We start from the raw sequence: 72,089 nt of genomic DNA on the forward strand, positions 1-72,089 counted from the left end.
TAGATGTTAAATGAATTTTTTTAACCTATCTATAATGTGTTTAATTGATCTTAAAAGTGGGTATAGCCAAATCTGGATAAACCGGGAGATGAATGGAAATGCTTTTAAGACCAAGTTTGGGTTGTATGAGTGGTTAGTCATGCCCTTTGGCTTAACCAATGCTCCAAGAACCTTCATGCGACTTATGCACCATGTTTTAAGACCTTTTATAGGTAAGTTTGTAGTAGTCTACTTTGATGACATCCTTATCTATAACTTGACCATAGAAGACCATAAAGAACATGTTAGGCAAGTTCTAGAAACCCTTAGGAAAGAGGAGTTGTATGCCAATCCAGTGTCTATGCCATAGACCATATAGACTTCCTGGGTTTGTAGTGATTTCCAAAGGGGTGCATGTTGATGAGCAAAAGGTGGCAACAATTAGAAATTGGCCTACACCCACCAATATTAGTGAGGTACGGAGCTTTCATGGATTAGCTAGTTTTTATAGAAGATTTGTGAAAGACTTTAATACCATTGCTTCACCTTTCAATGAAAGTAAAAAAAAGATGTGGTGTTCAAATGGGGCCAAGAACAAGAAAATGATTTTGAAACCTTGAAAGACAAATTGACCAAGGCACCCATTTTAATACTTCCCAACTTTGCTAAGACATTTGAGATGGAGTGTGATGCCTCTAACATAGGCATTGGGGCTATCCTCCTTCAAGAGGGTCACCCCATAACTTATTTTAGTGAGAAACTCAAGGGGAGTCATCTCAATTACTCCACTATGACAAAGAGCTTTATGCTCTTGTTAGGGTATTGCAAAATTGGCAACATTATCTTTTTCCAAAAGAGTTTGTGATACATAGTGATCATGATCAATCTCTTAAATATTTGAAAGGCCAAAGCAAGCTTAACAAGAGACATGCCAAATGGGTAGAGTTTATTGAGCAATTTCCTTATGTGATCAAACATAAGCAATGCAAGGCTAATGTGGTGGCAGATGCTCTTTCTAGAAAACACACCTTACTTAATGTTTTGGACACTAAATATTTGGGGTTTGATCACATCAAGGAAATTTACAAGGATGACCTTGAATTTTCTCTCATCTTTCAAGAATGCTTAAAGGGTGGCCACAAAGACTTTTTCATACATGATGGTTTTCTCTTTAAAGGGAAAAGACTTCGTGTACCACAAGGCTCTCTGAGACAAACTCTTGTTAGAGAGGCACATGAGGGTGGTTTAATGGGACATTTTGGGGTAACAAAAACTTTAGATACATTGCATGAGCATTTCTTTTGGCCTCACATGCGCAAATCCGTACATAGCTTTTGTGATAAGTGCATAGCATGTAGGAAGGCTAAGGCTAAGGTGCAACCCCATGGTTTATATACCCCCCTTCCCATCCCGGACATGCCTTGGGTAGACATCTCTATGGATTTCATTTTAGGTCTTCCCAAGACATCTAAGCGTATGAACTCTATCTTTGTGGTGGTGGATCGCTTTTCCAAAATGGCTCATTTTATTCCATGCCACAAAGTAGATGATGCTTGTTATATTGCAAATCTCTTCTTTATGGAAGTTTTAGATTGCATGGGCTTCCTAGAAGTATAGTATCTGACAGAGACTTTAAGTTCTTGAGTCACTTCTGGAAGACATTATGGGGAAAACTTGGCACTAAACTCTTGTTTTCTACTTGCCATCCCCAAATTGATGGTTAGACAGAAGTGGTTAATAAAACTTTGGCCCAAATGTTGAGATGCCTTATTTCTGGGAACCCGAGGGTGTGGGAAAAATTACTTCCTCATATTGAGTTTGCTTATAATCGAAAAGTTAACTCTACTACTTCTCACACCCCGTTTGAGGTTGTGTATGTGTTCAATTCCCTCACACCCCTTGACCTACTTCCTATTCCTATACTTGATGAGGTGTTGTGCAAGGATGGTTTGAAAAAACATCTTTTATTAAAAACTTGCACCACCACATCAAGCGCCAAATTGAAAGGAAGGTACACAAGTATGCACAACACGCCAATAAGGGGCGCAAGACATTGATCTTTGAACCCGGGGTCTGGGTTTGGCTTCACTCGAGCAAGAAGCGCTTCCCTACTCAAAGGAAATCCAAACTCCTACCACATGGTGATGTTCCTTTACAGATCATTAAAATGATCAATGATCATGATTATGAGTTAGATTTACCTGACACGTATTTAGGGAGTCATTCTTTTAATGTTAGTGATTTAACTCCTTTCTCTACAAGTGTTGCAAATTTGTGGACGAAATCTCTCCCACCTGGAGAGCATGATGAGGACATGAGAGATAGTGCACCCATTGAACCAGCCCAACCATCCATAAGGATGACCCGGAGCATGACACAGGATCTAGGGCTAGGTCAGGACCCACCACTAGCCAGTGCTTCAAAGCCCATTATTCCTAAGAGGATCACAAGGAGTAGAGCCCAAGCCTTGGGAGTTGAGCATCATCTAGTTTATTTTTAATTTTAGTAGAGTAAGGTCCTTTTAGCATAATAGGGGGAGTACATCTTTTTTAGCTTGTGCCTAACCCTTTAGGGAAGGAATGTAGCCCTAGCTTCTAGAAGCTAAGACCAAGGGGCGACATTGACCTAGGTCAAACCCCTAGGCCACCCCTCTCATGGTCTTTTCTACCCCTCCCCCCATTTTCCCCACCAAGGCACCCATTCCTATAAATAGGGTGTCTTGCCTAATGTAATAACATTGAATTTTGAAATAGAAAAGAAACTCTGCCAAAGTGTGAAGCGAGTCTTGAGTGCTCTCTTCCATTGGTCTTATCTTGTGAGTGTAGTGCTCTTCAAGTGACGACCTTCACCACTCATCTTGGAAGTTCCCACCCTTCCAAGTGGCATGATCCACCCTCCATAAGCATTCATATCCTTCATCTTTCAATTCTTTTTCATTTGCCAAATATCATCCTTTTGTGTTCTTATTTTGGTCTCTTTTCCATTCGGTCATCCTCTTCATTCTTGCTTCATTTTTATGTTCTTTCAATTCCTCAAACATCATCATAATCAACATATATTATGTTTTCCTTTTTGCCTTCAAGAAGTGAACCTTCACACTTAACCACTTGGTTAAGTTTGTGTCTAGTGGGGATCTTCTTTGGGTCTCACACCATGATTGCTAAAATCCAAAATCAGAAACAAAGTATCACCATAAAATGGAAAACTCTAAAATCAACTGGTTCTGATGATAATTAGAACATATTAATCGATTATCATACTTGATAACAAATTAAAACAAAAAGTCACGTGAAGTGTTTTCAATTTTTCAAGATAATAATTGAGCATTGTCTTAAAATAATCAATTAAATACGTTCTTCTAATAAATGAATATATGTTTGCAATATAATAATTGATTATGGTTTTTAGATAATCAATTAAACAAACTTTTTTAATGTAGTTTATTCTTTTTTTAAAAGTCATTGCCACAAAATTATGGCTTAAACAATCATGACTCGAAAAACGTGGTCTATAATGATTCGTAAGTCACATTTGTAAAAGTGTTGCCCTTTTCACTTTTAGGCCATATTTATATGCATGTGTTTTAGGTCACAGTTTTATTGCTTAGTCCACATATTCTAATTGAAACACTTAAAAAAATGTGGTATAAATAATTAACGAAATTATAAACGTGGTCTTTATCCTTAAATCACATTTGTAAAATCAAAGCATTTTCTATGTTTTGGAAACAGTTATATACATGTGGACTAGTTCAATGTTACCTAAAGTAAAAAATGGTGTAGTGAAATACATAAAAGCCTAAACAAATCTATGACAACATCATCTTTATTCTTCATGAATCTTCATCATCAAAACATCCTCACTTGAGTCTTAAGTGTCTTCAAGACAATTAATAGCTAAAGTTGACTGATGACTTTTTACGACAAGTGCATCGTGTTGTCATAAGTAATAATTTGTCCCTAAGGACGAATATCGAACCCACAAGGAACAATTGAATAATCAAGTAAAAAATTCATTAAATAGAAAACATAATAATAAAGTTTGTTGGAGTTTGTTAAGATTCCAATGATTTATAAGAAAATAAGTCAAGAGTTTGTTGCTTCAATTCGAAAAATAGGGATTGTGGTTCACCTTTCTCACTCTTTTGTAGTTTGATTAGCATGACAATATTGTGTCTTTTTAGTGATATTGATGTTTGTTTAAAAATCATTTATATTGATTCCTCGCATATAAAATTATTAAGATGTCTTCTAAATATTGATTCCTCGCATATTTATAAAAACTTCTTATCAATAAGATCAGACGTTGATAGCAATTAACATTTCAAATCTATTCCTAGCGTTCAAATATGTTAAGCTTTATTGATAAGTGTCTAATTTTAGTAATATTTCATATTAGAAAATAGACACTTATGAGGATTTATTGCTAATTTACATATAAAATAATTCCTAATTTATGAATTTATACCTTTTTACATTTTTATGAGCTTTATTTGAATAAGAGCATTTTATTTTCAAATTTGGTGTTAATTGCAAATTTTTAGGGAGGATTGAAGATTTGGAGTAAAGGAAAATAATTTGAGCTAAAAAGAGAAAGATAGAAGGTCCCAGAATGGAAATAGATTCAAAGAAAGATTGAGCCTTTTTTTTATGTTTTATCACTTAGCCCATTAACGTGACACAGGAAGCGACCTAACCCTAGAAAACTAGGATAAATAGGGGGCTAAAGGCTCAACCCTAGTGTGCTAGAGTGAATTGTAACCCAATTGGGAGAATGGAAAGTGCTAGAAGTATGCGTGGCTAATTCTACCATTTGAGATTGGGAATAATCTGCTCAAACTCTTATGTTTTGAGGTGATATCTTATATTAAAATATTCAGTTCTTGATTGATTATTGGTATTGTTGTTTTACTTTTAATTTTTCGTGACAAATTGAGAATCTTAAATCTGACTGGAAAGTATTTTTAGGGTTCTAACCTAAATAACAATACTTAACATATTTGAGTGTTAGGAATAAACTTGAAATTTTAATTGCTATTAAACGTCTGAGCCTCGTTCTAAGTTGTTCTTATAATTATGCAAGGGATCGATAGTTAGGGGACATTCTTAAGGATTTTATATGCGAGGAATCAATATAAATGATTTTTATACGGGCATCAATTTCAATCAAAGAACTTAATTTTGACATGCTAATCAAAATACATGAGAGTGAGAGAGATGAAACCTAATCCCTATTTTTCCAACTTGAAACAACCAATTCTTTGTCTGTTTTCTTATTGATCATCGCCTACACAATCACTTTCAACACACCTTTAATTGTTTTGTTCTATATTTAGCGATTATTGTACTTGATAATTCACTGTTCCTTGTGGGATCGATATCCATCCTTAGGGACAATTGTTACTTCTGACAAAGCGGTGCACTTGCCGTAAAAAGTCATCAAGTTTTTGAAACTTAGAAGTACTTTCTAGTCAAATCTAAATTTCGAGATCAAGGTGAACAAGCATTAATAACAAAATGATAATACCAATCATCAATCAAGAACAAAATATTATGTTTAGATATCACCTCAATACATAAGAGTTTGAAAAAATTACTCAAAATCCCAAAGGGTAGAATTAACTACACATTGATGGTGTAGCCTTCATTCCGAATTGGTTTCTTTGAATTTTGGTGAACTTGTGCGGAAGTTTAATGGAGGAAGTGGACAAGGATGGCTCCAAAAGGAGTTATGGTTTCATTGAAGGTGCATGAGAATTAGGGAGAGTGATTGGTTGGGCCATTTCACTTGGAGAGGTGAAGAAGAAGATAAAGGTGTCTATCCTAGAGAGGTCTAGATAAGGGAGTGGAAAGCTTGCAAAATTGGAAACAATTCACTCATATATTTGATCTTAGTAATTCATGAGCCAAGCACCTCAATTTATAGGAGAGAGGGTTGAACATTTTGAAGCCAAAATTTGAAAATTCAAAACAAAACTCTCCAATGAGAAGGTGACACATGGAGTCATGCTTTCCATGTTTAGCTCACACCTTCCATGCTAAATCCTCTCCACTCCTAGGCTGCCATGTGGACGTTCATGTGCTTCATGCTAAGGTAATTTTCGTCCTCCAACATACCCTAGACGTTTTAGGGTTACATTGGGCTCAAGAAGCCTAATTGTTACCCCAACTAGTCACTTTTAACCCTAACTAGATCTATTTTACTATTGACCTAAATACAAGCCCAAAAATCTATGCTACTTGGCCCAAATATTTGGTCAAATTATTTTATGCTACTAGGCCCAATACATGGCCCATGAAATCTTAAACTGCTAGGTCTTCATCCTCCTTATTATGTGGTTGTGTGTGGCTAGGGGCTCTGCCATCACACATGATGGTTGTTACAAACAGGGAGAGCAAGAAAAGAAGATGCAAGATGTTTCTCCTTGACGGCTTCCTCCTTTAGGGTTTCTAACACCTCATATTCTCCCATTTGGATTACAATTCACTTAATGGTTTTTTCTCTCAATCTTGTGTGTCTAGGGTTGTGCCTCAAGCCTCATATTTAACCTAATTGGCTTGGGCTAAGTGACTTCTCGCTTGGGCGTTATTGGGCTCGTCTGGGCGAGTTACACGAAAAAAGGTCCAAAGTCACTGGAGTGATCTCGTCTGGGCGAGATTGGGCTCACTTGGGCGAGATACTTCGGGGGCATCTGGCTTAGGCGAGTTTGGGTGAGCTTTGTTGAGTGTTGGTGTGTTCCAACTTTCCCTTTTTAGCTTTGTATATTCGTCTTTTGCCTAATCATCTCTATTTTCCCCTATAATCTTGAAGTTAACATAAGTTTGGGAATAAATCATTCTTATTGAAATTAAAATCACAAAATATGTAAAAAGGTATAAAGTCATAAATTATGGATTATTTTATCAATTAATATCCATAAGTGTCTGTATTTTAATATGAAATATTATTGAAATCTGGTACTTATCAGTGACCCAATCTCCCAAAAAGAAAGGAACGCAAAATTAAAACAAACATTTAATGGCCTTTTAAAAGAGTGTTTCTCCACTATTATTTCAAAACTAGAGAAGAGTAAATGGCATCCCATACACAATTGTTTCACATGAAGAAATATGAGGTTTCAAAAGAAGGTGTAGGCTTAAGAAGTCCAAAAGCAACACCTTCACATCCATGTCCAAGGTTGAGATAGACTATCTTCTCACACATTGTTCTTTGATTAAGCTTTCTCGCCTCGATGTTCCAAGGATGAAGATATCTTTTATGAAGAAGATAATGGCTCCTAGGTACATGCTCTAGACATGTATATCAACAAAGAGCCATACTTTGCATGACTATATTTTACACAAGTTCAAGAAAAAACACTCTATCCAATGAGAGATAAGTACATCCAACTATCAGGATGTTGCCCAAAGAAAGGAAAAGAATTTAATGCATGCATGGATAACATTTAATGCCTCTTCTACATCAAAGCTCATTAGACGCAAGGAAGATAATCAAGTGAGTTTGAAGCTTCTTAACGGTCAAAAAAAGAATAACAACTATTTTCTATCACCCTTATATAAACTCATCCTTCAAGAAGAAAAATAGAAGAGTTTGATTTGTTAAAATTCTAAAACGTTGCCAACATCTTTTTGTGTCCTAAATAGCTTTGTAAGAACACTACTGTGTTCATTTCTAGCGAACTAGTAGAAAGTTCTTATCCTTTAAACTTAGAATGATGCAACCCCTTTCTAGTAAGAAAGCCTTGTTATCTTTAGATCAGACCCTAGACAATTTCTTTGTCTTAAGTTAAAAGTGACTTGTTATTTAAAGAATACTCATTTTAAGTCATGAGTGACTTTGTTGCTGAAGGAATAGTCGTGTTAGTCAAGAGTGGCTTGTTGTCAAACAGTACTTGTACGGGTTAGTTAAGAGTGACTATGAGCTATAAGAATAATCTTATATTTTGCAGTGGTAGTCTGCTAGGGGAACTCAAACAGTTGTTTGAGAACTGTAATAGTATGTGCTATCAGACGAACTAGTACAAAAACATCCTGAGTAATTTCTTTTCTTATCTCGATATATTGCATGGTATATTTGTTCCATTGGCTCAAAGAAGGAAAAAATTTCAAACTCACTTTTTGAAAATATTTTTCAGTTAGTTTAACTAAGAAAAATTATTGTCTGACTACGCTTATTCAGATGATATTTGCAAGAAATTGTCAAAAGTTTTAAAAGATATTCAATGCTCATATTTTTTACTATTTTTCACATGTATTAAGTAAATAATTGTGTTTTAATTGAGATCTCTAGCTTCATTGATGATCTAAGTCACATAAACTACAATATCAAGTGGTGAGAAGTTGGAGAAAAATTTATTGTAGTAGAGATATTTATACCTAAGGTACTAAAACGTGTTAATAATAAATGCTTAATCTTCTAAAAGACGTAATTAGATATTCTTAATGGGTATCAATGTATAGATTCATGGTTATATATATATATATATATATATATATTAATTGATGAAATGATGATGGATTGATTTCACATGTAAATTTATAGTCATGATGAAATTTAAATGGAGTTGTTTCATTATGATAGTTTAATAGTTTATTTTAATAATTGACCTTCTATATATTGTTTGTATTCTAATCTACTATTATTATACTGTGCATGAGTAGTAGATGCATGTACATATTCTAGAATCGTATCTAGAAGAGAATAAAAAATAGTTTAAATTCGTTTTCTTAATTAATATATATATATATATATATATATATATATATATATTTTCTTACGCTTAATTTTCTTTTAAAAACTAAATATTTTGTACTATTGTTTATAAAAATACATTTGTTCAACAACATCTCAAATCTTTATATTAGAATAAGATACTATAGTTCAATTTGAAAAAGAGAAAATAGAAAGAGACTGATTTCAAAGTTCGATCCTCAATACTCCTTCTGTCCGATTTTGTTTTTGTTAATTTCATAACAAGTATTACGAAAATTTTAAATACATAATCTTTCATATTAATTTCAATACTTTTCATTTATTGTTTTGTTCTACTTTATCCGTCTACAATAAATGTATAAGAATATAGTAAAAAAAATATTAAGGCATTGATATTGTATGACAATTAAAATGGAACAATGTTCTTGTGCCAAAACATTGAACAAAATGTTGAGATCATCCTTGTTTTACATCTTTTAGTGTTTACGAAAAAGAAATCCTCTCTTTTTGACAAAAAAAAAAAATAAAATAAAAGAAAAAGAAAAGTAAGAGACAAAAATTATGAAGAAAAAAAAGTAGTAAAATCTTGTTCAAAAAGAATAAAAAAAACACAAAAGGTCAACCAAATAAAAAGGGAAAAAATTAGAAAGACTTCAAGAAATGATAAAAGAAAATATATTAACGAAATGTAAACTAAATAAATCATACAATAATAATAAAAAAATCAATAACTTGACATTAAATTAGTGTGTAATAAATAGGATAAAACTAACCTACAGTATCCTAGGTTTGTTGGTACTTTCCTAAAATCAAATTTAAAATTGTAAGTCTTATATAATAGATAAGTGAAAGTATAAGTTTGTTACCTATATATAGTTACTCTTAGTAGATAAAACTTGTAGACTCAAACAAAATTAATGATATGAGTGTTCTATAATATTCAATTTGACACATTATTTTTTTATTCAACAATGATGGAGAAACTCATTGGTGATGATTTCAAGGTAAGTACAAGATCTAGAGGAGATAAACAATTATTTGTTTGAGTTGCGTCTATTGTGACTGATACCTAAGTATTTGTCATGGTGAAATAAACTAGTGTGTGGGTATCAGATACAACTACTACTAAGTGGGGAGTATACTTTAAATGTATACTTAGACATGATTTTTTGTTTGGTACTGTTCTAGACCGGTCAATGACGATCTAAACCTAGAACATTTAAGGTAGTCAAGAACAAATGTACTCTTAACCTAAATTGAGATCCACCTAACTATAAGGTTTCTCCTAGTATATATGGGGTTAGTCTTAACCTTTCCGCCTGTCGTTACGATTCCATCTTTATTTCATGGTTACTGCTAATTAATTCATATCTCCTGTTTCACGTTATTTCCTTTATATTATTCATGTATATCGGATTCTTACTTAATACCTCAGGGACAGCCCAACCCATGACCCAACAGGTACTAAGTTTAGTAGAGACATCGATACTTATCTAAACAATAATAAATATATCTTGATGGTAGTTTGGATGTTACATATCACTTTTGATGGTTAATTTTTTTGGGTTATGTAAAAATCATGACCTATTGTAATAATATTGGAATATTCTTAAATTGTTCTATTCTATTTATTAATTATTTTGCTGATTAAAAATATGACCAACAAACTTTCAGATTCAACACTTCTACGAATTTTTTCTTCTTAAATTTTAGAACTACTTGGATACCAAACATATAGTATATAAAGGGAAATATCTTAGATAATTTAGATAATTCAATGCATGCAACAAACATAGTTTCTACTGAGTTTTCATATGTTGGCAAGCTTATTTAAAAAGACAATTTTCCCAATTTAAGAGTTGGTTAAGTCTTTGATCTGTTGACCAATGCAACAACCTCTTTGCTCGTCATAAATGAAGTACATCTTCTCTCCTTAAGCATCCTCAGATGGCAAAAACAGAGCGAAATCACGAACAAGATCATGGTGACCCTCAAAGAGTTTTTCAACCTAAGGAAGTCCAACATATATATATATATATATATATATATATATATATATATATATATATGATTAAGGGAATGAGAAAGAAAAAGAAATCAAAAAGAAGAAAAAAATCAATTTGTTCACACAAATACATAGACAACACTTGCCTCATGGTATACTTCACCAACTGACATGCCATTTTTGTTCCTATCAGTTAATATCTTTACAAATGCCTTGTAGGTATCATCTGTGTCTTCAAATCGATCCTGCATGAAAACAAACCAGTCAAACTACCAAAATATTGAACTTGTTCAATTTAGATTAGCACAACAAAGAATATCTTATATTCAAAGCATAGGTTAATAGCATGTATGTGTATATAATAAATATAGAGTGAAAGTTAACAAAATTTTTACCTTAACCTTCTGCACATATCTGATAGCATCTTCCAACTGGACTGGACCCTTAGGTGGAAGAAGGATTTCATATCCCTTTGGCAGAAAGTTGTTAAATCCAGAAATGAGATCATGGTGGCCTTTAAGAAATTCCTCCACTTTTTCTACCACACTCCCAACACTCATTCTACAAAATGAACAAGATATAATAAATCAATACGTTCTAAGAAAATCAAAACTCTCTCTCTCTCCTAATAAAACACAACAACAGAACATGGAAGAGGTGGAGAAATGGTGATGTATTATTATGTGGAGAATTGAAGGAAATAATGTTGTTCAACTTGATCTAACCTGCGAACTCTATATTCGGTTATGATCTTCAAAAACTCCATGAACTTTTCCTTGTCTTCAAATCTCATCCGCACTTCTTTTAAATATTCCACGGCTTCCAATTTTGTCATGTTATTTCCACCTCTACTCATTGTTTGATATCCGAACACTGCCTCAACATCAAAACCAAGAACAAACCAATATAAATAATCATCATCACAAACTTATATATGATTTCAATTTCTTCTTTTACATGTTAGACAGTTCAGAATCTTTTCACTACCACTTGAAGAGAAGTATTATAATAATAAACAAGGCTATATTCTTATAATTTGATCCCTACAATATTTGGCAAAGAATATAAATGAATTAAAAAGGAGACACATTAGGGGGTGCCACAATCCGTATACAAATACCACTATGTTGCTAACCAGAGCAAGAAAATACAAATTTAGATTACACCAGTACCCACAACAGAAAGAAAAAGTCTCTATTAAAATGTCTAGCAAAGTTAAACCTGCTCAAAGATTTAAACAATACAATTACAACATAGATCATATTTGGACTCCAACCACCCTACAAAAATCTTTATTCCAAATTTTTTTTGGATCAGTACCAATTCCTTGAAAGATAACCTCAAAAAATACCCTAAAAGAACTTGAATAACCAAAACAATTAAATAGAATAAAAGTGGATAGTAGAATGAATAGTCAACTACTAATATAACCAAAACAAAATACATCTATGAAAAATTTATGTGACAAAGTATTGGCTCACAAAGTATTCACCCCTTCCCCATAAAAAAAATTTAAATTAAGATTCAAATAAAAAAAATTTAAATTAAGATTCAAGTAAAGAGAGCATACCTTTCATCAGAGAGCCTGGAATAAGGAAAACAAGTACATTCGGAAGGAATTCGAATCCAGTTATACTCAGACTAGTATAAATTGTTTCTACAAATCAATTTGATAAAAATATATATTAGAGGTAAACAAACTAAAACATTAATTAAGATATTAAATATTTCATTAAAAAGATTAAACTATTTAATGCATACATGAATATTTAATTTAATGCTAATAAATACTAACTTTAAAATATTAATTAATACTTTACATTTAAAATATTAATGCATTAATAAATATAGTCAAGAAGAAATAGTTTTCTTTTCGAAAAATAGTGCTACTCATTAATAATAACTTATTAATAATATTTAAAAAAAATTATTCTATGATTTTCAAACACTAATAGAATTTTTCAAATTTAATAGGACTTCAAAAAATATACATGAAAATTCCTTAAAAACTTATTTTTGAATTCTTATAAGAAAAATCCACATAACGGTCTCAAAAGAATTATTGTAGTAAAAGTTTTAAATAAATTTTATGAACTTATAGACTTAAATAGGTATTTAGTACCACTAAAATGACACTACTACTAAAAAAAATTATTAAATAAAAATTAAATTTAGATAAAAAAATAATTTATTGTTATATTGACTAAATTAGATACTATTTTAGAGACTAGACAAATTATTGGTATATAAATTAGTTTCTATTATTAATAAATAATTTTTAAATTGGTATCTAATTAGCTACCAAAGTTTTAGCTACAAATTATTGTATATTCTAAAATATTGGTTGTTAAAACCTTAATAGCTAATTAGATACCAATTTAAAAATTATTAATCAATAATATAAATTAATTTAGTTACCAATAATTTTTTGTCTCTAAAATAGTATATAATTTTGTCAATGGAACAACTAATTATTTTTTGTCTCTAAAATTCGTTTCTATTTAATGATTTTCTTGTAGTGTGAGAATATTTTGATTTTACATTCTATAAAAAAATTATTTCATTTCACAAGTTTTAAATTATTATTTTTAGTTTTATAAAATGAGCAAATTTTGGTTTTGGTAGTTATAATTAAGTAATTTTTCCCTGGTTTTAATTCTTACAAATATGGAATCACTAGTTTCACAGTCTAAAGTACATTTTATGGTAAATTCATAATTTGAAATTTTCTATATAATTAATACATCAAAGAATCACGCCAACAGAATGTAAGTTTGAGATTCATTATTTCAACACATTGGTAGAATTAAAAAATATATTATACGTAAGAAATTAACAATAATTAAGATATTAACTTTTATTGAAAAAATTAAAGTATTTGAATTTACATGAGTAATTTATAGAGAATTAAAAAAAAGTTTAAGTTGCTTTGCTTTTAAAATATTTAATGTGTTCATGAATATTGCTAAGAAAAAAATATAGTTTCCGTGGAAAGTATATATAACTCGTTAAATGTATAAATTACTAATTATTTTTAAATTTTTACTTTTGTTTAAAATAAAAACTTTCATGTTAGGTATCACTATACAACTTGACATCTCGGTTATGTTGACATTTCAAGTAACAACAATCATTTGCTATCACATGAAAAACAAATATTATTAAAAAAAAAATACAAAAATATGGGGGGACTAAACCAAAACTCATATGTTAACAAAAATGATACATAAGTAGACTATATCTATTCATAAAGAATTCTAAGAACAGACTAGATGGTAACCTATTATACCAATGATAAGATTCTCTATGAATAAATTCTAAATTAACCAACTTATCACCACACACATTTCCTTCACAAAAAATATGAGTAACCCTAAACCTGATTTTCCTACAATAATTAAAACAAGTATTTCATCGATTACGAAGCATCCAAGGAACATTAGTCCTAGCAGTAAATGCAATACAAACCAAAACATAATCACATTCCAGCCAGACATTAGTAAGCCACACCTTTTGAGCTTCCTCCATAGCACGTATAACCTCATAAAACTCAGCAATCAGAGTAGTCTAAACTTCAAGAAACGTAGAGAAAACTCCTTTTAAACTTTTACTTTATAATACATTTTAACATATTTTTGAAAAACTAGTTGATAAATTAATTTGTAATATATAAAGTAATTTTTAGTTGATAAGTTAACTAGTAATTAATACCCTTTTAGTTTATGAGGTTTAAACTGATAAGTTAATTTATTGATTTCATTAACTACTTGATAAAATAGTTGGTAAATGTATAAAAGGATATAACATATAAGTCTTATTTTATAAATAAAGTTACATAAGTTTTACAATAATTAAAGTACTTGTAGCTTATAACTTTTACCTATTTCAATATAAGTTTGTAGTTTTTCAAAACATTCCTAATACATGATTAGGACCTGTCTCGCCGGTTCGAAGTCAGTCGGAGTATGGATGAGCTCTTCTCGGATTCCTTCATGGTGGTCGGTCGGCTAGTGGATGAGATGCTTCTGAACCTCTAGGTTTCAGCAAACCGATCTTCTGGGGACGAGAGGGGTTCCACCTGTGATTACACTTTGACGTTCAAGTCAGTGAGAACACAAAATATAATGTGTATGACAAAATATATTGTAAAGATGCAAGTTATATACTCCCTGTGGGTGGTTGTCTATTTATAAGCGTACATAGGCTTGGATTTCTGACCCTGGTCTTTTTTCCAGGCATTAATGTGTCATTTCACAGTAACTTTCTATAAAATCTGGATATAAAGTATATAAATCGGAATAGTTAAATAATGTAATCAGGGATACTGAAGATAATATTTATTACGTTATTGGGGATATGACATTTATATTCATTATGCTATCGGGAACATGGTATTTATATTTATTACGCTATCGGGAATATGTGTGTGTAGGAAAAACGTTATACTTTCCTTTAGTGGAATTTGTCCCTTGTTGGCATTGCGCAATACTGGGCCAAGGCCAAAACAGGTTGTGTTTATGGGTCTGTTAGGTCGGTTCGCGGCCCATGCTAAGCTCTCACGCTGTCACCTTCCCTAGATGGGCCCTTAGTGAGCTCGGCCAAATACCTACTCGATTCGGGACAGTACAAGACCTATAGAAATTTTAATATTTACAAATCTATAGCTCAAAACAAAACTCTAAAGCCTTTCAAGCTCTCCTGCACCTATATGATCATCTTCTCATGTACATAGTAGAGTTATCACAATTCAAATACAAAAGAAAAACAAGGGTAAGCTAGTGAAAACAAAAATTTATAATATACGCAATTCAATCAAAAGAGCAAACCAAATTACATTGATCAATTTCTCAATCACAATCATTGGATTTCATTTCAATGCATAGTACTTTGATTTCATTTCAATCACATTAACTACAACATCCATCGTCTTCCAGAAGAGTCATTAAGTATGCCCCTACCAAAGACTAACATCTAATCCATACACCAAGGATCATGGCAAGTTCAAACATCCAACACCGAGTGTCTACAACGGAACCCAATGTGTATGAACTCCCTCATTAGCTTCTCACCACCTGATATCTTAGTCTATATGACTTAGATCATTAGTAAAGCTAGAGGATCTCTCTTTTAAACATAGACTTTTCGTACTTAATGTACCATCAAACAATAACTCATGCATTATCCCAAATGTGTGACATCAATTTCATACAATTTTCATAATTCATATATAATACATATCATTCCATCACATAACATTTAAAAAATCATAACATTCAAGAACCTTTCCAACATCGAAAACAATATTTAACTTAAAAAATATCAAAATCTAACATTTATACATGTTCACAAAACATAAACTCAAACAATTTTATCAAAGAACATCTCTGCAAGAGAGATTTAAACTTGGGATCACATCCCCTCCACATTCAGATTTTCTAACCTAGGGTACTATTAAAAGTTAAAATTAGCTTCCTTTACCTGTAATTTCTTATCCCGGGGGAATTTCTGTTCAGGTAGGGGAACCACTTTAAAATCTAGGGACCTAAACCAAGTTATCCAAACATTACCAAATTTTAGTATGAGCTTAATTAAGTTGAGAGAAACACTTTTCTCAAATGACCTCACTAAGATTGATGACTAAATCACAGTGAAAAACAAAGAATAAAAGATTTTTAGAGTAAAATTGAACTTACTTTGTTTGAAAATCTGATCGGATAGAAATGTACCTTGAGTCCTCAGTTATAGCATGGTGTGATCAAATTTTGGAATATATGAGGTATGAGAGAGAAATTGAAGAGAAAAAAGAGAGAGAGAAGGGAGAGAGAAAGGTTTGGGGGTCTGTTACTTACTCTTTTTTTATGCTTTAGATTTTTTATTTTTAATTTATAGAATATTTTTATGTTAATATTTAAAAATTATGAAATTGCTTTTATGACTAGTTTTATATGTTTTTTCGTTTGCATTATTGCTAAAATGAACATATCAAACAAAGGTAACTTAATACATCCAAGCCTAGTTATTTATGAAGCTGAGACACTCTTCTTAAATGGTGTGTCTGTGTCGAACACACGTATCAGACACCAACACTCGGATGAAACTCGAAGACACGTATCAGTAAAGTGTCCAATTCAAAAAATATTTGTTGGATTTCTGACAATTCTAGCAGGGATCTAACACAATTTTAAAAAGGAGAAATACATTATTTTTCTAAAAAATCAAATTTATTGTATAAATTTTTATTATGATTATAAAAATAAGGAACAAATCATGAAAAATATCTTTCTGCTTTAAAAAAACTGAAACATACTTAATGCACATAAATAATTATTGTCAATTTATATAATTTATAATTATATAATATATAGATTTTTGTTCCCATATCCTACATTTTAAATATTAAATGTATCTTCGTGTCCTGTCGTATATGTATCTATGTCATACCAGTGTCCGTATTAGTGTATGTGCTAGTTATTATTGTTTCATCAATGTAAGTTGAGAATCATAATTTAAAATTATTTAAAGAATTAAAATTGCTAAAAAGATGTTATATGTAAAGAAATTAAAACATCAATTATGATACTAACTTTTATTGAAATAATTAATGTATGTGAAGAATAGATAAGAAATTTATATAAACTAATTAATAAATGTTACGTTACTTTAACTTTAAAATATTTAATGCATTCAAGATTTTTGTCAAGAAAAAAATGCTTGTTTTTATGGAAAGATACTACTGCTCATTGAATGCAATGATAAATTGTTGATTACATTTTAAAATTTTGGTTCATAGTTATCAACAAATTTAAATAAACTTTTCAACTGATAGAATTTACTCTTTATAAAATAAGATATTTTGATTTTAGTATTTATTGATTATGAAGTCGAAATTGGTATTTGATTAAATAGTTTTTGCTTGAAATGTTAATATCTTCCTTTGAGAGGTTAACAAAATTAGTTTTTGGAAGTAGATAATTTAGAAATGGTTATTGAAATGTTATTGAGTAGAAAAGTTGAGCTAAGATTTTGGTAAAACTTGGAATGAATTAATCTATTGGTTTGGTTTGGTTTTAGGTATGAAGTATGAATATAACAATTGTGTTGAGGTAGTCTTTTTGAGTTAATTATTGATCTCATAAACTATATAAAAAAAAGGTATATAATGGCATTTGGTTCTTGTTAAAAAGATTGTAAATTAAGTTGGATTTTAAGCATTATGGAACCTGCTTAGCAATTGTACAAAATTTTGTCTCTGATTTATTTTTTATGCAAGTAAAAATAAAATGATGTGATTGAAAGAAATATTATATTCATAGAATAACATGTTTCGACAATATAGTAAATAAAACTCACGAAAAAAAATTGAATTTATCTATAAAAAAAATCCGTAAAAATAAAAAAAATAATAAATAATAAAAATTACACACACTTCAAAATTCATAGGTAACCCAAGGGAAAGTTAAATTTTTCACTAATACTCATTGAAGAACTATCAAGATCTCATCACATTATTATTTTTATCATGATTATATTTATGATTTTATTAATACTATTATTAATATTAATAATAATAATAATAATAATATTAATAATACTATTAATTATATTAATAATAATTTTAATAAAAATATTAATAATCTTAATAAATATATTAATAATAATTAAACTAATAACAATGATATTAATACTAATAATATTATTAACTGTCATAACAATATTAATAAAAATAATTACAATAATAATATTACTAATAGTATTGTGAAGGTAAGAAGTTTGGAGGCGGTCTCCTAGGTATTCTCTTTGTAACTCCATTTCTTAGATGTTTGAAAGTCATAACATGAGGACGCCTCCACTTGTTGACATTACTTCGACGATCAAGTAAATGAGACCTTAAAATTTATTAATGTAGTATGTATTGCATGAACATAACTTATCTTGCCCTTTGAGAGTCATCCTCTATTTATAGAGCTTTTGGTTGATCTCTTCCCCTTTATCAGAATAATATCACAACATATTTGAATAATAAAAAATGCATCAATTTAGAAGCTCATAAAAAAAAACCATCTGAAAAAAAAAAATATTCACCAATTAATATTTCGTTAGTTTTTCTATGTAACAAATAAATGAAGAATCTATGATATATTAGCAAAATTCTAGGAAATAAACAAGGAGTAAAAAACTCGCTTTGTCAAAATAATACCGAGCCAAAACACAACAACAATTCACCCGATTACCTTAAATCGGCTTTATATTCAATGAAAATCATATAGTTCATATAACTAATATAACCCATATCTACACAACCCCTAGTCTCGAGTCGAATCTTAAGACGATGAGGTTGTTTGTACTTGCTTGAAAAAATCCCTGCATGAGAAGTGGTTTTTGCACATGGCTGAAGGCACTTTATGACAAGATGTGGGTCTATGCATATGTGTCACTCATCCAATGGATAGTAGAAAGTAAACTTTTCAGTTTTTTTTTTCAAATTTAACCTCCACCCCTTTATCCCTTATTTTGCACTCTCCCCTCGTTTTTACCCTCTTGTATTCTTTCACTATTGGAGCTCTTCCATACTCCTTTATGTCTTCTGCAGCGCTTCACCTTCCTTTCTTTGTTTAAACATATTTCTGGGAGTGGTTTTACTGTGTCCATTGATTATATGTTTGTTTTCGCATTTTACTGTGTTCATTGATTACTTGTTCGCTTTTGCATTTTCTGAAACGGATTACGCTTTCGTTTAACCTTGAGCCACAAGAAAATTAATCAAAGAAAATTCTTAAAAGGTTAGAACTTTACGAGAATCTGATTTTATTAGTAAGTCTAATGAGAACCTCATCAAGATGGTTGTATGCGAGGATGAGCCCACTGATCCCATTTGTCCTTTTTGCTTCTTCTATCGAGGTGAAGATTTTGACAACAAATAACTCAAACACTGCTGGTTGTTCAAAGACAAAGGTCAATATTTGGGATCTTTCTTTTGATATATTTGCTTAAAACAAAATGCACTACCTGTTGGAGGATGACATTGCCCGACTGAAGAACTTCAATATGAGTCTTCTTTGTGAGAACGCCGAAAGTCTACTTAGCCAAGTCACCACTTTGGTGAGTTTGGCTAATATGAAGGCTAAAGAACATTCAAAGTTGGAAGATAAGAAATCACAACAAATGACCTTCAGAAGGAAGTAGGTCGACTTCAAGCCGAAGTCGTCGGAGTCCATCGCCTTCGTTTCGAGATGGTTCGCTAGGGTCAGGAGAAATTTGACCTTCATGCCTGAGTTCATCAGATGGAAAAAAGTGTTTATGAAAAGACTCATGAACTTGTTGCCGAAAAAGAAAAATTCAGTCGACAAGAATCCGATATGACCAAGACAATCATCGATCTGAAGCAAGTAATTGAGATGTTGAAGAATGACATGACTAGATTTTATGGTGTAGGATTCAAGGCGGCTTTGGAGTAGACTGTCGTCATCTATCCTTCCATCGATTTATCTGAGATAAATCCATCCAAAGTGGTAGTTGATGGAAAATTGGCATAGGCTCCTTGACTTATCTTCGGCGTTTGGTTTGTGAACATCTTTATTATTTGTGATGTCCTTACTTTATCTGTTTTAAGTTTAGGTACATTTCTTTATGCCTAAGCAAATGAAAGTTTATTTTTCGTTTGTCCATACACTTTATGGTTGGTTTTTAGCTAGTTTAGGTTATATTTTGAAATATTAAATGTTTTTTAAAACTCTTTTGATGGGTTTATGGTAAAATAAAAAGTTTTAAAGAATATGTTTTATAAAGTGTAACAATTTTCAAAAGAAAACCCAATATTTTAACATCCATTTAACTAGCTAGATTCCCATATAAAGTTATCGAAAGGAAAGAAAGGATAAAACAGGCGTACCTCATATTGGCTTAACCATACATTGATTCAACTATATGGTAAGTTTCTTTATTGCTAGTTGTTCTCGCCAAACTGGAGATCGAAAGCTTGAAGGTGGTCTCTGAGAGGATCCCTTTGTAACCATAGCTTTTGAATGTTTGAAGATGACAATGAGATGAGAGGAGCTCCACTTATTGACAATACTCTGACGATCAAGTCAATAAGAGCATAAAATATTACTATAGTATGTATTGCATAAATTAATACTTTTATTTTTCCTCAGAATAATATCACAACAGGTTTAAATAATAATAATAATATTTTTTATCTTCATAATAATATCACAACAGATTTAAATAATAACTATCATATATTTTATCTTCAGAATAATATCACAATAGATTAAATAATAACAATCATATCTTTTATCTTCATAATAATATCACAACAAATTTAAATAATAACAATCATATATTTCATCTTCATCCATCAATTTATAAGTTTATAAGAAATAAAAAATCTTTATCAATCAATATTTCATTAGTTTTTCTCTATCTCTATGTAATTGCAAGATAAAGAATTTATGATATCTTGCTAAAACGTAACAACCATTTCCTCGATTACTTCATATTGGGTTTCTATCCGATTAAGATCATATTAATCATTTTACTGATATAGCCCGAAAAATACACTAGCTATAACCTCAAATTCACTCAAAAAATCTAAATGGCTAAGCAAATGTAGGGTTGAATCTCGTCCTTCTTACTTCTTTGAGTTCTTCTTTTGAAATTCTTAAGTTTGCCTTATGTGTTATTCTTCCTCCAAATATTTTTTTATCTACAAAAAGAGATACGTCAAATTGTTAAGTAACGCTTCTAATAAAGTCATGAATAATATAACTTTTTTGTTTTGAAATTCTTTCACTAAAAAAATAAATTTACTGACGAATTATTATCCACGAATCTAAATTCATAGGTAAATTCTGTTGGGTCTATTAGTGTCTAAGTTCAAGAGGGGAGAGGTGAATTGAGCTTATAAAATTTTCGCAAGAACACACAATTTTCAGTATACCAGAGGCAAAAAGAACAGATTGTTTTTACATGAAACAGATTGATTCTTCATAGCAGTCTAGCACAATTTGAACTTGTTCAATATAAAATTGTGATCAACAGAGAATTATAACAGAGTCAAATCAGCTGAATATTATGAGGATAAAGGATACAGCTATGCTTAAAGATCAAACAAATTTACTCAACACAAGGTTTTAAGGAGAATGATTCTTTCTCAGATTTTAATGATTAGACTGTTTGTTCATAGATCACTTAAACCATCATATACAACTGTCTTGTTTGTGATTAGAGAACTTTAACAAATCAGGAAGAACAATTCTTACTTAAACCCAGAATTAACAGATTTAATTTCAAAAGAACAGATTTAGTTCTTGACAGAATTAAGCAAAACCAGAAATGAGTGCAGGGATGAAAAGAAAAGGCACACAAGTTTTTATATTGGTTCACTCATACAGAGCTACGTCCAGTCTCACCTTACCCCAAGGTGGAATCCACTAAAAACAGTACCAATTACTTACAAACACACCAGTTCTTGAACACTACAAGATCAACACAATCAATGCTGAAAAACCCTATTTCAGCACACCTTGCACTCCAAGAAACCCTATCAAGGAGTGACTAACACTTACACCTTTACAAACCAGAATAAAGGAAAGATTACACCTGAAAAGAAGATGCAAGAACTCAAAACCAGTAGTTCAATTTGCTGCAGAACTGCACCAGCACCTTCACCAAGATCAAAGGTTTCCTAGAACAAGCACACTTGAAAATCTCTTTGGAAAACCTTTCAAAAAATCTTTCAAACCTTCTTCTCACATGGAAATTGTTTGATCTCTGTCAAAAACGTAGTTGCTCAGCACCTTTTCATGTGAGAAAGACTTTTCTTTATATAGAAAACAGTTTCTAACTTCTTTTCAAAAAACAGTTGAAAAGTAGTTATGAAAACAACAGATTCATTTTTGAACTTAACAGATTTATTTTGTGAAAGCCGCCAACTCAGCTAACTGAAATAACTAAATAAGCTTTACCTGTGGTGCCCTAACAAAATTTTAGAAAAGCCTTTTAACAGAGAAGAAATAAACCGATTCTTTCTCCATAAAACAGATTTATTTTTTGTACTGATTTAAAACTTTTAAGAGCACTTTTAAAAGCTTTTCAAAAACCATTTAACCACATCATGTGCTTGATCTAGACTTGGTAAGGCATCTAGGATGGGTCATACAGCAAAAGACAACCTTACACAATTACAAGCCTACATACAAGATCATCTAAACCTATTACAAACTTCAAAGCAAACTAGCTATTTTTCTACATCAAACACACACAACACTAGGTAGAGAAGAGACTTCATCCATCTTCAACAAATTCAGCATTATCTACAGATATTATCTATGGATCTAAATCCATTGGTAAATTTAGCATTACCTATAAATCTGTAAGTAAATTCAATATTATTATTAATATAAATGTTTTTATTAGCATTATTAATAATATTAGTATTTTTATTTATATTATTATTATATTATAAATATTAATAGTCTTAATAATATTAAGAATATAAAAATCTTAATAATATGAATAATATTAATCATAACAATTATATGTATAAGATTAATAATATTACCATGAATAATCATCATAATTAATATTCATAAACAATAAACATAAATAATAAGAAAAGATAAAAGAATAATGAAAAAATTAAAGAAAAATATGCAAGATTACTTTCAAATTTACTCACGAATTGGAGTGGGTTGGTATTACCTATAAACTCAAGTTGGTGAATATTACCTACATATTCCAGTAAATAGGTAATACCTACACACTAAAGTTAGTGATATTACCTACAAACTACGATTGTTGATGAGTATTACACACAAACTAAAGTTGGTGGATATTTATCTACAGACTAGAGTGAGTAGGTATGCATACTATTAACATTATAAAATCAATAATATTATTAATATTAATAATAAGTATAATAATAATTATAATATGATAAGAAAATTTGTTTGATGCAGTGGTTTAACTTTTTTTTGTCATTGAAGGATTTTGACTTTTAGTCCCTCCTAGTGTAATTTTTTTTAATATTAATAATAATTGAAAATTAAAAAATAATGATGAAAAATTAAAAATAAAATATGCATGTACCTTCTTTCCCATGCATCCCTATTAAGATTAAAGTGTGGCCAAAAGACCATCTTTTTGTTGTATTGTCCAGGCCGAAAGGTCAATCGAAAGAATGAATTGAAAGATGAGACTAAATGGTGAAAATAAATAATAATATTATAATGAGTATTGTCGCAAGGCCCACAAAGCTGACCCAAATGTTAAGGTGTGTGTTTAATAAATATTAGGTACAAAAAAAAAGTTCAAATAAGTTTCGAGCCCAATAAGAGAGCACTGTAAATAGGTCATCAATCCAAGAGGTATGTAGAGTGAATTTATCTGATTATGATCTAAAATTGTTTCTGACTTTGGCATCAGAGTGCCTTATAGGTACACACTCCCATCCATGAGGAGAGTCCGAGATTAAAGACCGAGAGACTTAAACTTATCCAAGCGCATTAGGTGATTCAATCAATCATTCCAGCCCAAATACAAGTCCAATGAAAGAGTAGACAGAGAATCCATCCCGAGATCCCAAACTGAGAGTCCAACTCGAAAGAAGATCTAGAGGATCACGAAGACCAAAAAGTCAGTGGCTTAAAAGAAGCATTATTGTTTCTTAGCCCTTGTAAGAACAATTATAACACAAATTTAATTATGTAAAATTTATAACTTGCAAAAATGTTTAAGGATCATTTTTACCTCCAATGTTATAGTTCGATTCTTGTAGATACACTATATAATCATTACGAATTGTTGGGTGTTTTATTCCAATAGATTTTCATAAGGTTGTCTCATTACTTTTCTAAGGAACTTGCTGTTCAAATGGTTGGTTAACACATTGTCCAATATTGACATATTCTTCACAAACAATTTGATCTACAATATCATTTTTGACAATTTGTGGAACTCTAATTGTTGTTTGTCTATCACAAGCTTGAACTTGAGAGAGGATGATGATCACCAATATGTCACTTGATCTAGGAGTTTGAGCCTTGTAGATCTTAGGATATTGAACCATTTCTAGGATATATCTAGAAATGTATTATTTGACGGTTATAGATATTGTTTAGATAAATCATTTGATAGTTTTAGACTTCTTTAATAAAATGATTGAAAATTTTGATTTGGTTAGATGTGAGGAAGAACTTGTATTTGTAAAAAGTTAAAGATAGAGTATATATTTTGTAAACGTATTACATGGATGACATATTACTCATTAGGAATGATACCAAAACTGCAATACAAAAATATTTGACTTTCAAAATAGTCCTGCATGAAAGATTTAAGAGAGTCAATTTGTGTCTTAAGAATAAAGATTTAAAAAGATAAATATAAATAATGCAAAGATTATATTTTGATACCATCTTTAAAATAGGCATGACATGAGAAACTCTAAAAAGAGGATATTTACTAATAAGAATTGGAAAAATCTTCTTTTTGAAGGATTGCAATGAAACTCAAGAAGAAAGAGATACATCAATGAGAAATACCTCAATTGAAGCAAAATATATAGATGCTAGTAAGACAATTGAAAAAGCACTTTGAATGAAAAAGTTCATTTATGAACTAGGTGCATTTCATTCATTAAAATTAGTTCCATTGTATTATTATAATAATGGAGGCATTGCTCAATCACACACAAGAACCAAAATCATACTTGAAATCTAAACATATTTTTGCAAAGATATCATTTAATCATGAGAGATCATTGAACATGATGACAATACATAAAAATGAAAATGTATATGAAAAAAAGAATTTAGCATATCAATTCAGTAAACAACTTAACATAAAGGAGTTTGATAAGTACATGAAACTTTTAAATAAAAACCTATAAACAAGCATACCATCAATGTTATATAATATATAAGTCAATGTCATACCATTAATGTTACAGGAAAAAACCACAAATAGAAGAAGATGATTACATAAAAATAATACTTTATATTAATGATTCAAAATTGTATACTACCAGAATTGCACACATTTGTTCATGCACCCTCACTCTTCTACACAAATAACAAATATAAGAGGGTGTCTTTTATATTAAGAATACAAAGGCATTTTATAAACTAAAACATCCTTTTTCTTTCCTCTTATCATCACTGTCACGATCTTGATCCATTTCCTCTGGTTTTATGGTTTTGGTAGATCTTCTTCTTGCCATTTCTTGCCATTAGATGTCTGATGAATAAAAACAATTAAGATCTTTTGTTGGACAAATACGAAGCTGAAAATGTTTCTTTGAGTTGATGCTATAAAAAAGTGAAAATCTAGACTTAGTAAATGTGAAAATTTATTTTGATATTGAACACTACCATTCTTTCCAAGTTGAGCCAAGAATTTATTAAATCCCTCCATAAGATCTGCATATTGTCCAAATAGATTTCCCACCTACCAGAATAACCAATTACATTTTAGAAATCATTTAAAGTATTAGATTGGTTCTATCAGTGTAATGATACTTCAAACATTGTTGGAAAAAAAACGTTTGGTCCAAGTTTTGTTTCTCTTTTCCTGCCATTAACTTTTTTATTTAAGCTCATCTTCAATTCCAACTAAATTATATATATTCAAACGAAATGGATTAAAAAAAGAGAAAACATAATTTCAATAATTTAAATTTTAAATATAAATCATACCAATAATTTCAATTCTTCTTGGGTAATTAGCTCCTTGCTGTAGATACGTAGGTATTTCAAAAATTCCTGAAAATAATCTGGATTTCGTAATCTCTCCTTTGCTTCTTCAAGGTAACCAAATACGTCGCTAAACATACCTGTGATGACCAAATTTTAAAAAATAAAGAGAATCATAAAAGGAAAATAAGGAGCTAAAATTACCAAGGAACAAGTAAAATAATATAGAACAATAACAAACATTATGCAAATGATTCTTCTTCTCACAATTCTAACATTTTAACATGGAAAAACCTAACCTAGATATTAAATACATAGTACAATGCATTTCTCCATTTTAGATAGTCCAATAAATAGAAATATCATATTTTGTATACCTCCATTATCAATGAGATAAAAATAAACGACAACATTTTTCATTAGAGATTAATTTCCAAGTGTTAATGATTTTTTTCTTTTTTTTTATAATATTCAAGTACATGTTTGCACTGCGGAAATTTTTATATTTTTGTTCATAAAATCTATTTTAGAATATAAAAGCTTTACTAAATTTAAAATAGGAAGTGTTAATATACTCACTTTTCATAGAGCTTATATCCTCAACAGCAGATGAACTAGGGTGTATGCCAACATTTTCATCAGTATCATGATTGGCACCAGAGTCTTGAACCCTACAACTAGATTTTTTTTTGTGAGGTAGATCATCCTCCAATGGCAGTGTAATTTCATATTCAGTTGGCAAGAAAGTGTTCAATCCCAAAATTAGATCTTTTTGCCCTTTAAACAATTCCTTCACTCTTGCTACGACACCTGCTGTATCAATTCTATGATAAAAACAGAGAAACAAATAATCATATAACAAATCCTCTCTCCAAATAAAATATAACAGAAAAAGAAAAATAAAAATCTTGGAGTTGATTAATGTAGTAAAACATGTTCAAACCTTTGAGCCTTGAAATCCCACATAACTTCCAAAAAGTCATGATACTTTTCTGTCTTATCTGAAAACACTTCCTTTATTGTCTTGATATATGCCAACGGATTTATGATTAGTCTTTGATCATCATCATTACCCATCTGTGTTTGACTAATGCTTCATTACACAACACACACAAAAACAACATTGAAACCATTGAATATAGAATACTCCAAAGCATTTAACTCATTTTTTTCCTATTTTAAAAATCTTTTTTTTGTAACCATGACAATAAAAATACTTTGAGATGTTGACTATTTCTTAACATTCCAAACTTGCAGAACAACCTTGGCAATGCAATACAATTATTCTTTCGTAAAAAATAAATTTTTTATAAGGAATCAGAACAGTCCCCTAAACAAGAGATTGAAGACAAAAAAGGAAGATGTGAACTTACTGTTTTTTTTCACAGGTGAGCATAACGGGTTGTTTGGGTTGTGAACTGGTGTTAGCATCTTCCCTGATCTCTTCTTTCCTAACAATAGTAATAAAAATATGATAAATAATAACAAAAAGAGATCAATCCTAAAATGAGATTTAAGAAAGTAAATGTGCATTACTTCACTGTAAAGAATGTAACTATAATTTGTTGCAATAAAGAGAGATTTCAAACTTTCAGTTAACAGTTTTAGAGAGTGAAGGTTTCTATGAGATTGGAAAAGTACATGTTTCCAATGCTGAAATGTTTATATTTATGTTCATTGAGTTTGTTTGAGAAGATAAAACAACATTTTTTAATTCAAAACCAGAAGTGTTGATATACTCACTTTTCAAAGGACTTTCATAAATAGAAGAATCTTCTATAGGCTTCTTTTCTTTTGCACCACATCTCCTGTGATTGTTATTAGCACTTGTCAAACACATTTCAACTTCCTTTTGTGCAAATTCAATGGGCTTCTCAAGGGGAGGTTGCTCATCCTCTAATGGCAGTTTAATTTCATATTCATTTGGGAAAAAAATGTTAAATCGCAAAATTAGATCTTTGTGCCCTTTAAACAACTCCTTTACTTTAGCTATGACCCCAATTGTATCAATTCTATAAATGAACAATAGAGAAAAATAATCAGATAACAAAATTAGATTTTTTCTCCTAAGAAAATATAATAGACAAAGAAAAAAATATTGGAGGTAGGAGAAAGTGGAACAACATATTCAGACCTTTTAGCCTTTAAGTCCTTCATAGCTTTCAGAAAGCCATGATACTTTTCTTTCTTATCACGAAACACCTCTTTTACTAAATTGACATATGCCAGACCATCATTTACGGGTAGTCTCTGCTCACCCCCACTTTTCATTTGTGGTTGCCCCTTGCTTCATTACATAACATTTATAAATCAAGACCAATACATAAAGATATAGTGTATTTAGCACATTACTAATCTATTAAATATAACATAAGTGTAGAAGATCAACTATGACAAGATTGAATCATAAATACACTCTAACTTTATAAATACAATCTCCTTTCTATTTTTTATAAACTTGATATATTTTTTAATGATGACAACAACACTGATTGAGAAATTGACTAATTTTTTAGAAAACCAAACATGCACAAGAAGCTTGATAATCAAAACAGTACACCAACTCTTAATAGATATCGTAACATGTTTATATTTATTATTATAAATTAATTTTGTTTGAAGTCGAGATGTGATCTTCAAATAATTTGTTTAACAATTAAGTATAAAATATTGGACGAGATCAACTAAAGAAAATTAAAGAGAAAAAAAGGGAAACATGAACTTACTGTTTTGTTAGAGGAGATGACACCACGAGGTGTTTTGGTTGTGAAATAGAACTATTGTCTTCCCATAACCTCTTCATTCTTAACAATAGCAATGAAAAATAAGATAAATAAATCAAACATATTCTAACAAGAAGTTCAAGAAACCAAATTTGTATTTCTTCACCGTAAATCAATATAATTATAATTTGCTACAATAAAGAGAGACTTCAAACTCACTCAGTTACAAAATGAATGAATGTGAGATCACTGATGAGGCTCACTGGTTTTGAATTTATGATTTTGAAGCTTTTAATCCGAAGTTATATTATGTTTAAAGATAATAACAACTATGCTCTTTCTAATTTAATATAATCTTAACTTATAAAAAAATCCAAAATCAAATATCCCAAATTTAAATTAACTGAAAACCAAAATCACAATATTTTATTTAGATTGAATTTTTGAAAAACAATTCAATATAATTGTTAGATAAAAATTCTGAATATCTTTAAATTTATAAATTTATGATAATCTTTTCATATCTATATAATATAACTAACTATTAAGCTGTGAAAAATTATTTTTAATAATATACATTTAAAGAATTATTAGTGTTTAAATGTGTAAAATACGAAATCTTTAATTACTATATTAACTTATTGTATTTTTTACTTTATTTTTTATCATTTACTAAATATTCTTTTAAGATATAAGATAAAAGTAAATAAAAATTGATTTAATCACAATCATTTTAATTCAATTGATTTAAAGTTTAATTTTTTAATCTTAAAAATATGTAAGTAGATTTAGAAGTTATGATATAACTAATTGGTGTACATGACAAGACATATTACAAGTGTTTAAAATTATATATTTTGTTATGTGTATCGGTCGGCATCGGACGAACGAAGGGTTTACGTTAAATAATTAAATAAAGAACGTGGTCACACGTAGAACAAGAGTTATAACCTCCGTTGAATAAGTCAAGCACGTTCTCTAGAGCACTCCCTTGATTTCAGGAGCACTCCACAAGTATGAATACAATTTGCCATATACTTAGGATCCGTTTAGTAAATTGCAAAGTGAAAGTTGAAATGTGAATGTTTCTCAAAACTCTTTTGTCTTTGTTTTTATGGATTCAAAAAGTTCCATATTCTTTTATCATGCATATTTTTTTTTTGTCATTCCACTTTTCACTTTTTCGAAAAAAGATGTTGGGTTTTTGGGTTCAAATCTTACGAACACTTGCATTTTATGTTTGGAATTAAATCAACCACTACTCAAACAACTTCTAATTTGCTTTTACTCTTCACAATTAAAATCAAAATAAGGAGAAAGGAATTAAGACTCATAGAACACTAAGAACATAAGACTCAAGCAAAAGATGTAAGGAAAAAAAATTGACACAAAATAAAATTCAAAAGCGGAATTTAAATTGCTTAATGAATAAAAAAATTGCGAAATTGTAGATGATAAGAATTTAAAGGTAAAATGAAATTGCTTGAAGGTAAAAGCAAGAATTTAAATGTTTTAGAAATTAAAGCGTCGAAATCAACTCAGAGAAAATAAGCACAAAAAAACCATGCTCTGAATATCACATAATGTGAGTTGATTTTAGGAGTGCACATTTTATTAGTTGCTCTTTGTTTAAGATTTTTGATTTAGAAATTATGGTGAGAACCCTAAGAAGATTCCCACTAGACACGAACTTAACCAAGTGGTTAAGTAAGTGTGAAAGTTCACTTCAAAAAGGAAAATAGAAAAGACAATAATTAAGGTGACAAATGATGCAATGGTGCGGAATTAGAGACAGGGAACAAGTAAAGAAGAAGAACAAATTAAAGAACAAATTAAATAGTGGAAAAGGATGTATATGGAATGGAAGGAAGACAAAAATAAAAATAACAAAAGGAAGGGATGAAGAGATCTTATGGTAAGAAAGGAAGTCAAGCCACTTGGTGCAGAGAGACTCCAAGATGAGTGATGCAAGGACCACCACTTGAGATATTACCCACCCAAGATAAGACCCATAGTTGCCACTTGGGATATTACCCACACAAGATAAGAACCAAATAACTCAGAGTACTCATACTCACAAATTCACTCATGCGGAGTTTCTTTACTTCAAATTCCAGTATCTAGATGAAAATACATGAGACAAGACACCCTATTTATAGGAATGGGTGCCTTGGTGGGAAAGATGGGGAGAGAGGTAGAAAAGACATAAGAAGGGGGGGGGGGGGAGGGGGGAGGGGCTAGGGGTTTGACCTAGGTCAATGATGCCACATAGTCCTAACTTTTAGAAGCTAGGGCCATATTCTAACCCTAATGGACTAGGCACAAACTAAAATGATAAATACACCCCCTATTATGCTATATTGACCCTACTCTACTGAAATTGAAAACAAAGAGACTAGCTGGTGCTCAGCTCCTAGTAATCCTCTATGGAATGATGGACTCTGAAGCACTGACTAGTGGTGGGTCCTGACCTAGTCCTGGAAACAGTGTTGATGCTTGTATAAAAATAATTTATATTGATACTTCACATGACTATATTTTACACAAATTCAAGCAAAAGCACTTTATCCAATGAGAGATAAGTACTTCCATTTAATGCCTTTTCTACATCAAAGCTTGTTCGCAGGGAAGATTATTAAGTGAGTTTGAAGCTTCTTAACGCTCAAAAAAGAATAACAAGTATTTTCTATCACCTTTATATAAACCCATCCTTCAAGAAGAAAAGTAGAAGAGTTTAATTTGTCAAAATTCTAAAACGTTGCCAGCATCTTTTTGTGTCCTAAATAACTTTGTAAGAACAATGTTGTGTTCATTTCTAGTGAACTATTAGAAAGTTCTTATCCTTTAAACTTAGAAAGATGCAACCCCTCTCTGGTAAGAAAGTCTTGTGATCTTTGGGACCACACCCTAGACAATTTCTTTGTCTTAAGCCAAAAGTGACTTGTTTACAGAATACTCATTTTAAGCCATGGGTGACTTTGTAGCTGAAAGAATACGCGTGTTAGCCAAGAGTGGCTTGTTGCCAAATAGTAGTTTTACGGGCTAGTTAAGAGTGACTATGAGCTGTAAGAATACTCTTATATATTCCAGTGGTAGTCTGCTAATGGAGCTCAAACAATTGTCTGAGAACTGTAATAGTATGCGCTATCAGACAAACTAGTACAAAAACATCCCGAGTAATTTCTTTTCTTATCTCGATATATTGCATGGTATATTTGTTCCATTAGCTCAAAGAAGGAAAGATTTTCAAACTCACTTTTTGAAAATATTTGTGAGTTAGTTTAACTAAGAAAAATTATTGTCCGACTAGGCTCATTCAGACGATATTTGCAAGAAACTGTCAAAAGTTTTAAAAGATAATTCTGTTAGAAAAGATGGCTTTAAACTAGAGGGGGTGAATGGTTTAAAGAGGTTTTCGCAAACTTTTCAAAGCTAGAATGAACTTATTTCAGAAACCAATTGATTCAGCAATTAAGTTAGCCAAAACAGCAAGCAAAACTGTAATACCAGGAAAAACAATCGGTTGTTTCTTCGAAACAATCAGTTGTTTATACCAGCAAACAACAAACAAACTGAAATTAAAGAGTTAAGGATAGAAAGATTGTACACAGCTGTTTATACTGGTTCACTCCAACCCAGAGCTACATCCAGTCTTCTCAGAAACCCTGAGGAAATCCACTAAGCAACCACACCTTGATCACTTAAAACAACAACCAAGAGAATGACCTTGAACACCTCAAGAAACACTCTCTCTTTGGCCAACAGTAAGATTGCTGATCTTGAACACCTCAAGAACACACATCCAATCTCAGCAACACACACAAACAGAATGTTCAGCAGTTTACACAGATTACACTTGTTACAGATGAATATCTGAAATCAATACAAGAGAATCCTATTCAGCACTTTAATCAATCTCTCAACTCTTTTTGCAATCTCAGAATACTTTGAACAACTCTTCTTCTATTAAAACTTTGTTTCAAGATTCTTAATATATCAAAAACTGTTTTTCAGAATATATCTAAGAATATAGTTTGTTATCAAATCTTAACAAACTCTTAATTGCATTTAAAATAGATTGGTCAAAGCATTTAATGACTGGAGCGTATTCAGTTAAAGCATTTAAAGCTCAGTCAAAGAAAACAGTTTTTCTGTTATGGTTTTAAAACAAACAATCGATTGTTTCCTCAAATCAATCGGTTGTTTTGTTACTTAACAAAAACACCATTCAAAAACAGTTTTCAAACTTTCTCAAAACACCTAAGTGTAAACAATCGGTTGTTTCGACAAAACAATCGGTTGTTTCAACTTAGTTTGAAAAACATTTTGCTTTGATAAAATTGAGATGCTAATTGCTTTGAGATTTAATCTAGGTGTTGATTACAACATAGAACTACCCCAGAACAAGACTAAAACAGCACAACAGTATCAAGCAAAGCAGAGGCTTCATCATCCTTCAAAGGGTTTGGATTCTTCAAAACATTGAACACCACTTGGTTCAACAATCTCCCCCTATTTGATGAAGACAAATCCCTTATGCTTGTGTTGTTCTTGATTAAATCTGAAGCAGTTTCTGCAAAAGAACTTTGAGCAATATTTTGAACATTCTGATATTCTGTTAGTATACAGATAAACAATTGAAGCTTAAAACAGTTAATATCAGAGCCAAACTTCATGTTACTCATGTTTTTAACACTATGAAAACCAGAAAATTAACAAACTTCAAACACAGCATATATCTCCCCCTATTTGTCTTCACAAATAGACAAAGATAAGAGATAAAAATAAACATTGTTCACATTACATCATAATAAAATAGCAACAGCAGAAGGAAAGAAATTTTAAAAACCAGAAACGAGAACAACAAAAAACAATCGATTGTTTCAATTTTCAATCAGTTGTTTTTCTTCAATCTTCTTCATCAGTAAACTGAAGATCAAAGATCTGATTCTGGACAACTTCAATCTGTTCATCCAGTGTCATAAACCTTGCATCCATGTTGTCAAACCTTGTGTCAATCCTTTGAAAGTTGCTAACACACAGATCATGAAGGCTCCTTTGATTTTCAGCAAAGCTATCAAGCCTATTCACATGAGTCTTTCAAAAGGTGGCATGGTTTGCATTCTTTCTCTTTGATTTCCATCTTCAGTGCTAGGTCCAGCATCTTGAAAATCTCCAGTTGGATCTTCATGTTGAACATCCATATCAGCAGCTTCATCTGGTTCAAGATTGGCAGCACCACTTGATGAGGCACCATGATCACCATCCTTACTTAACCACTTTCCACCTATTTTTGTGAAGCCCATCTTGCCGAGTGATCCATTGTTCAACTCTTGAGTTGACTTGACCAGCTCAGAAGTTTCATCTTCAAGATTAACTTCAAAATAGAGTAGAAACTTAGATATTAAAACAGCATAGGGATAATGGTAATCACCTAACCTCATGGCTTTTTGCATATGTTCTTTGATTATGTGAATCCAATTGATCTTCACTTTCTTGGTAATGCAGAAGATGTAAACCAGATCTTCTTCAGTCAACACAGAGTGATTGCTCCCCCTAGGAGTTAAGATCCACGTTACAATGAGAGCAAGCAGCCTCTCATCTAGCTTCAAGCCACCAACCGAACAAGTGCTAACTTGAGTTTGATTATTCTTCAAGCAACTTTTGTAGAACTGAATCTTGTTGAAATCTTCTACCACACCAAGGTTTCCTTTGTTGATTCTCAGTCCAGAGAACTTGAGTCCAGCTACAGCAGCCCAAACCTCATGGGTTATCTCCATCTCCACGCCTTTTACATGAGAGACCAAGTTGTTTCCCTCAAACTTCAAGTTGGTGTAGAAGACTCTCACCAAATCTGGATATATGTTACCTTTGAGCTCCAGAAACTTTCTAAGTGACTGGTCTTTGAGAAGCTTCCTCACATTGTCAAGCTTTTGATCCTTCAGCCAGTTGAAGCACACAACCTTGGGGTTGTTTATTTTCTTGACACTTGTTTCATATCTATACTTCTCAATGAGCTCGGTGTCACCAGAAAACCAGCTTTCAAGCCTTCCTCCAGACCTTACAGCTCTGGTTTTGACTCTTTTAGCAGTGGGAGGAGTTGATTCCATGATAGCAGAGACGAAAACAGAGGAGAGCACAAAACCCAGATTTTTCAAGAGATAGAGCAAGAGATGTTGCAATTGGTTGTTCTTGTTGAAATAAATCTGCACCTGATTTTATAGCAGTAAGAGAATCAATTGAATTTAATTTCATTCAATGGGTACCTTATTTTCAGGGAGAGAGGGCTTGACTCTGTTCTGCACTGAAAATGTCAGAAAAAGCTGAAAATCACATGGTCTTCACATGTGATCTTTGACTAGTCATTAAGGCTTTTGATTTTCCAAGATTTTGGAATATATTCCTTTATGACTGTTGTAAATCCTTTCTGAACGTGATCCTTTGACCAAGATTCTCCCTTTGAAAAAATATCTGCAACAGCTAGAAATTCAAAAATCAGTTAAATCAATTTATACACAGTGCTGTCAGACTCAAAACAATCGGTTGTTTCGAAGAAACAATCAGTTATTTTTCTGCAGTAGTTAAAAACTTGATTTTTCAATTTTTAACCATACACAGAAACAGATTAAGGCACATGACATTGATTGAAAGACAATTAATCATAAGAAAGAACTTTGAAACAAAAATTGAGAACAAATAAAAGGAAGGTCTTATCCTTGTGTTGTTTCTTCAATGAGCCAATTGCTTGTTGATCAAGAAAACTTCTTTTCACTGTTTTGACCTTTTGCACAGCATTGATTCAGCTTCAATGACTGCCCTTTTTCTTCAACAGCTTGATTAGAAGGCTCAAATCTTCCTTTTCTCTTCATTTTTCCTGCATAAACAAATTCAAGTTGCAAGATTTGGTCCCCTTACAAATTTGGGTCCACTTGGCTTTTCTTTGCTGTTAGAAACATCACATCCCTTAGGAATCCATTTCATAAAACCTTTAGGAACATAATATTTTCTAATTTTGCAGAATCTAACAGAGTGGCCTTTCTTCATGCAGTAAAAGCATGTAACAACCGGTTGTTTCGTCTTAACAATCGGTTGTTTTTCTGATTTTCTCAAAAAACTTTTTGAAAATCTATCTTGCTTGTTCTGTGGATTGAAGCCTAAACCAGCCTTTCCAAAAACACAACTTTGAGATGCTAGGATATTCTCAAAGTTTGACTTTCCTTTTGAAAGCTTGTCCACAGTTTCAACAAGATAGTGAACCTTTTTCTCAAGATTTTCACAATTTGTGCAATTGAGAGTATCACACTTGCAAGAGGCATTTTTGAAATCTTTTTCCAGTTTTTCAAAATCATTCTTTGTTTTTCTCAGTTCCTCTTCAAGTGATCTAACTTTCTTTTCAAGTCCATTGTTAAGATCTTTCAATCGGTTGTTTGAAAGAACCAATCTATTAGCTTCATCATGTGTTTCTTGAAAAGCTTCAAGCAATTCACTATAGTTTTGTTCATTTAAGGAAGCACATGAACTTACCTCACTTGAACTGCATGAATCATCATCATCATCCTCAGCAACTAAGCAAATGTTGGCTTTTTCATCTTCACTTGATGAAGAACTTGATGATGACACTTCATTTTCTTGACAGTTATTTCAATTAAATTCATTGGGTTTCTTGTTTCCATACCTATCCTTGTTGTTGTCTTTGTTGCGGCTTCTCTTGAGGAATTTGCTGAATTTTCTTGACAGCAAACTTAGATTTTCCTCATCACTATCATCACTTGAATCTTGCTTTCCCTTATGTTTGGATGCTTTCAAGGCTATGCTCCTTGTGTGCTTATCTTCACTTTCTTGAACATTGAGTCTATTCATCTCTAGCTCATGTTCCCTAAGCTTTCCAAACAAAGAGGCAACACTTAATGATGTTAGATCTTTAGATTCGGAAATAGCAGTTACCTTTGGTTGCCATGCTCTATCAAGACATTTTAAGATCTTGATGTTCAGCTCCTCTTTATCAAACGTCTTGTCAAGGCTCATAAGGTGATTGATGATGTGTGTAAACCTTTTCTGCACTTCAGCTATGGTTTCACCTTTCAGCATTCTAAACATCTCATACTCTTGGATGAGAGCATGCTTTCTAGCCCTTTTCACTTCATTTGTTCCTTCATGAGTGACTTCCAAAGTATCCCACATTTCCTTTGATGACTTGCATTGTGAGACCCTGAAAAACTCATCAGAATTTAAAGCAGAGGTTATAATATTTTTGGAAATGCAATCGAATTTGGCCTTTCTACTTTCTGCTTCAGTCCATTGAGACCATGGCTTCTCAATGACAGAACCATCTTTTTCAAATGTTGGAATAAAAGGACCATTTTCAATTGCATCCCAAATTCCTTTGTCAAGAGATTCCATAAATATTTTCATTCTAACTTTCCAAAACTGGTAATTCAAACCACAAAACAAGGGTGGTCTGTTTATTGAGGCACCTTCCCCAAAAGGTAGTCTATCAGCCATTTTGAAAGATTTTTAGGATCAACTTGAATGACTTACAAGAACCAAGCTCTTGATGCCAATTGTTAGAAAATATGGCTTTAAACTAGAGGGGGGGTGAATGGTTTAAAGAGGTTTTCGCAAACTTTTCAAAGCTAGAATGAACTTATTTCAGAAACCAATTGATTCAGCAATTCAGTTAGCCAAAACAGCAAGCAAAACTGTAATACCAGGAAAAACAATCGGTTGTTTCTTCGAAACAATCGGTTGTTTATACCAACAAACAACAAACAAACTGAAATTAAAGAGTTAAGGATAGAAAGATTGTACACAACTGTTTATACTGGTTCACTCCAACCCAGAGCTACATCCAGTCTTCTCAGAAACCCTGAGGAAATCCACTAAGCAACCACACCTTGATCACTTACAACAACAACCAAGAGAATGACCTTGAACACCTCAAGAAACACTCTCTCCTTGGCCAACAGTAAGATTGCTGATCTTGAACACCTCAAGAACACACATCCAATCTCAGCAACAAACACAAACAAAATGTTCAGCAGTTTACACAGATTACACTTGTTACAGATGAATATCTGAAATCAATACAAGAGAATCCTATTCAGCACTTTGATCAATCTCTCAACTCTTTTTGCAATCTCAGAATACTTTGAACAACTCTTCTTCTATTAAAACTTTGTTTCAAGATTCTTAATATATCAAAAACTATTTCTCATAATATATCTAAGAATATAGTTTGTTATCAAATCTTAACAAACTCTTAATTGCATTTAAAATAGATTGGTCAAAGCATTTAATGACTAGAGCGTATTCAGTTAAAGCATTTAAAGCTCAGTCAAAGAAAACAGTTTTTCTGTTATGGTTTTAAAACAAACAATCGATTGTTTCCTCGAATCAATCGGTTGTTTTGTTACTTAACAAAAACACCATTCAAAAACAGTTTTCAAACTTTCTCAAAACACCTAAGTGTAAACAATCGGTTGTTTCGACAAAACAATCGGTTGTTTCAACTTAGTTTGAAAAACATTTTGCTTTGATAAAATTGAGATGCTAATTGCTTTGAGATTTAATCTAGGTGTTGATTACAACATAGAACTACCCCAGAACAAGACTAAAACAGCACATCAGTATCAAGCAAAGCAGAGGCTTCATCATCCTTCAAAGGGTTTGGATTCTTCAAAACATTGAACACCACTTGGTTCAACAAATTCAACACTCATGTTTGTTACTATTTATCACATGTATTAAGTAAAGAATTGTGTTTTAATTGAGATATCTAGCTTCATTGATGATCTAAGTCACATGAACTAAAACATCAAGTGGTGAGAAACTGAGAGAAAGTTTATTGTATCGTTAGAATACCTATTGTGAGTTTTAGGTATGAATTTATTTTAAATATATTTTGATTCATGTAGTCGAGATATTTATACCTAAGTACTAAAAACATATTAATAATAAATGCTTAATCTTCTAGAAGACGTAATTAGATATTTTTTATGGATATAATGTATAGATTCATGTTTATATATATATATATATATATATATATATATATATATATATATATAAAATTGATGAAATGATGATGGATTCATTGGACTTGTAAATTTATAATTATGACGAACTTTAAATGGAGTTGTTAGTTTATTTTAATAATTGCCCTTCTATATATTGTTTGTATTCTAATCTACTATGATTATATTGTGCATGAGTAGATGCATGTACATATTCTAGAATCGTATCTAGAAGAGAATAAAAAAATAGTTTAATTTCCTTTTCTTAATTAATTAATATATATATATATATATATATATTTTGTTACGCTTAATTTTCTTTTAAAAAACTAAATATTTTGTACTATTGGGTTTATATTATTTATACAAATTCATTTGTACAACCAGCATCTCAAATCTTTATATTAGAATAAGATACTATAGTTCAATTTGAAAAAGAGAAAATAGAAAGAGACTGATTTCAAAGTTCGATCCTCAATACTCCTTCTGTCCGATTTTATATTTTTTTTGTTAATTTCAAAACAAGTATTACAAAAAATTTAAATACATAATCTTTCATATTAATTTCAATACTTTTCATATATTGTTTTGTTCTACTTTATCCGTCTACAATAAATGTATAAAAATATCAAAATTTAAGGCATTGATATTGTATGACAATTAAATTGGAACAATGTTCTTGTGCCAAAACATTGAACAAAATGAAATTTAAGGGATGTAGATTTAAAGTTTCATCCTTGTTTTACATCTTTTAGTGTTTACGAAAAAGAAATCCTTTCTTTTTGACAAAAAAGAAAGAAAAAGAAAAGTACGGGAGAAAAAATAATGAAGAAAAAAAAGTAGTAAAATTTTGTTCAAAAAGTATAAAAATAGTTCAACAAAATAAAAAGGAAAAAAATTAGAAAGAATTCAAAAAATGATAAAAGAAAATATATTAACGAAATTAATAAATCATACAATAATAATAAAAGCATCAATAATTTGACATTAAATTAGTGTGTAATAAATAGGATAAAACTAACCTACAGTATCCTAGGTTTGTTGGTACTTTCCTAAAATAAAATTAAAATTGTAAGTCTTATATAATAGATAAGTGAAAGTATAAGTTTGTTATTAAGTTACTCTTAGTAGATAATACTTGTAGACTCAAACAAAATCAAACAAAATTAATGGTATGAGTCTTCTATAATACTCAATTTGACGCAATACTTTTTTTTATTAAACAATGATGGAGAAACTCATTGGTGATGACATCAAGGTAATTACAGCTGGAGGAGATAAACAATCATTTGTTTGAGTTGTTCATGAATCATACTTAAGTATTTGTCATGGTGAAATAAACTAGTGTGTAGGTATCAGGTACAACTACTACTAAGTGTGGAGTATACTTAGATATGGTTTTTTATTTTTGTTTTTTAATCGGCAATAAGTAATTAAATTAAAAGATAAAATTTCATAATAAAACAATGCACCAGCATTAAATCAAGTACATAAATACTAAGGATTTTTTTACTTTTGGTACTAAGTATAGTAGAGACATCAATACTTATCTAGGCAGTAATAAACATATCTTGATTGATGGTAGTTTGAATGTTGCGTACCACATTTTATGGTTAATTTTTTGGATTATGTAAAAATCATAACCTGATTGTAATAGAATTGAAATATCCTTAAATTGTTCTATTCTATTTATTCATTCTTTTACTCATTAAAAATATGACCAACACACTATTCAGATTCAACCCTTCTACGAAATTTTTCTTCTTAAATTTTAGAACTACTTGGATACCAAATATAGTCTATATAAAGGGAAATATCTTAGATAATTCAATGCATGCAACAAACATAGTTTCTACTGAGTTTTCATATGTTGGCAAGCTTATTCAAAAAGACAATTTTCCCAATTTAAGAGTTGGTTAAGTCTTTGATCTGTTGACCAATGCAACAACCTCTTTCCTCCCCATAATGAAGTACATCTTCTCTCCCTAAGTATCCTCAGATGGCAAAAACATAGCGAAATCACGAACAAGATCATGGTGACCCTCAAAAAGTTTTTCAACCTAGGGAAGTCCAACATATATATATATATATATATATATGATTAAGGGAATGAGAAAGAAAAAGAAATGAAGAAGAAAAAAAAAATCAATTTGTCAAAACAAATACATAGACAACACTTGCCTCATGGTATACTTCACCAACTGACATGCCATATTTGTTCCTATCAGTTAATATCTTTACAAATGCCTTGTAGGTATCATTTGTGTCTTCAAATCGATCCTGCATGAAAACAAACCAATCAAACTACCAAAATATTGAACTTGTTCAATTTAGATTAGCACACAAAGAATATCTTATATTAAAAGCATAGGTTAATAGCATGTATGTGTATATAATAAATATAGAGTGAAAGTTAACAAATTTTTTACCTTAACCTTCTGCACATATCTGATAGCATCTTCCAACTGGACTGGACCCTTAGGTAGAAGAAGGATTTCATATCCCTTTGGCAGAAAGTTGTTAAATCCATAAATGAGATCATGGTGGCCTTTAAGAAATTCCTCCACTTTTTCTACCACACTCCCAACACTCATTCTACAAAATGAACAAGATATAATAAATCAATATGTTCTAAGAAAATCAAAACTCTCTCTCTCCTAATAAAACACGACAACAGAAAATGGAAGTGGTGGAGAAATGGTGATATATTATTATGTGAAGAATTGAAGGAAAAAAATGTTGTTCAACTTGATCCAACCTATGAACTCTATAATCGTTTATGATCTCCAAAAACTCCACGAACTTTTCCTTGTCTTCAAATCTCATCCGCACTTCTTCTAAATATAACACGACTTCCAATTTTTTCATGTTATTTTCACCTCTACTCATTGTTTGATATCCGAACACTGCCTCAGCATCAAAACCAAGAACAAACCAATTCAAATAATCATCATCACAAACTTATATATGATTTCAATTTCTTCTTTTAGATGTTAGAGAGTTCAAATTTTTCTTACTACCACTTGAAGAGAAGTATTATGATAATAAACAAAGCTATATTCTTATAATTTGATCCCTACAATATTTTTATATACAATTAATTACATAATTAGCAGCTAATTTTTAAACAATTAATTAAAATAATATGTTGTATATAATTCTTGGAATACCAACTTGAATAACCTTGTTTTTTTTTTTGGAAAAGAATATAAATGAATTAAAAAGGAGACACCTTAGGGATGTCACTATCCTTATACAAATATCACCATGTTGCTAACCAGAGTAAGAAAATCCAAATTCAAATTACACCAGTACCCATACCAGAAAGAAAAAGTTCTTGTTAAAATGTCTAACAAAGTTAAACCTGCTCATCAAAGATTTAAACAATACAATTACAGCATAGATCATATTTGGACTTCAACCACCCTACAAAAATCTTTACTAAAAAAACTTTTTGGATCAGTACCAATTCCTTCAAAGATAACCTAAAAAAAATACTCTAAAAGAAACTTGAATAACCAAAACAATAAAATAAAATAAAAGTGGATTATAGAATGAATAGTCGATAATTTGACTACTAATATAACCAAAACAAAATACACTAAACTTGAATCTATGAAAAGATAAGGATCTACATGTGAAAAGTACTATCCTCATAAAAAAATCCAAGTTCAACATCTTTCTTTTCCACTTACTCCTAAGTTCACCCTATTTTTGTTAACATTCACCCCTTTCCCATAAAAAAATTTAAATTAAGATTCAAGTAAAGAGAGCATACCTTTCATCACAGCCTGGAATAAGGAAAACAAGTACATCCGGAAGGAATTTGAATCCAGTTAACTCAGACAAGTATAAATTAATTCTACAAATCAATCTGATAAAAATATATATTAGAGGTACACAAACTAAAACATTAATTAATATATTAAATATTTCATTAAAAAGATTAAAGTATTTAATGCATACATGAATATTTAATTTAATGCTAATAAATACTAACTTTAAAATATTAATTAATACTTTACATTTAAAATATTAATGCATTAATAAATATAGTCAAGAAAAAACAGTTTTCTTTTCGAAAAATAGTGCTACCCATTAATGATAACTTATTAATAATAATTTTAAAAAAGTATTATATGGTTTTCAAACACTAATAGAATTTTTCATATTTCATAGGACTTCGAAAAATATACATGGAAATTCCTTATATTTTAATTCTTATAAGAAAAATCCACAGTCTCAAAAGAATTATTGTAGTAAAAGTTTTAAATAAATTTTATGAACTTATATAGACTTAATAGGTATTTAGTACTAATAAAATTACACTACTACTAGAAAATCATTAAATAAAAATCAAATTTTAAACACAAAAAATAATTAGTTGTATATTGACTAAATTAGATACTATTTCAGAGACTAGACAAATTATTGGTATATAAATTAGTTTCTATTATTAATAAATAATTTTTAAATTTGTATCTAATTAGCTACTAAAGTTTTAGCTACCAATTATTTTATATTCTAAAATATTGGTAGTTAAAATTTTGATAGCTAATTAGATACCAATTTAAAAATTATTTATCAATAATATAAATTAATTTAGATAGCAATAATTTTTTTAATCTCTAAAATAGTATATAATTTAGTCAATGTAACAACTAATTATTTTTTGTCTCTAAAATTGGTTTCTATTTAATGATTTTATTGTAGTGTGAGAATATTTTGATTACACAATGTATAAAAAAAATTATTTTATTTCACAAGTTTTAAATTTTTATTTTTATAAAATGAGCAAATTTTGGTTTTGGTAGTTATAATTAAGTAATTTTTCTCTGGTTTTAATTCTTACAAGTATGGAATCACTAGTTTCATAGTCTAAAGTACATTTTATGGTAAATTTATAATTTGAAAATTTCTATATAATTAATACATCAAACAATCACGCCAACAGAATGTAAGTTTGAGATTCATTATTTCAACACATTGGTAGAATTAAAAAATATATTATACGTAAGAAATTAACAATAATTAAGATATTAACTTGTATTGAAAAAATTAAAGTATTTGAATTTACATGAGTAATTTATAGAGAATTAAAAAAAAAGTTTAAGTTGCTTTGCTTTTAAAATATTTAATGTGTTCATGAATATTGATAAGAAAAAAAATATAGTTTCCGTGGAAAGTATATATAACTCGTTAAATGTAACATAAATTACTAATTATTTTTAAAATTTTACTCTTTTTTTTTAAATAAAAGTTTTCATGCTAGGTATCACTATGCAACTTGACATCTTAGCTATGTTGACATCTCAAGTAACAACAATCATTTACCATCACATGAAAAAAAAAATTATTAAAAAAAAGAAAAAATATATAAAATACAAAAATATGGGGGGATTAAACCAAAACTCATATGTTAACAAAAACGATACATAAGTAAACTATATTTATTCATAAAAAATTGTAAGAACAGACTAGATGGTAGTCTATTATACCAATGAAAAGATTCTCCATTGAACCGTCCCATCCCCGGACGTTGACCAAAGTCAAAGTCAACATCGGGGCCAAGGTCAACATATGGTGGGACCACACGAAGGGCCCCAAAGAAAGGAAGTCAACAGAGTGACTACATAAGGCGTCGCCAAGACAAGGCGTTGCCTAAACAAGGTGTCGCCAAGATAAGGCGTCGCCAAGCAAGCCACCAACAGTGTTACTCCCCGATACCCATGGGTAGGAAAGACCATGGAGGGAGTGACGCCACGGGGCTTCGGGCCCGCCTAGCTCAGAAACGGTAATAAAGTGAAGAGAAAGGTGGCTTCAAGGCCATGGTACTAGCGCCAGTAGGGAGCAACCCGACTCATGAAGCCTACGCCACCTCAGGGTGCTCCCTGGGATAGATACGACCCAAGAGAGGGTCATGCCCAGGGATGAACCAGGGGCGTGGTGCGAGAGGAAGGTAGATACACTCCCAGGGTAAGTGACTGAAACCTTGGGAGCATGAGTTGGCACCCAGAATGTCACCCCCTGCGCCAGCAGCACTTCGAGAAGAAGGGAACTCGCGCGACGGAATGTCCCTAAGATTGGGATGCTCCGCCACGAGGTCCCTCCACGCGTGATAGTAATCAAGTCAGAGAAAGATCGTAAGTCAACGAGAAGTTAGCAGAGAAAGTAAATGAGGAAACGTTAAATGTTTCCTCGTCAGGTATGTTTTTCAGTTAACGCTTTAAATGCCCCCATTAAAGTTTTTAAGGAAACGTGTTAAATGCGCCTTAAAGCGCCTTAAATGCGCTTTAAGATGTGTTTAATGCAGGGTGGCGTTAAAAGGGTTTTTGAGCGTTCGAAGCAGGGAGGGAACTTCTGGCGAATTTTCCCGAAGACACACTCTAGTTGCTTGCTCGAGCTCTTATGCTACGCACAAGGGACTAGAGAAGGATCGTTTGCCAGAACCAGAAACAGCACACAATACACAGTTCATTTTACCACCTTCAGAGTGCCATCCACGGTGCTCCGATACGGAGGTGTAGAGTTTTGGTGTTCCTTGTTAGCTGACTTGAGCGTCGGAGTGCAAACGGCCTCTAGGGCGCCCATTTGTCCATTTCTTTGCAGGTGCTCACAGATTACGAGAAGAAAGGTGTCCCTAGCTGACGGGCAAGGTCCCGCACAAAGACACACCAAGGTCAACCGGCAGGAACATTTGGCACCCACCATGGAGCCGATTTAAAACATCAGTCTCATCACAGGTTTCAATTCGACGGTTTGAGAGAGTTTATCAGAGCTACCATAACGACAGGAGAAATCCAGAAGAAAACGTTGAAGAATGAGGGCCACAAGACAAGGTTCCACGCGCACAGCAAGTGAGGAAATGTCCATGCAGCAGGTCATGGACATGATGCAAGGACTGCAGGAGGAAATGGCAGAATCAAGGGCGGAGCAAGAACGTATGCAGGCGGATCTCGCGGCTTCCCACGTGAGAAACGAAGAGCTCCATCGTATCAATGAAGAGTTGCGCTGTGGTTTGGGCAATAACCAAGGGCAACGTGACCTAGATGAGACCGAACGTCTCACCCCACCAAGGGAATTTTCCACACCATTCTCGTAGGAGATTCTAGAAGTAGTGATCCCCAACACGTTCGCAGGGCTCAAGGTGATCTTCACCGGGATGGAGGATCCCGAAGCACATATCACCGCGTTCCACATGCAGATGGTGCTAGTAGGCGGCTCCGATGCCATGAGGTGCAAGCTCTTTATGAGCACCATGACGGGAATGGCCATGGATTGGTTCATCAGCCTTCCAGACGGCCATATCACCTTCTTCCCGCAGCTGTCGCGGCTATTTAAGGAGCAATACCTAGCGAACAGGGCCCCACCGCCTGTTTCGTATGATCTGTTCGACGCAAAGCAGTACCAGGGTGAGACTTTGAAGGAGCACATCAACCGTTTCGGGGCCCAAGTAGTAAAGGTTGGTACTACGGAAGAGCCCATGATCGTGTACGCGTTCTGGAAAGGCGTGTGTCCCGGCCCCTTTTGCGAATCCATCATTCGCAATCGCCCCAGGACCTTCGCTGAAATAAGGCGTCGCGCGGTGGAGCATATTGCCTCTGAGGGAGAGGTGTGTGAGAAGCGCACGAGCGTCGCACTCTCACGCCCGAGGGCACAGACGCGAGCTCAACCCGTCAGGGTCAACGAGACCACGACGGGAAGGAAGAAGCAAGAGGGGAAACGCCCCTATGAGGCAAGAAAACCCCAGCCCAGGGGTCAAGCAGGAGAAAATCGTCCGGCCAGGGAAAGGGCCAGACCAGCAAGGTACGACTTTGTGGTGGAGTTGAAGGACCTAATCGCCGTGCCCAATATAGCTGAAAGGTTGAGGCGACCGACGAAGACTGACAAGGTGTTAGGGCCTCGCAAGGACTCTTGGTGTGAGTTCCACGAAGCTTTCGGTCACCACATCAAGAACTGCCTGTCGCTGGGATACCAGCTAGACGAGTTGGTAAGAAGCGGGTTCTTGAAGGATTATATCTCTGAGCCCGCCACGACCGCGACCCTACCAGCACCAGTGGAAGAACAAGCGCATGAGATGCCCGTCCTTGGCGAAGTCCACACCATTGCTGGTGGTTTTTCTGGAGGAGGACCCATTGCTTCCCAATGGAGGAAATATGCGAGGGGAGTAAATTCAATTGGAGAAAGAATCTCAGGTGACCCGTGGGAGTCCGACCTCGTGTTCACGAAGATGGACCTACGAGATGTTGTGCCACACGACAATGACCTCGTGGTCATTTCGGTTGTCACGACCGGGAGAAAGGTGCACAGGGTTCTAGTCGACCAGGGAAGTTCTGCAGATGTTATGTTCTGGTCGACATTCAACAAGCTACGGTTGTCTCCCGACCTTTTGAGACCCTACACCGGGTGCTTATATGGGTTTGCTGACAACCAGGTGGAAGTACGTGGCTACTTGGAATTGAGAACGACATTCACAGATGGAACGACCTCACGTATCGAAAGCATTCGGTACTTAGTTGTAAATGCCAACTCAGCTTACAACATCCTGTTGGGCCGACCGGCGTTGAATAGGCTGAACGCAGTAGCCTCCACACGCCACATGAAGATGAAGCTGCCGGATCTCAGTGGCAAGGTGATCGTCATCAAGTCAGATCAAGAAGAAGCGCGAAAATGCTATGAAAACAGCTTGAAAACAAAGAGAGGTGTGTTCATGGTGTTCGAACGCCCACCGAGTTCAGACGCAGCGATGGAAGTAGAACCTTTGAATGAGGTGACGCCTACGGAATCAACGCCTGGCGAGGCCGCTCCCGCAGAGGCGACGCCTAGAGCGGACGCGCGCATAGAGGAGAGGCGTGACAACGCTTTGCCGGTAGAAGGGGCATCGCCTAGAGAGCACTGTAAGGCGACACCCACAAAAGAGGATAACAAAGATCAACTGGCGGCTAATGTGGTGGAGATACAGATCGGCGGCAAGACGTTCAAACTGGGGCGTTTGTTGAGCCAAGAAGAACGGGACGAAGTGGCAGAGGTGATTTCACGCCACTTAGATGCTTTTGCGTGGTCCGCCTCAGACATGCCAGGCATCGACCCTGACTTTCTATGCCACCATCTTAGCATGGACGCCATGGTTCGCCCAGTGCGGCAAAGGAGGAGAAAATTTAACGAGGAAAGGCGCCTCGTGGTGAAGGAAGAGACACAGAAGTTGTTAAGTGCTGGACACATCCGGGAAATACAATACCCCGAGTGGCTGGCCAATGTCGTTCTAGTGAAGAAAGCGAATGGGAAGTGGAGGATGTGTGTAGACTTCACAGACTTGAACAAGGCGTGCCCCAAGGATTCATATCCACTACCTAGCATTGACGCCCTGGTGGATAGTGCCTCGAGTTGCAAGATGTTGAGCTTCTTGGACGCCTTTTCAGGCTACAATCAGATCAAGATGCACCCGAGGGACGAGGGTAAAACGGCGTTCATGACAGAGACGTGTAGCTACTGCTATAAAGTAATGTCGTTTGGCTTGAAGAACGCGGGCGCCACCTATTAGAGGTTAATGGACAAGGTCCTGACGCCCATGTTGGGAAGGAACGTGCAAGCCTATGTAGACGACATGGTGGTAACTTCGCGCGATAGAAGGCGACATACAACAGACCTGGAGGAGTTGTTCGCCACCATCTCAAAATATCACCTCAAGTTGAACCCTGAGAAGTGTGTCTTTGGGGTTGAGGCAGGAAAGTTTTTGGGCTTCATGCTTACAGAAAGAGGAATTGAGGCAAACCATGATAAGTGTGCAGCCATCATCGCTATGAGAAGCCCAACATCGGTGAAGGAAGTGCAACAACTGACAGGGCGAATGGCAGCGTTATCAAGGTTCGTTTCTGAAGGAGGGGAGAAGGGACACCCCTATTTCCAGTGCCTCAAAAGAAATAGTCGCTTTGCGTGGACCGACGAGTATGAAGCAGCTTTCATCAAGTTAAAAGAGTACTTGGCGACACCACCCGTCCTATGCAAACCAGTGGTAGGCGTGCCCCTCCGACTATACTTTGCGGTAACAAAACAGGCCATCAGTTATGTGCTAGTCCAAGAGCAGGACCAAGTACAGAAGCCCATCTATTTCGTGAGTAAGGCCTTACAAGGCCCAGAGACGAGGTATCAGTCGCTGGAAAAGGCAGTAATGGCCGTGGTATTCTCGGCTAGAAGGCTCCGCCACTACTTTCACAGTTTTACGGTGGTGGTGATAACAAACCTCCCCATCCAGAAGGTACTACAGAAGCCTGATGTTGCTGGAAGGATGGTTCGCTGGGCGGTGGAGCTGTCGGAGTTTGACATCCAGTACGAGCCCAGAGGATCTATCAAAGGACAGGTATATGCAGATTTCGTTGTAGAGCTCTCACCCGGAGGCGACCAAGAGGTGGAGTCAGGATCACAGTGGTCGCTCTTGGTCGATGGCTCCTCCAATCAACAAGGAAGTGGAGCAGGGATAGTCTTGGAAGGACCCAATGGTGTGTTGATCGAGCAAGCTTTGCGTTTCGCTTTTAAAGCGAGCAATAACCAGGCTGAGTACGAGGCACTGATCGCGGGGATGCTCCTGGCCAAGGATGGGTGTGCAGAACCTCCTGGTGAAGAGTGATTCACAGCTGATCACAGGGCAAGTCTCGGGAGAATTTCAAGCCAAGGACCCATAAATGGCGAAGTATTTAAGGTACGTCCAGCTGCTGAAGGGAGCATTTAGCGCTCTTGAGCTGGAACATGTCCCAAGGGAGCAGAATGCCAGAGCTGACCTGCTGGCCAGCTCAGGCAAGGGGGACAGACAGAGGACAGTAATCCAAGAGACGCTCAAAGCTCCGCGAAAGTTCGTGGAAGATAACAGGGTGGACGTCCTCCATATTTGTACAGCGAGAGGGAGACCAAGTAGTCATCGTTCCTTGACTCAAGATACAATGAAGACGCCCTGCATCAGCACATACGCGGACGCAACCGAGGAAGGAAAGCATGCGCAGATATATGCTTTAGCCGAAGGAGACACTTTGATGGAAACCAAGTAGATGATGCTCAAGCCCATGAAGCCCAAGCCCAACAAGGGGCCCAAGCCCATCAAGGGGTCCAAGCCCAACAAGGGGCCCAAGCCCAACGAATTACTAGGAGCATGGCAAGAGCTTTGGGACAAGAGTATAATAAGATGGCTCTTCTTATTTCTTTTGTAGAATAGGGGTGTGGATGTAATAAAAAGGTGTAAGTAGTAAGGGAGTATAGGGGGGAGTGTAGATAGGAGATTAGGAGGTGCCAAACTAGGAAGGAAAGTCACACTTCCTTCATTGTCTAGATTGGCGCCGAATTTCATTGCATTTGTGTGTCATTTAGCTTACATTTTCAGCACCTCATAGGCTATAAATAAGGTGCTTCTCTTTGTATTTTTCATATTGGAATTTTATAGTAGAGAGACTATACTTAAATTTGGAGAGAAATTGTGAGTCTTGAGTCTTCTTCTTCCTTTGCCTTATCTTGTGAGCTATGGTGAGCTTCAAGTGGCGGCACTCCATCACTTATCTTGGATCAAGGAACCAAGTGGCGTGAAGTGTTCTTCCAATTCTCAAAATCCAGCAAACTCCTTCTATAAGTGTTCTTCCTTCATGTTCTTTCAATTCCATTCGGTAGATTAGCTTTGTTTGTTGTTTCTTTTCATTTCTACCGTTTGATTTTCTGTTTTCCAGCTTTGTTTCTAGTTTCTGTTTGGTGCAGTAGTTTATTATTTCAATTCTGTCCAGCTTGCAATTCTTGTTCTTTATTTCTTGTGTTTTGATTCCATTTGACAATATATGGACTTCCATATGAGTCTTGGTTGGTGCTAAGTCTTGGTGAGTTCTTGAATTAGAACATTGATCCAATTCTAAAGTAAGGTGCCATTTGTGACCAGCTCAAGTTGCTCCTAAGAATGTCAAAGAATCATGTATTCTTGTAGTTACATTCACATCACACTCGTACATATATATTTCTCCAAGGCCTCAGCGTTGTACTCCAGACTTATCAAGGCGGCAGCGTCAAAACCCCCCGCCCCAGCCAAGATCCAACAAGCTTCCTGGTCGTTCGAAGGCAACCTCTTAAGAGGCATGGACTTCAAGGCCCTTGTCTCCCTCACCCAGTACAGTGGAAAGCCGTCCAAGTTGGAAGGCACGAGGTTGTAACAGCAAACCTTAAAGAACTTGTCCTTCCACCCTGTGAAGGAGTGTTGGAAGGGGGTTAGGAGGACCCTACCGGGAACCTTGCTAAGGGTCACCCAAAGGTTGTTCCTTTGCCTCTTCACCTCAAAGAAGTGAAGGAAGATGTCCACGGAAGGTGCACACCCCAGGAAACCAAACAGTATGTCGAAGGCTTTGACGAAAGCCTAACTGTTAGGATACAGCTGGGCTGGGGCAACATTGATTTCAGTTCCCTCTCAAACCTAGAGAAGGGCAGGCGCACGCCGACGCTCTTGAAGACCACCTGGTAAAAGTAGAAAAAGGGGACTCCATTGTTGGCCCTCTCATCCCCACACACCGGCTCCCCTAAGGTGCAAGGGAGCACGGCGATATCGTCATCATGCCTCTTCGCGAAGGCACGATGATCATAGGTACACGGGTCCCCCACATGTTCCCTCAAGGCCCTGGAGGAAAGTAAGCTAGAGCACTCATCGAGGAGCTCGCGCGAGGCCCACGTGTAAAGATCTTGAGGTTTGGCTCTAGGGGAAGGAGGATTGGTAGACATGCTGGCACCAGCTGTTGGTGAAAGAACCAAAAGATCAAAGGAGAAAGGGGCGGCAGGAGTGCAGAAGGGAAATGTCGACGAGAAAAGAACGCAGAAATGAACACTTTGGAAGGAAGAGGAACGGTGCAAAGAAGATGCAAAAACACAGAAATGATGAGTGCAAGTACGGGATTTCAAAGACCCAAATATTATAGCTGAGACGCTTAAGGACACGAAAAGGAGCACTGTGCGTTCAAGCCACGTGTCAGGAGATGGGAGGACGACCTTTAGCGTCACTTGTTCTCATTTAGAGAACGTCGTGTCGACAGAGTCCCCGAGGGTACGACGTGCCGGCGAGGAAGAGAACATCTTGTCAAAGGCTCAGAAAATGTCAAGATCAAGTTGAACAGGGGAACGTCCCATCAGCAATATGGGAAATGCCACGTGGATGGCGCGGGCGAGACCTTAGGCTTTTCGCTAAAGCAAGTGTCCCGCCCTCCGGTGTTGACCAGAGTCAAAGTCAAAGTCAATAGATTGACCTTACCAGGCATCGCCAAGACATGGCGTCGCCAAGGTAGGGCGTCGCCGGTATAAGACGCTGATGGCGTAACCAGTATAAGACGTTGATGGCGTCGTCAGTATAAGACGCTGAAGGCGTCGCCGGTATAAGGCACTGATGGCGTCGCCCCCCCGATACCTACAGGTAGGAAAGACTGTGGAGGGGGGCGAAATCGCCAGAAGTCAAGCAAGTCATCAGCGGCGTTGCTCCCCGATACCCATGGGAAGGAAAGACCATGGAGGGAGCGACCCCATGGGGGGCTTCAAGCCTGCCTAGTGCTTGGCGTTTCTAGACACCCTGAGGACGATACGACGCTACTGTAATAGGCCTCTCCTCAGGCGTGGGCGCCAAGCACCAAGAGTTAAGGGACAGATTGCCTTGGTGTTTGAGACACTCCAGGGACGATACGGCGCTGTTAGACAGGCCTCTCCATGGGCGTGGGCACTGAAGCGCGACTTTGTCCCAAGTGTTTAGGCCCAGAGCAGATCTCTTCTCGAGCGCGGACACTCAGTACAAAAGACAGACGAGCCTCCACACCCTAGAGCGATGACGAAGCCAAAAGAGATCAAGTTCAACTTTTGCATTTGAGCAATGGCGAAGCAGCCAGCGCCTTCACGAGGTAGAGCCCTTGCCGATACGAAGGCGGAACAGGTTTCGAGGTGAAAGTTAGAAGTGATGGGTAAAAGAAAGAGAAGAGAAGGTTACGTGCTACCTAAGCGCCATAGGTACAAGTTCGCCCAGTATAGCGAAAGAAACAGATAGAAGTACAGGCGAAGCAGTTGAAGCAAACAAGAATGAAGAACAAAGGTAAAGATAGCAGTCAAACAACACTTAATTCCTCAGAAACATGCAAGTGTTAAAGTGAAGATTAAGGACAAGGATAATGTCAATTAATACCCACTGTTCCAACAAAATACAAATAGTTCAAAGTATTTACGAAGTTATCAAGCGCAGGAAAAACGTAAAGAGCAAAAGACGGAGGCTGAGGGTTTGCAGTTCAATCGCCCAGTTCAAGAGGCACAACTTTCCCATCGATGACGTGGTGGGTAAGATCGCAGTTCGAGACATTGATCCCTGGGTTCTCCCAAGAAGCTTGAACCAGAGCCTCCTTGAAGCCCTCGTCGAACACACCCGCCATCTCGCCGGTGAGCTCCTGGTTTTCCCTCTCCAGCTCGTTGATCTTGGAATCCTTGGACGCCAGTTGTTTGTCCAAGAACTCCTTCCCCACCTGGAGCTTGTTGGCTTCAGCTTGGAGAAGGTCAAAGGCCTCGACCTTCGCCGCCAGGGCGCCCTCAGTCTCAGCCAGTTTCTGCCCCCGAACAGCGTACAGTTCTTCAAGTTTTTTCTACTGCACTTCGGAGGCACGAGCCACCTCTTGGAGACCAATATTCTGGATTTGGTGGGAGGTGAGGTGGGCTAGCAGGTCTGCATACGCTTGTTCAACCTCACGCGCGTATGCTTCAGCTCCCTCCTTACCCTCTTGGGCCAGCTTCAGTGAAGCTTGGTGAGCTTCCTCCCTAAGCCCCCAAGCTTGCTTCTCCTTTTTCACTGCCCCCATCTCTTGCTTCAGTTTTCGGAGGGCCTCCCTCCCCTTGGCAACACTCTAGGCCTGGGAGCGCCAATTGAGTGCTACCGCCAGGAACGCCCCCATGTAGTAAGGCATGCTTCCTCCCCTATTGGGGTTTTCTGGTGACATCCCTTCAGTGAATCCCTGCGCCAACTGCCTGTAGACGGGGCTGGGAATCAGTATTTCGCGGGGAGAAGGAGCAGGAGCCGGCGTGGGAGGGACAGAACCCGAAGCCGTAGACGCTTCAGGCAGGGGTAGCGGCGGAGGAACCGACTCGGCCCCTTCATCTTTTTCTTCTTGGACTGCTTGAGGCGAAGGCGATGTAGCGCTTGGAGGGTCGTCCCTTAGAGAGTCCCCGCCACCAGGAGACGCGGTTGGCAGGGTAGGGACCCTTGCAGGTCTCCTCTTTTTGAAGACCAGGGCGCCACCTGAATCTTCACTATCAGAGTTCATCTCCAGCACCCTTTTCCCTTTGTCTGGGCGTGCTGGAACATGTGTTGATGCCGCGGCCAGTGGGACCGCAACAATGGGAGGAGGAGAGGTAGGTGTTTGGCATGTTCGGGGAGAAGATGGTGGATTCGGTAGGGAAGTGACGGGAGCTGGGGGAGTAGTGGGCGGCACGTCGAGGGCGACGGAGTCCCCACCTTCTTTGGTGGACTTTGCTTTCTTCAAGAACTTGGCAAGTGTGAGGCACCTTGAAGAAGCCATTACCGAACCTGCGACAACCAAAATAACCAAGCAAAGACTAATTCAGATGAGGCAGAATGGGAGCAGCAGTCAAGCACATGCAGGCAACCACAGTGGTTCAAGCGATGCAAGTAAGTTCATATAACCACGACGGTTCATACAATACGAGTACATTCAAATGAGACCAAGCAAAGTACAAGCAAGTTCTAGGGGGGTGAAATCAAAAGCAAGTACCAAAATAGGTGGAGAGGCCGTGAGCATTGAACTCGTTGGCGATGAGGTTGGCGGTGTCGAAGACCACCCCGAGCCCAGCCAAGGCCTTGCACACCTCCCTGTCAGCGGGGGCGAGTTCATCCAAGGCCAGGGGTTTGGTCGATATGGGTTTCTCCGACCAGTACAAGGGGAAGCCCTCCAGTGCAGTGGGATCGAATTTAGTTGCACGCACCTTGAAGAACTTCCCCTTCCACCCCTTGAATGAGTTTTGGAAGAGGGTGAGGATGATGCGACCGGCGACGCCAGAGAGGCTCATCCAAAGGCTTTTGCTCTGTTTCTTCACCTCGAAAAAGTGAAGAAAGACGTCCACAGAGGAAGGGATGCCCAGATACCCACAAAGAATTTGAAAACCCCTCACGAAGGCCCAGCTGTTGGGGTGAAGCTGGGCAGGGGCGGTGTTGATTTCAGTAAGCAACTCCCGTTCGAAGGGAGTAAAGGGGAGACGCAGGCCCACTCGCTTGAATACCATTTGGTAGACGAAGAAGAAAGGACTTCCCCCAGTAGCCCTTTCGTCCACACAAACGGGTTCCCCCGGCTTTACACGACATACGAAGATATGGGAGTCATGGGTTTTGTGGAAGGCGTTGAAATTGTAGAGCGTGGGGTCCCCCCTGTGGGCCTCAACGTCTTCGACGGAGGTTAATGTAGAGCACTCCGCAAGGAGTTCATCGGAGGCCCATTGGTATTCCTCCTTGTAGTTGGACCTGGAGGGTGGTGGAGTAGCAGTAGTCTTGGTTTTCACCATCAACTAAAGAGCTGAAGAATGAAGAAAAAGAAAGGGTTCAGCGAAAAGGGGTTTTTGAAGAAGAAAAAAGGGGGAAAGAGAGGAACCCTCGACGAGACCTACCCACGCAAGGAAGAGGAAAAAGACATAGGGGCAGGGAAACACAAGAACAAGGCAATAATGCAAGAAGATAAACAGTCCTAGGCAGTTCATTCACACACAAAGCAAAACAGCGAAGGAGAAGAGTCAGCAAGGGTGGAAAAAACCGTACCTTTGAGTATCGGAGTAGGTGAGAGGTGGAAGTGCGAAGGAGAGAACGGAGACCGCAGAAAGAGAACTCGAAGAAGATGAACAGTGCGAGAATGGGAAGAGTGTGGATGAAACAGTGGCTTCGAGCGCGGGGTTTTGGGTAACTTAAACGTTACGAGGAGCGCAAGAGGCAACAGATGGTGACCGTTTGATGATGCCACGTGTCGCAGGATTAGGCACTCGTTGGGAGCGCTAGAGGCTTTGGATGATGACTGCGTGATGGGCCACGTGGCGAGCGATTAAGCGTGACCCAAAAAGCGTTACTTTTCCCGATTCAGAGGATGTCCCATCAGCCATTAAGAACATTTCAACTGCTCAGGGAATGTCACGTCAATGGTTCGGGGAATGTCGCGTCAGCAAGAATGACAAGTCACCAGGATGCCACGTGGATGGCGTGGGCGAGGCCTTAGTCTTTTCGCTGAAGACAAGTCATCAGCTCAAGACTGGGGGGGCTTGTGTACCGTCCCGTCCCCGGGCGTTGACCAAAGTCAAAGTCAACGTCGGGGCCAAGGTCAACATATGGTGGGACCACACGAAGGGCCCCAAAGAAAGGAAGTCAACAGAGTGACTACATAAGGCGTCGCCAAGACTAGGCATCGCCAAGGAAGGGCGTCGCCTAAACAAGGTGTCGCCAAGATAAGGCGTCGCCAAGCAAGCAACCAGCAATGTTACTCCCCGATACCCATGGGTAGGAAAGACCATGGAGGGAGTGACGCCACGGAGCATCGGGCCCACCTAGCTCAGAAACGGTAATAAAGTGAAGAGAAAGGTGGCTTCAAGGCCATGGTACTAGCGCCAGTAGGGAGCAACCCGACTCATGAAGCCCACGCCACCTCAGGGTGCTCCCTGGGATAGATACGACCCAAGAGAGGGTCATGCCCAGGGACAAACCAGGGGCGTGGTGCAAGAGGAAGGTAGATACACTCCCAGGGTAAGTGACTGAAACCTGGGGAGCATGAGTTGGCACCCAGAATGTCACCCCCTGCGCCAGCGGCACTTCGAGAAGAAGGGAACTCGCGCGACGGAATGTCCCTAAGATTGGGATGCGGCGCCACGAGGTCCCTCCACGCGTGATAGTAATCAAGTCAGAGAAAGATCGTAAGTCAACGAGAAGTTAGCAGAGAAAGTAAATGAGGAAACGTTAAATGTTTCCTCATCAGGTATGTTTTTCAGTTAACGCTTTAAATGCCCCCATTAAAGGTTTTAAGGAAACGTGTTAAATGCGCCTTAAAGCACCTTAAATGCGCTTTAAGATGTGTTTAATGCAGGGTGGCGTTAAAAGGGTTTTTGAGAGTTCGAAGCAGGGAGGGAACTTCTGGCGAATTTTCCCGAAAACACACTCTAGTTGCTTGCTCGAGCTCTTATGCTACGCACGAGGGACTAGAGAATGATCGTTTGCCAGAACCAGAAACAGCACACAATACACAGTTCATTTTACCACCTTCAGAATGTCATCCACGGTGCTCTGATACGGAGGTGTAGAGTTTTGGTGTTCCTTGTTAGCTGACTTGAGCGTCGGAATGCAAACGGCCGCTAGGGCGGCCATTTGTCCACTTCTTTGCAGGTGCTCACAGATTACCAGAAGGAAGGTGTCCCTAGCTAACGGGCAAGGTCGCGCACAAAGACACACCCAGGTCAATTGGCAGGAACATCTATGAATAAATTCTAAATTAGCCAACTTATCACCACATGAATTTCCTTCACGAAAAATATAAGTAACCCTAAACCTGATTTTCCCACCGTAGTTAAGACAAGTATTCCATCGATTACGAAGCATCCAAGGAACATTAGTCCTAACAATAAACGCAGGACAAACCAAAGCATAATCGCATTCCAGCCATACATTAGTAAGTCCAATCTTTTGAGTTTCCTCCATAGCATGTATAACCTCATAAAACTCAATCATCAGAGTAGTCTAAACTTCAAGAAACACAAAAAAAAACACCTTTTAAACTTTTACTTTATAATACAGTTTAACGTATTTTTGAAAAACTAGCTGATAAATTAATTAGTAATAAATAAATTAATATTTAGTTGATAAGTTAACTAGTAATTAATACCCTTTTAGTTTATAAGGTTTAAACTGATAAGTTAAGTTATTGATTTCATTAACTACTTGATAAAATAGTTGGTAAATGTATAAATGGATATAACATATAAGTCTTATTTTATAATTAAAGTTACATAAGTTTTACAATAATTAGAGTAGCTATAGCTTATAAGTTTTACATATTTCTGTATAAGCTTGTAGTTTTTCAAAACATTTTTAATACATGATTAGGACCTATAGAAATATTAATATTTACAAATCTATAGCTCAAAACAAAACTCTAAAGCCTTTCAAGCTCTCATGCACTTGTATGATCATCTGCTCGTGTATGTAGTAGAGTTACCGCAATTCAAATACAAAAGAAAAGTAAGGGTAAGCTAGTGAAAACAAAAAATTATAATATACGCAATTCAATCAAAAGAGCAAACCAAATTACATGGATCAATTTCTCAATCACAATCATTGGATTTCATTTCAATTCATAGTACTTTGATTTCATTTCAATCATATTGACTACACATTCATCGTCTTTCAGACGACTCATTAAGTATGCCCCTACCAAAGACTAACATCTAATCCATACATCAAGGATCAGGGTAAGTTCAAACATCCAACACCGAGTGTCTACAACGATACCCAGTGTGTATGAACTCCTTCATCAGCTTCTCACCACCTGATATCTTAGTCTATATGACTTAGATCATTAGTAAAGCTAGATGATCTCTCTCTTAAACATAGACTTTTAGTACTTAATGTACCATCAAACAATAACTCATATATTATCCCAAATGTGTGACATCAATTTCATACAATTTTCATAATTCATATATAATACATATCATTCCATCACATAACATTTAAAAAATCATAACATTCAAGAACCCTTCTAACATCGAAAACAATATTTAACTTCAAAAATATCAAAATATAATATTTATACATGTTCACACAACATAAAATCAAGCAATTTTATCAAATAACATCCCTGCAAGAGAAATTTAAACTTGGGATCACATCCCCTCCACATTCAGATTTTCTAACCTAGGGTACTATTAAAAGTTAAAATTAGCTTCCCTCCTGTAATTTCTTATCCCGGGGGAATTTTTGTTCAGGTAGGGGAGCCACTCTAAAATCTAGGGACATAAACCAAGTTATCCAAACATTACCAAAATTTAGTATGAGCTTAATCAAGTTGAGAGAAACACTTTTCTCAAATGACCCCACTAAGATTGATGACTAAATCACAGAGAAAAACAAAGAATAAAAGATCTTTAGAATAAAATTGAACTTACTTTGTTTGAAAATCTGATCGGATAGAAATATACCTTGAATCCTCAGTTATAGCATGGTGTGATCAAATTTTGGAATAGATGAGGTGTGAGAGAGAAATTGAAGAGAGAAGAGAGATGGAGAGAGAAAGGTTTGGGGGGTCTATTACTTACTTTTTTTTTATGCGTTACATTTTTTATATTTTATTTATAAAATATTTTTATTTTAATATTTAAAAATTATGAAATCACTTTTATGACTAGTTCTATATGTTTTTTCGTTTGCATTATCGCTAAAATGAACATATCAAACAAAGGTAACTTAATACATCCAAGTCTAGCTATCTATGAAGCTTTAACACTCTTCTTAAATGGTGTGTTCGTGTCGAACATACGTATCAGACACCAATACTCGTACTAAACTCATAAGACACGTATCGGTGAAGTGTCAAATTCAAAAAATATTTGTTGGATTTTTGACAATTCTAGCAGGGATCTAACACCATTCTAAAAAGGAGAAATACATTAATTTTCTTAGAAACTCAAATTTATTGTATAAATTTTTATTATGATTATAAAAATAAGGAACAAATCATTTTGAACCAGTCATGAAAAACATCTTTCTGCTTTAAAAAAACTGAAACATACTTAATGCACATAAATATTTATTTTCAATTTATATAATTTAAAATTATATAATATATAGATTTTTGTCTCCATATCCTACATTTTAAATATTATATGTATCTTCGTGTCTTGTCGTGTATGTATCTGTGTCGTGTCATATCAGTATCTGTGTCAGTGTATGTGCTAGTTTTTATTGTTTTCATTAATGTAAGTTGAGAATTATAATTTGAAATTATTTAAAGAATTAAAATTGCTAAAAAGATGTTATATGTAAAGAAATTAAAACATCAATTATGATACTAACTTTTATTGAAATAATTAATGTATGTGAAAAATAGATAAGAAATTTATATAAACTAATTAATAAATATTACGTTACTACTTTAAAATATTTAATGCATTCATGAATATTGTCAAGAAAAAAATGCTTGTTTTCATCGAAAGATACTACCGCTCATTGAATGCAATGATAAATTGTTCATTACATTTTAAAATTTTGGTTCATAGTTATCAACAAATTTAAATAACTTTTTCAACTGATAGAATTTACTCTTTATAAAATAAGATGTTTTAATTTTAGAATTTATTGATTATGAAGTCGAAATTGGTATTTGATTAAATAAGTAGTTTTTGCTTGAAATGTTATTATCTTCCTCTTGAGAGGTTAACAAAATTAGTTTTTGGAAGTAGATAATTTAGAAATGGTTATTGAGATTGAAGTAGAAAAGTTGAGTTAAGATTTTGGTAAAACTTGGAATGAATTAATCTATTGGTTTGGTTTGGTTTTAGGTATGAAGTATGAATATAACAATTGTGTTGAGGTAGTCCTTTTGAGTTAATTATTGATCTTATAAACTATAAAAAAAAAGGTATATAATGGCATTTGGTTCTTGTTAAAAAGATTGTAAATTAAGTTGGATTTTAAGCATTATGGAACCTGCTTAGCATTTATTCTTTATGCAAGTAAAAATAAAATGATGTGATTGAAAGAAATAATATATTCATAGAAGAACTTTTTTCGACAATATATTAAATAAAACTCACGAAAAAAAATTGAATTTATCTATGAAAAAATTCGTAAAAATATTAAAATAATAAATAATAAAAATTACACATGGTGGGGAAAGTTAAAATTTTCACTAATATTCATTAAAGAACTATCAGGATCTCATCACATTATTATTTTTATCATGATTATATTTATGATTTTATTAATACTATTATTAATATTAATATTATTATTGTTAATGATAATATTAATATTAATAATACTATTAATTATATTAATAATAATTTTAATAAAAATATTAATAGTCTTAATAAAAATATTAATAGTCTTAATAAATATATTAATAATAATTAAACTAATAACAATGATATTAATACTAATAATATTATTAACTATGATAACAATATTAATAAAAATAATTACAATAATAATACTAATAATATTTTGTTCTTTTCGAGTTGAAGGTAAGAAGTTTGGAGTCTGCTAAGTAATCTCTTTGTAACTCCATTTCTTACATGTCTGAAAGTCATAATATGAGGGCGCCTCCACTTGTTGACACTACTTCGACGATCAAGTAAATGAGACCTTAAAATTTATTAATGTAGTATGTATTGCATGAACAAAATTTATCTTGCCCTTTGAGAGTCATCCTCTATTTATAGAGCTTTTGGTTGATCTCTTCCCCTTTATTAGAATAATATCACAACATATTTGAATAATAACAAATGCATCAATTCATAAGCTCATAAAAAAAAACATCTGAAAAAAATATATTCACCAATTAATATTTCGTTAGTTTTTCCATGTAACAAATAAATGAAGAATCTATGATATATTAGCAAAATTCTAGGAAATAAACTAGGAGTAAAAAACTCGCTTTGTCAAAATAATACCGAGCCAAAACACAACAACAATTCACCCGATTACCTTAAATCGGGTTTATATTCGATGAAAATCATATAGTTCATATAACTAATATAACCCATATCTACACAACCCATAGTCTCGACTCGAATCTTAAGACGATGAGGTTGTTTGTACTTGCTTGAAAAGATCCCTGCATCAGAAGTGGTTTTACACATGGCTCAGCACTTTATGACAAGATGTAGGTTTATGCATATGTGTCACTCATCCAATGAATAGTAGAAAGTAAACTTTTCAGTTTTTTTTTTTCAAAATTAACCTCCACCCCTTTATCCCTTATTTTGCACTCTCCCCTCAATTTTACCCTCTTCTATTCTTTCGCTATTGGAGCTCTTCCATACTCCTTTGTGTCTTCTGCACCGCTTCACCTTCCTTTCTTCGTTTAAACATATTTCTGAGAGTGGTTTTACTGTGTCCATTGGTTATATGTTTGTTTTTGCATTTTACTGTGTTCATTGGTTACTTGTTCGCTTTTGCATTTTCTGAAATGGGCTTTTGTTTAACCTTGAGCCACAAAAAATTTAATCAAAGAAAATTCTTCCTATACGTCTTGGGAAAAGGTTAGAACTTTCTGAGAATCTGATTTTATTAGTAAGTCTAATGAGAACCTCATCAAGGTGGTTGAATGCGAGGATGAGCCCACCGATCACAACAAATGACCTTCAGAAGGAAGTAGGTTGGCTTCAAGCCGAAGCCGTCGGAGTCCATCGCCTTCGTTTCAAGATGGTTCGCTGGGTTCAGGAGAAATTTGACCTTCATGCCTGAGTTCATCAGATGGAAAAAAGTGTATAAGAAAAGACACATGAACTTGTTGCCGAAAAAGAAAAATTCAGCCGGCAAGAATCCGATATGACCAAGACAATCATCAATCTGAAGCAAGTCATTGAGATGTTGAAGAATGACATGACTAGATTTTATGGGGTAGGATTCAAGGCGACTTTGGAGCAGATTGCCGTCATCTATCCTTCCATCGATTTATCTCAGATAAATCCATCCAAAGTGGTAGTTGATGGAAAATTGGCATAGGCTCCTTGATTTATCTTCGGCGTTTGGTTTGTGAACATCTTTATCATTTGTGATGTCCTTACTTTATATGTTTTAAGTTTAGGTACATTTCTTTATGCCTAAGCAAATGAAAGTTTATTTTTGGTTTGTCCATACACTAGCTATAACCTCAAATTCACTCAACAAATCTAAATGGCTAAGCAAATGTAGGGTTGAATCTCATCCTTTTTGCTTCTTTGAGTTCTTCTTTTGAAATTCTTAAGTTTGCCTTATGTGTTATTCTTCCTCCAAATATTTTTTTCATCTACAAAAAGAGATACGTCAAATTGTCAAGCAAAGCTTCTAATAAAGTCATTAATAATAATATAACTTTTTTGTTTTGAAATTCTTTCACTAAAAAAATAAATTTACTGACGAATTATTATCCACGAATCTAAATTCGTAGGTAAATTCAGCATTATCTACGAATATTATATATGGATCTAAATCCATTGGTAAATTTAGCATTACCTATGGATTATGACTCACGGATATCTATATGTAGGTAAATTTAACATTATCCACCATTTTTACATACAAATTCATATCCGTAAGTAAATTCAATATTACTATTAATATAAATATTTTTATTAACATTATTAATAATATTAGTATTTTTATTTATATTATTATATTATAAATATTAATAGTCTTAATAATATTAAGAATATAAATAATCTTAATAATATAAATAATATTAATCATAATAGTTATATGCATAATACTAATAATATTATTATAAATAATCATCATAATTAATATTCATAAATAATAAACATAAATAATAATAGTAAATAATAATCATAAATAATAAGAAAAGATAAAAGAATAATGAAAAAATTAAAGAAAAATATGCAAGAATACTTTCAAATTTACTCACGAATTAGAGTGGGTAGGTATTACCTATAAACTCAAGTTGGTGGATATTACCTACAGATTCCAGTAAATAGGTAATACCTACACACTAAAATTGGTAATATTACCTACAAACTACGATTGTTGATGAGTATTACCCACAAACTAAAGTTGGTGGATATTTATCTACGGACTAGAGTGATTAGGTATGCATACTATTAACATTATAAAATTAATAATATTATTATTAATATTAATATTAATAATAAGTATAATAATAATATAATATGATAAGAAAATTTGTTTGATGTAGTGGTTAAAACTTTTTTGTCATTGAAGGATTTTGACTTTTAGTCCCTCCAAGTGTAATTTTTTTTTAACATTAATAATAATTGAAAATAAAAAAAATAATGATGAAAAACTAAAAATAAAATATGCATGTACCTTCTTTCCCATGCATCCCTATTAAGATTAAAGTGTGGCCAAAAGACCATCTTGTTGTTGTATTGTCCAGGCCGAAAGGTCAACCGAAAGATTAGATAGAGAGTCCATCCCGAGAGTCCAAACTGAGAGTCCAACCCGAAAGGAGATCTAGAGGATCACGAAGACCAAAAAGTCAGCGGCTTAAAAGAAGGATTATTGTTTCTTAGCCCTTGTACGAACAATTATAACACAAATTTAATTATGTAAAATTTATGACTTGCAAAAATGTTTAAAGATCATTTTTACCTCCAATGTTATAGTTTGATTCTTGTAGATACACTATATAATCATTACGAATTGTTGGGTGTTTTATTCCAATAGATTTTCATAAGGTTGTCTCATTACTTTTCTAAGGAACTTGTTGTTCAAATGGTTGGTTAACATATTGTCCAACATTGACATATTCTTCACAAACAATTTAATCTACAAGATCATTTTTGACAATTTGTGGAACTCTAATTGTTGTTTACCTATCACAAGCTTGAACTTGAGAGGCGATGATGATCACCAATCTGTCACTTGATCTAGGAGTTTGAGCCTTGTAGATCCTAGGATATTGAACCATTTCTACGATATATCTAGAAATGTATTATTTGACGGTTATAGATGTTGTTTAGAGAAATCATTTGATAGTTTTAGACTTCTTTAATAAAATGATTGAAAATTTTGATTTGGTTAGATGTGAGGAAGAACTTGTATTTATAAAAAGTTAAAGATAGAGTATATATTTTGTAAACGTATTACATGGATGACATATTACTCATTAGGAATGATACCAAAACTGAAATACAAAAATATTTGAGTTTCAAAATAGTCCTGCATGAAAGATTTAAGAGAGTCAATTTGTGTCTTAAGAATAAAGATTTATAAATATAAATAATGAAGAGATTATATTTTGATACCATCTTTAAAATAGGCATGACATGAAAAACTCTAAAAAGAGGATATTTACTAATAAGAATTGGAAAAATCTTCTTTTGAAGGATTGTAATGAAACTCAAGAAGAAAGAGATACATCAATGAGAAATACTTCAATTGAAGCAAAATATATAGATGCTAGTAAGACAATTGAGAAAGCACTTTGAATGAAAAAGTTCATTTATGAACTAAGTGCATTTCATTCATTAAAATTAATTCCATTGTATTATTATAATAATGGAGGTATTGCTCAATCACACAAAAGAACCAAAATCATACCTGAAATCTAAACATATTTTGCAAAGATATCATTTAATCATGAGAGATCATTGAACACGATGACAATACATAAAAATGAAAATGTAGATGGAAAAAAGAATTTAGCATATCGATTCAGTAAACCACTTAACATAAAGGAGTTTGATAAGTACATGAAAATTTTAAACAAAAACCTATAAACAAGCATACCATCAATGTTATATAATATATAAGTCAATGTCATACCATCAATGTTATAGGAAAAAACCACAAATAGAAGAAGATGATTACATAAAAATAATACTTTATATTAATGATTCAAAATTGTATACTACTAGAATTGCACACATTTGTTCATGCACCCTCTCTCTTCTACACAAATAACAAATATAAGAGGGTGTCTTTTATATTAAGAATATAAAGGCATTTCATAAACTAAAACATTATTTTTCTTTCATCTTGTCATCACTGTCACGATCTCGATCCATTTCCTCTAGTTTTATGGTTTTGGTAGATCTTCTTCTTGCCATTTCTTGCCATTAGATGTCTGGTGAATATAAAACATTAAGATCTTTTGTTGGACAAATACGAAGCTGAAAATGTTTCTTTGAGTTCATGCTATAAAAAAGTGAAAATCTAGACTTAGTAAAAGTGAAAATTTATTTTGATGTTGAACACTACCATTCTTTCCACGTTGAGACAAGAATTCATTAAATCCCTCCATAAGATCTGCATATTGTCCAAATAGATTTCCCACCTACCAGAATAACCAATTACATTTTAGAAATCATTTAAAGTATTAGATTGGTTTTATGAGTGTAATGATACTTCAAACATTGTTGGAAAAAAAAGTCCAGTACATGTTTTGTTTCTCTTTTCCTGCCATGAAATTTTTTTATTAAAGCTCATGTTCAATTCCAGCTAAATTATATATATTCAACCGAAGTGGATTAAAAAAAGAGAAAACATAATTTCAATAATTTAAATTTAAATATAAATCATACCAATAATTTCAATTCTTCTTGGGTAATTAGCTCCTTGCTGTAGATACGTATGTATTTCAAAAATTCCTTAAAATCATCTGGATTTCGTAATCTCTCCGTTGCTTCTTCAAGGTAACCAAATACGCCGCTAAACATACCTGTGATGACCAAATTTTAAAAAATAAAGTGAATCATAAAAGGAAAATAAGGAGCTAAAATTATCAATGAACAAATAAAACAATATAGAAAAATAACAAACATTATGCAAATGATTCTTCTTCTCACAATTCTAACATTTTAACATGTAAACAACCTAACCTAGATATTAAATACACAATACAATGCATTTCTCCATTTTATATAGTCCAATAAATAGAAATATCACATTTTTTATACCTCCATTATCAATGAGATAAAAATAAACGACAACATTTTTCATTAGAGATTAATTTCCAAGTGTTAATGATTTTTTTCTTTTTTTTATAATATCCAAGTACATGTTTGCACTGCGGACATTTTTATATTTTTGTTCATAAAATCTATTTTAGAATATAAAAACATTTCTAAATTTAAAATAAGAAGTGTTAATATACTCACTTTTCATAGAGCTTATATCCTCAACAACAGATGAACTAGGTTGTATGCCAACATTTTCATCAGTATCATGATTGGCACCAGAGTCTTGAACCCTACAACTAGAATTTTTTTTGTGAGGTAGTTCATCCTCCAATGGCAGTGTAATTTCATATTCAGTTGGCAAGAAAGTGTTCAATCCCAAAATTAGATCTTTTTGCCCTCTAAACAATTTTTTCACTCTTGCTACGACTCCTGCTGTATCAATTTTATGATAAAAACAGAGAAACAAAAAATCATATAACAGATCCTCTCTCTAAATAAATTATAACAGACAAAGAAAAATATAAATCTTGGAGTTGATTAATGTAGTAAAACTTGTTCAAACCTTTGAGCCTTGAAATCCCACATAACTTCCAAAAAGTCATGATACTTTTCTGTCTTATCTGACAACACTTCCTTTATTGTCTTGATATATGCCAACACATTTATGATTAGTCTCTGATCATCACCACTACTAATTTGTGTTTGACTAATGCTTCATTACACAACACACAAAAAAACAACATTAAAACCATTGAATATAGAATACTCCAAAGCAATTAACTCAAATTTTTCCTATTTTAAAAATCTTTTTTGTAACCATGACAATAAAAATGCTTTGAGATATTGACTATTTCTTCACACTCCAAACTTGCAGAACAACCTTGGCAATGCAATACACTTATTCTTTCGTAAAAAATACAACTTTTGGAAGGAATCAAAACAGTCCCCTAAACAAGAGATTGAAGACAAAAAAAAGGAAGATGTGAACTTACTGTTTTTTTTCAGAGGTAAGCATAACGGGTTGTTTGAGTTGTGAACTGGTGTTAGCATCATCCCTTGATTTCTTCTTTCCTAGCAATAGTAATGAAAAATATGATAAATAATAACAAAAAGAGACCAATCCTAGAAAGAGATTCAAGAAAGTAAAAGTGCATTACTTCACTCTAAAGAATGTAACTATAATTTGTTGCAATAAAGAGAGATTTCAAACTTTCAGTTAACAGTTTTAGAGAGTGAACATTTCTATGAGATTGGAAAAGTACATGTTTCCAATGCTGAAATGTTTATATTTATGTTCATTGAGTTTGTTTAAGATAAAACAACATTTCTTAATTCAAAACCAGAAGTGTTGATATAATCACTTTTCAAAGGACTTTCAAAAACAGAAGAATCTTCTATAGGCTTCTTTTCTTTTGCACCACATCTCCTGTGATTGTTATCAGCACTTGTCAAACACATTTCAACTTCTTTTTGTGCGAATTCATTGGGCTTCTCAAGGGGAGGTTGCTCATCCTCCAATGGCAGTTTAATTTCATATTCATTTGGTAAGAAAATGTTAAATCGCAAAATTAGATCTTTGTGCCCTTTAAACAACTCCTTTACTTTAGCTATGACACCAATTGTATCAATTCTATAAATGAACAATAGAGACAAATAATCAGATAATAAAATCTAGATTTTTGCTCTAAGAAAATATAATAGACAAAGAAAAAAAAATATTGGAGGTAGGAGAAAGTGGAACAACATATTCAAACCTTTTAGCCTTGAAGTCCTTCATAGCTTCCAGAAAGCCATGATACTTTTCTTTCTTATCTCGAAACACCTCTTTTACTAAATTGACATATGTCAGACCATCATTTACGGTTAGTCTATGCTCACCTCCACTTTTGATTTCTGGTTGCCCCTTGCTTCATTACATAACATCAATAAATCAAGATCAATACAGAAAGATATAATGTATTTAGCACATTATTAATCCATTAAATATAACATAAGTGTAGAAGAGCAACTATGACAAGATTGAATCATAAATACACTCTAACTTTATAAATACAATCTCATTTCTATTTTTTATAAACTTGATATATTTTTTAATGATGACAACAACACTAATTGAGAAATTGACTAATTTTTTAGAAAACCAAACATGCACAAGAAGCTTGATAATCAAAACACTACACCAATTCTTAATAGATATCGTAACATGTTTATATTTATTATTATAAATTAATTTTATTTGTAGTCGAGATGTGATCTTCAAAAAAATTGTTTAACAATTAAGTATAAACTATTGGACGAGATCAACTAAAGAAAATTAAAGAGAAAAAAAGGGAAACATGAACTTACTGTTTTGTTAGAGGAGATAACACCACGAGCTTTTTTGGTTGTGAAATAGAACTACCGTCTTTCCATAACCTCTTCATTCTTAACAATAGCAATGAAAAATAAGATAAATAAATCAAACATATTCTAACAAGAAATTCAAGAAACCAAATTTGTATTACTTCACTGTAAATTAATGTAATTATAATTTGTTGCAATAAAGAGAGACTTCAAACTTCAAACTCACTCAATAGTTTTACAGAATGGATGTGAGATCACTCATAAGGCTTCACTGGTTTTGAATTTATGATTTTGAAGCTTTTAATCCGAAGTTATATTATGTTTAAAGTTAATAACAACTATGCTCTTTCTAATTTAATATAATCTTAACTTATAAAAAAATCCAAAATCAAATATCTCAAATTTAAATTAACTGAAAATAACCCTATTATTTTTTAAAAACCCCAAAATGCACATAAGACTCACACTACTTTTTCTTCTTCCTTTGCATACAGACTGCACACACGGATTTCATTTCTCTCTGAGCAGTGGTTGCGCTGCTTCATCTCTTAGCACAAGAAGTTGTTTCTTTTGGTAGTGGTTGGTAGTGTTTCGGATTATGTTTCCGCAATTTATATCTACTATTTCAGACATTGCAATTCGATATTTTTATGGAATCAAGAATTCACATTGGTTTTTTCACATTCTGGATTTGGAAATCCATAAATCTTCTAGATTAGGGAATCCATAAATATTCTGGACCTGGAGAATCTGTAAATCTTCCGATTTGGGAAATCCATAAATCTTCCAAATCCATCAATGCGTAATAGAATTTAAACTTCTGGATTCAACAATCCAACAATCAACAATTTATTCACAATTTGCTTCCAGAACATCTCCTCATAAAAAAAAAAAAAAAAACATGATTAACTTCTCGATTGATGAATCCATAGCATACTCCACCACAGTGTCCTTTTCCAAATAGAAAGTGTCCTTTTCCAAATAGAAAGTCAAGTCCAATTTCAGGATTTTTAAAATTGTGAGGGTGCATGAAGAAAAATGAAGAAAAACATAAAAGTGCAGGAAAAAGAAGCCTAGAAATTTTTGTCTGCACTTTCATAGTTTTTTCTTGGACTTCCGTAGTCATTGTAAATTTAAAAATATCCTTTAGTTTTGTATTTTAAAATTTATAATTTATAATTTATAATTTATTTTCTAAATTTAATAATAATTTTTAAATGCAGAATATTATTTTTAAAATTAAGATTTACCTATTACTTTTTTATTGTAACTTCAAAAAATTTATTCCATTTGTTTAATAATGTCAAACACAATATATTTTCAAAGGAGTCAACAGTCAATAATTTATTTACTGAGACTCAACATATACCTTTTTATCAATAAAAATTATTTCCCTATATGTTATAATCAACTCTAAATACTAATTTGACACTATATGATCCTTTATAAAATGGATTACATCAATTTGATATATTTGGTTTCGCTTGAAATCTTCATTCTTAACGATAGGAATGAAAAATAAAATAAATAAACCAAAAATATATATTTACATTTACTTTACTGTGTAAAAGGAATGTAACTATAATTTGCTACAGCAAAGAGAGATTTCAAACTTCAATCAGCTAAAAATTTTACAAAGTGAAGATGAGATAACTGAGTGGTAAGTGATGGTGTATATAAGGTTCTTCCTATATGATTTACCTTTTTTTTTTTTGTAAAAATGTCTCTTCTACATAAATATATATATATATATATATATATCTTATATTTTGTTTAAAACTGTTAACCCAGCTAGCTCACATGTTTTTTTTCTTTCAAATAACAATCTTTGAAAATTATTTATAGATAGCACACTATTGGGTGATTTTGTTGTTGAACTTTTTTTTATATAAAAAATAATTATTTTGGAAAAATTTGTAAAAAATAGACTTTAAAAAAATTGCATGGAATATAACAATTCAAGGAAGTAAAAGTTTGAATGAATAACTATTTAGAAAATGCATATATATGAAGGAAATATAAATTAAAAAAAGGGTAATTAAAGAAATTTTATGAACAACTTAGGAAAAAAATGAATTACAAAAAAAATTGAAAAATTATTTTTATTTTCAAAGAATAAGTGTATAAAACATATTAATGTAGAGAAATAGCATATTTGAATAAAAAATACATATATTTTAAGAAAATTAAATTAAAAAATATAAAGAAATAAAAAATAAAAGAAAGAATTATAGTAAAAAAAATTAAATATTATGGTTTAATATGATTCAAATTATTGAGTTATAAACAATAGATAATATAAATAAAATATTGATGAAAGGGAAAAGTGTTTTATATATTGTTATTCAAAGAAAAAAGATAATTTATAAAAATAGATTTTTGAAGTAAAATGGTTCTAACAATCTCCTCTTCCTTTTGGACCAAAGTCCTTTTAGTTTCTGCAAGTTCTCCCAAGAAAAGTCTTTGGAGGAGATTGTGGTTTTGAAGATTTTCTTGAAGACAAATGAGTCATAATTACACAAAAAAGGAAACAATCAATTACTGAAAAAATAACAATTTTGTCCACTCCTCACATGTATCACTCGACTATTTAGTAAAAGAGGGAAGAATTGTAATGCACTCAAGAAAGATCGCACTCTAAAATCAAAGGTCTACACTTGGTAGCAACACCTCAAGTGAAAGATGAAAAAGCTCTTACACTTGCTCAGCAAAGATTCCCACAACAAAACTTAAGAAAATTTGAAATACAAGCAAGAAAAGCTTAAAAGAAAGAAGGCTAAACCAAATTGGAAATAAGATAATGACAAAACTTTGAGAAGACAAACAAGAAAAGCACTTAAAAAAAATACTCAAAGAAACTTACTTAAATTTAATTATGAAAGCTTGAATGATTTTTAGAAATTATGAAAGCAAGAAGGATTAAATTCCACAAGTATGAACACAACTTGCCATATACTTAGGATCCATTTAGTAA

At 33.7% G+C, this 72,089-nt stretch overlaps 3 protein-coding genes across 3 annotated transcripts; all 3 read right to left on the reverse strand.

Annotated features, from left to right (window-relative positions):
- Positions 1 to 10,455: 10,455 nt before the first annotated feature.
- LOC150028655 (paired amphipathic helix protein Sin3-like 4) lies at positions 10,456 to 11,565 on the reverse strand. The gene is made up of 4 exons (XM_090300851.1): positions 11,422 to 11,565; positions 11,092 to 11,257; positions 10,843 to 10,941; positions 10,456 to 10,699 (listed from the first exon to the last, which is right to left on the reverse strand). The coding sequence occupies exons 1-4, from the start codon at positions 11,550 to 11,552 to the stop codon at positions 10,625 to 10,627; spliced, it is 471 nt and encodes a 156-aa protein (XP_090156977.1). The 5' UTR covers positions 11,553 to 11,565; the 3' UTR covers positions 10,456 to 10,624.
- A 12,983-nt stretch (positions 11,566 to 24,548) lies between these two features.
- Positions 24,549 to 28,656, reverse strand: LOC150028656 (paired amphipathic helix protein Sin3-like 3). Its single transcript, XM_090299864.1, has 8 exons — positions 28,520 to 28,656; positions 28,125 to 28,397; positions 27,759 to 27,836; positions 27,329 to 27,478; positions 26,965 to 27,209; positions 26,389 to 26,525; positions 26,065 to 26,140; positions 24,549 to 24,766 (listed from the first exon to the last, which is right to left on the reverse strand). Exons 1-8 carry the CDS (start codon positions 28,654 to 28,656, stop codon positions 24,549 to 24,551), a joined length of 1,314 nt encoding a protein of 437 aa, XP_090155990.1.
- A 12,435-nt stretch (positions 28,657 to 41,091) lies between these two features.
- LOC150028657 (paired amphipathic helix protein Sin3-like 1) lies at positions 41,092 to 42,956 on the reverse strand. The gene is made up of 5 exons (XM_090300803.1): positions 42,900 to 42,956; positions 41,880 to 42,027; positions 41,551 to 41,716; positions 41,303 to 41,401; positions 41,092 to 41,181 (listed from the first exon to the last, which is right to left on the reverse strand). Exons 1-5 carry the CDS (start codon positions 42,934 to 42,936, stop codon positions 41,107 to 41,109), a joined length of 525 nt encoding a protein of 174 aa, XP_090156929.1. The 5' UTR covers positions 42,937 to 42,956; the 3' UTR covers positions 41,092 to 41,106.
- Between the last annotated feature and the right edge of the window lie 29,133 nt (positions 42,957 to 72,089).

This window comes from Phaseolus vulgaris, chromosome 3 (genome assembly GCF_051622355.1).
Source record: "Phaseolus vulgaris cultivar YP4 chromosome 3, ASM5162235v1, whole genome shotgun sequence".
In the NCBI taxonomy this organism is placed as follows: domain Eukaryota; kingdom Viridiplantae; phylum Streptophyta; class Magnoliopsida; order Fabales; family Fabaceae; genus Phaseolus; species Phaseolus vulgaris.

Coding starts and splice junctions, on each gene's coding strand:
- LOC150028655 (XM_090300851.1), bottom strand. CDS start 11,552: ATGAGTAGAGGTGGAAATAACATGACAAAATTGGAAGCCGTGGAATAT. Junction 11,258..11,421: donor ACCGAATATAGAGTTCGCAG/GTTAGATCAAGT, acceptor TTCATTTTGTAG/AATGAGTGTTGGGAGTGTGG. Junction 10,942..11,091: donor GATATGTGCAGAAGGTTAAG/GTAAAAATTTTG, acceptor GTTTTCATGCAG/GATCGATTTGAAGACACAGA.
- LOC150028656 (XM_090299864.1), bottom strand. CDS start 28,656: ATGAAAAGTGGGGGTGAGCAGAGACTACCCGTAAATGATGGTCTGGCA. Junction 27,479..27,758: donor CTCACCTGTGAAAAAAAACA/GTAAGTTCACAT, acceptor TGTGTAATGAAG/CATTAGTCAAACACAGATGG. Junction 27,210..27,328: donor TGGGATTTCAAGGCTCAAAG/GTTTGAACATGT, acceptor TTTTTATCATAG/AATTGATACAGCAGGTGTCG.
- LOC150028657 (XM_090300803.1), bottom strand. CDS start 42,936: ATGTACTTGTTTTCCTTATTCCAGGCTGTGATGAAAG. Junction 42,028..42,899: donor ATTCCAGGCTGTGATGAAAG/GTATGCTCTCTT, acceptor ATGCTGAGGCAG/TGTTCGGATATCAAACAATG. Junction 41,182..41,302: donor TTGGTGAAGTATACCATGAG/GCAAGTGTTGTC, acceptor GGACTTCCCTAG/GTTGAAAAACTTTTTGAGGG.